The 72,089-nt window shown below is 43.4% G+C and overlaps 4 protein-coding genes across 9 annotated transcripts in view; all 4 read left to right on the forward strand.

The window, feature by feature from the left end:
• LOC109909298 (transmembrane protease serine 13) overlaps nucleotides 1-5,242 on the forward strand; it is a 15,717-nt gene extending 10,475 nt beyond the window's left edge. For 2 of the 3 annotated variants that reach the window (XM_031796084.1, XM_020508378.2), the window contains exons 6-13: nucleotides 192-287; nucleotides 549-592; nucleotides 723-885; nucleotides 1,250-1,428; nucleotides 2,245-2,343; nucleotides 2,820-2,962; nucleotides 4,594-4,749; nucleotides 4,877-5,242. In XM_031796084.1, the coding sequence (XP_031651944.1) occupies nucleotides 192-287; nucleotides 549-592; nucleotides 723-885; nucleotides 1,250-1,428; nucleotides 2,245-2,343; nucleotides 2,820-2,962; nucleotides 4,594-4,749; nucleotides 4,877-4,891 (895 nt within the window). In that variant the 3' untranslated portion in view covers nucleotides 4,892-5,242. The remainder of the gene's footprint in view (nucleotides 1-191; nucleotides 288-548; nucleotides 593-722; nucleotides 886-1,249; nucleotides 1,429-2,244; nucleotides 2,344-2,819; nucleotides 2,963-4,593; nucleotides 4,750-4,876) is intronic. The other variant, XM_031796085.1, reaches the window with a different exon arrangement.
• A 6,391-nt stretch (nucleotides 5,243-11,633) lies between these two features.
• Nucleotides 11,634-25,686, forward strand: LOC109909742 (FXYD domain-containing ion transport regulator 6-like). 4 transcript variants are annotated; one of them, XM_020508760.2, is made up of 7 exons: nucleotides 11,634-12,154; nucleotides 21,122-21,175; nucleotides 23,675-23,731; nucleotides 23,846-23,920; nucleotides 24,023-24,065; nucleotides 24,170-24,219; nucleotides 24,439-25,686. In XM_020508760.2, exons 2-7 carry the CDS (start codon nucleotides 21,127-21,129, stop codon nucleotides 24,480-24,482), a joined length of 318 nt encoding a protein of 105 aa, XP_020364349.1. In that variant the 5' UTR covers nucleotides 11,634-12,154; nucleotides 21,122-21,126; the 3' UTR covers nucleotides 24,483-25,686. The 4 variants fall into 4 exon arrangements, with proteins under 4 accessions (XP_020364349.1, XP_020364347.1, XP_031652201.1 ...); XM_020508758.2 differs by having other exon boundaries at nucleotides 11,643-12,154; nucleotides 23,690-23,731; nucleotides 23,846-23,938; nucleotides 24,439-25,680; XM_031796341.1 differs by having other exon boundaries at nucleotides 11,647-12,154; nucleotides 23,690-23,731; nucleotides 24,439-25,680.
• Nucleotides 25,687-28,271: 2,585 nt separating this feature from the next.
• On the forward strand, nucleotides 28,272-32,340 carry LOC109909562 (sodium/potassium-transporting ATPase subunit gamma-like; the record flags this gene model as incomplete). Its single annotated transcript, XM_020508580.1, has 6 exons — nucleotides 28,272-28,354; nucleotides 29,797-29,834; nucleotides 30,734-30,769; nucleotides 31,116-31,190; nucleotides 31,509-31,540; nucleotides 32,229-32,340. Coding segments are annotated over 6 exons (297 nt in total), but the record flags the coding sequence as incomplete, so codon positions are not given.
• Nucleotides 32,341-57,187: 24,847 nt separating this feature from the next.
• The window catches only part of LOC116354707 (Down syndrome cell adhesion molecule-like protein 1 homolog), a 178,526-nt gene continuing 163,624 nt past the window's right edge, over nucleotides 57,188-72,089 (forward strand). The window contains exons 1-2 of the mRNA XM_031795285.1: nucleotides 57,188-57,473; nucleotides 68,500-68,820. Coding sequence (XP_031651145.1) covers nucleotides 57,224-57,473; nucleotides 68,500-68,820 — 571 coding nt within the window. The 5' untranslated portion in view covers nucleotides 57,188-57,223. The remainder of the gene's footprint in view (nucleotides 57,474-68,499; nucleotides 68,821-72,089) is intronic.

Genomic DNA, 72,089 nt, shown 5'->3' on the forward strand with positions numbered 1-72,089 from the left:
GCGTCTCATTTCGCTGCTGCCATTTTCAGTATTTACTCTCAGATTGAATCTCTGCGCTCCTCTCTCTCTCCGGGGTTGGTGTGCCTGTGGCAAATTGGGTTTCTGGGAATGCTTCATGGGAGGGGAATTGATTCTAGTATCGCTTTGGCAGACAGATTCTAAATGTGTTTGTGTGTGTGTCGACCATGCAGGTCCTTTGCAACCAAGGCCATGAAATCCCAGCAGTCCATTGGTCTAACCCTGAACAACAGATCGTCTTTACCCATCCAGGGCCAGGTCAGCGTCGGGTAAGAGAGCTCAACTCCTCTACAAATCTTAGCACTTTTGTATTTACTCATTTGAGTCCCAGTAATGTTGAGGGAATGGTGGTGTTAAGTCATTCCCTGTCATGACTGGTTGGGACGTAATGCTATGTCATTATCATACACCGCATTATAAGCCTCGTGAAGGAGGTTTCACATCAACTGTAACCATGCTGCCTGTTTTCCAACGTGGTTTAATGTTAGATCCTGAGTTGCTGACATGATTCATCTTGTGTTGCTGTGTAGCTCTTCCTGCCCTGACCAGAATACGGTCTCTCTGAAGTGTATTGGTAAGGAGCGCTCATCGGTTCATATTTCACATATTGCACTCAGGCAGGCCTATATCAACCTTCTGTTTGAAATATGACTTCTAGTTCAATTAGATACAAACTGTTTGACCACTTCTCCCCCTTTTCCCAGATTGTGGACGTCAGCAGTTGACCTCCCGGATCATAGGGGGCACTGTTGCCAAACTGGGCCAATGGCCCTGGCAACTGTCTCTACACTTTGGTAGATCACATATCTGTGGAGGGGTCCTGGTGTCCCCTGACTTTGTGGTGACAGCTGCCCACTGCTTCCCCAGGTCAGTGACTAGAGGACAACAATGCTCAGTTCCAAATGGATCCCTTGGCTCTAATTCTAGACACGCTATGTAGTTCCTTGGTAATTGCTCCACCTTACCCTCTCTGCTGCGTTCATGACAAGTTAGAGTGAAATCCGACTCGTTTTGAACTCATTGAGAATGCCAATTGACTAACGACTAGTAGTGCAGCAACTTGCTCAGTGTGACTCATCACCTCAACAACCCTCACCTTGACAACCAATCTCCATAACTCAATTAAACACCATATTACCATAATAATGATACCATATATGTCACACGCTACAGCCTTGGTTTGAGACGTGAATGAACATCTATTTTATTTTTTTCCCCTCACCAATTGAAGGTTGTTCCCCCAGTTTCTTGACGCCAGTAAGTGGCTTGTGTACGGAGGAGTGGTGTCTCAAGACCAGCTTCCTTCTCCCTACCTCGTAGAGAAGATCATTGTGAATGAGAACTACAACAACGTAACCAACGACCAGGACATCACCATTCTGAAGCTGGCCTCCCCAGTGGTCTTCACTGGTGAGTCCAGGTCTATTCCTTGTTTATCAGAAACGCTAGGGAAACACTAGCATCAATGTTGGGACAGCACTGTAAAAACATTTGCCCTTTGCCTCTAAATGTCTGTGATGAATCCACTGTCAGAATGGTAAAAACCTTTTGCAGGGGTGTAAAGTACTTAAGTACAAATACTTTAAAGTACTACTTAAGTCGTTTTTTGAGGTATCTGTACTTTAATATTTATATTTTGGCCAACTTTTACTACATTCCTAAAGAAAATAATGTACTTTTTACTCTATACATTTTCCCTGACACCCAAAAGTACTCCTACATTTTGACAGGAAAATGGTCCAATTCACACACTTATCAAGAGAACATCCCTGGTCATCCCTACTGCCTCTGGTCTTGATGGACTCACTAAACACAATTACTTTGTTTGTAAATTATGTCTGAGTGTTGGAGTGTGCCCCTGACTAACCATAAAAATATATTTAAATGGTGCCATCTGGTTTGCTTAATACAAGGAATTTGAAATGGTTTATACTTTTACTTTTGACAATTAAGTACATTTTAGCAATTCCATTTACTTTTGATACTTAAGTATATTTAAAAACCAAATACTTTTAGACTTTTACTCAAGTAGTATTTTACTGGGTGACTTTCAGTTTTACTTGAGTCATTTTCTATTAAGGTATCTTTACTTTTACTCAAGTATGACAATTGAGTACTTTTCCCCACCACCGCTCATTTGTGTGTATGTGTGTGTACACGTGTGTCATTTTTGTCACTGTGTGTTCTCGTGTCTGAAGCCTGTATGTCTCTATGTTTGTTATTCAGATGCAGTTCAGCCTGCCTGTTTGCCAGCCTTTGACCAGACATTCCCCCGTGGAACCAAATGCTGGATCTCGGGCTTCGGAACAATAGATGAGGGATCAGGTAGGAAGAGAGAGACAAGGGAGTGGAGAGAGGTAGAGATGGACTACACTAAAGGAAAGTGCATACAGAATGCTTATCTAGAGTGAGACAACAGGGACGGACTGGGAACAGAATTCGACCCCGGCCATTTCTAACACACTTCTATCCTCGAGGCCCCCACACCAGCCCTTTAAAAAGTATTATCAGCCAAATAATGATAATTTTGCACAAGAAACAACAAGAATTTAGACAGGCCCACTAGGCTAAAAATGAACCAGCCCGTCTGGTATTTTCCAGAATTGCTCTATGGACTGTCCGACGTGGAGAAAGGAGGCTACACATGCATCATTCATCCTATCTCAATGTCTTCTCATTGCAGGAATCTATGCTATATCCAGTAGAGCAACGGTTTGCCTAGAGCAACTAGCTATTGTGTCCCTAGCTGAAGTGTGTGTGTGTTTGGAGAATGACTGTGTACTGTATGTGTCCCTTCACAGCGAAACTCTCCAAAGCCCTGATGCAGGTGACCGTTGACATCATCGAAGTGCGTGTGTGTAACAGCTCCAAGGTATACTCTGGCAGTGTGTCCAACAACATGCTGTGTGCCGGTGATCTCAATGGGGTCAGGGACTCCTGTCAGGTACATGTCCACCTGCTGTAGTTCAGTTCACCCTCTATTTACAGGCCTGGGGACTCATTTATTAACCTCGGGTACGTACAAAATATACCCCAAAACATGAGTGTGGGCAGTTTTGCCGCAAAAGTTGGCATTTATAAAAAGAAGAACATGAGAACATGTAAACTTCAGACCATGCTTACACACATTTTATAGTGGCTGAAGTGTTGTTTTGCAAGCATGTACAGTATTTTGTACAAACGTGGGATACAATGACACGCAAAAACAAAAAAAACATCATTATAAGATGCAGTTAGTGAGAAGAGCGAAAGTCTACCGAATGTGTTTCGTTTTTGGAATCTAAAATAATTAGACACATAAATCTATTTCCTATTTATTTTATTTTCAATAACCATTGCAGAAAAAAATCCTCACCTTCTCTGGCTGTGGTGCATTCCCGAAGTAATTAAAAAAATACCACGCGCCTCTTATTTAATTGGGCCTAGTAAATAGACAGGCTATGTACTTCAAGTTTTGATGTAGTCTATACGATCGCATAGGTGGCGCGGTTTATAACATAACAGTTGAATTTAACAGGCGAACAGACAGTTGATATTTTACATTGAATTATGAATGGAACTACTGTAAGTAACCTACTTTAATTTCTATTTATTTATGTTTTGAGTAGCCTAGACAATGTTTTAGAATTTGGAAGCAGTCCAGCATATTTAGGTTGGTGGGAAATGTCAAAGCAAAACTGTTGACTTTAAAACCTTCTGCTGACAGGTCCTCAACAATTAGCCATTGTTTTTTTCTTCTTCAGAAACTGTCACAGTCCTTTGGCAAATACAGCATAGGTTATTGCAAGATATTTTCATATTCTGTCAACACCTCCAAAAACATTTGATCAAATTTGCAATTGCTCTTTTTTTCCAGGTTATGCAGCAAATGAAGGCGTTATTGTCACCATAAAAGGATGAATGGAGGGTTTTTGTTCACACGCAGTTTTAAGACAGGTCGGATTTATAACGGAAAACAAGTGTATGTACGTACGGCGCGCACCATGTTTATAAATCTCAATTCACGTAACGGTTATTTACGCAACGGTTTAGGAAGATGTGGCACCCATGGTGGTACAATGTGCCACTGGCAGCATGGGTTCAATTTTGGCCCACTACTCATTCAACGCTCTTTCTTCTACCTTTCAGCGCTATTAAATTTGAAAAATATATATGTCTCTCTATACCATTAACATACAAAATACTTTGGAAATATATATACCGTAATAGTTTTTTTTTTACAGTCATAGATGCAGAGCTTGGCAAACTGTCCTCCCTATGGACACCAGATGTTCTACGACAGCAACATTCTGTATTCTTCCCAGAGTCTAACTAACTCACTGTCTTAGAACATTTAGTGCCAACATTATTCATGATATTTCTGAACTTCGATAGTCCAGCGCTGTCCTCTCCTGCACAAACGCTTGTCGTCATCTTGCCTGCTTCGGGGCTGATGAAAATTGCCTCTCCCACGACTCACATTCCCTTCTACCTCATCTGCTATCCACCACTTTAAAACATACAGTGATATTGTATCAGGTGCTTTCCACACCTCGGCCCCTGTTCACTCATCCCTCCTCTCCATTCCTCTCAAAGGGAGACAGTGGTGGTCCTCTGGTGTGCCAGACCAGTGACAACCTTTGGCAGCTGGTGGGCGTGACCAGCTGGGGCAGTGGCTGTGGGCAGAGTAACAGGCCGGGAGTCTACACCAAGGTGTCCAGCCTACTGCCATGGATCTACAGCAAGATGCAGGTGAGATGAAGAGAAACTACCTGGATTGCCTGTGTTCTATCAAACCACACCATGCAATACACACCTAATACCCAGCTCACCCTCCCTTCACTTACATGTATGTGAATTCTCATTGTTCCCTCTGCAGCTGGAGAATCCGTGATGTCACTTCATTTCCATTGACCTCACCACATGCTCTCTAAAGACCGCTCGCAGCCTGCTTTCTCGTTCCTCTCGGAACATCACACCATGAAGTCCTATACCAGGAAGACAGACAGACGGGCAGACGGACGGACAGAAGGACAGACGGACAGACAGATGAAAAGAGGAAAGGGTGGCCAATAGCTAGGGGTGTGCCAGGAAAGGCCTATTGCAACACCATTCGTTCTTGTGTTCTTCTTGTTCCTTTACCATACCTTAAAATCACAAAATGCATTACTGTATTTATGCCCGACGCTGCTACACTGTGTATAATATGTGAATCTACACCAATACATTCTGTTCCCTGATTCCAGTTTTGTGTTTGAATGATTTTAATTCCCACCGCATATTTTTTTACTACCTTACAGTAAGTATGTTTATGATATTTACCTGAGAAAGGCGGTTCTACGATGGCTGTCTTCTCTTTTCTAAGTCTATGCAACCCTCATATCCACTCACGCCTCCCATATCTCCAATGTTTAAAAAAAAAATACGAATATTTTTGAGGGGAGACTGCATGCTTATTTCTGTTGCATCTATACTGAATTTAGCGGTGCAATGTGATTTGTGATTCATCTCCAGAAATAGTTTCGTGTGAATTACGCGAAACTCAGTGGAAAGAAAGAAGTAGAACTAATGTAATAATCTGTCCCCACTCACAACTGCGCAGGAGTCCTTTCAAGTCGCTTTCTTATTGTTAACTAATGTGGATATCACCTCTTAGTGCCATAGTCAAATATAATTTTACCCTACCGTCCCTGAACGCATGAAAAAAAAGAAAACAAGTGACCCTCCCCTATACCCAAAATACTAATGAAAGCGTAAAGTGGATAGCAGAGAACATGCCTACCACATATCCTCACTAATAGGACAGCGCAGAGCCTTAGATATGCGGTTTTATCAATTGTTCTTCGTGGATTCGCAGACCACCCCGGATAAGGGTATCCATTATAATAAACGCATTACGTGCAATTCATTTTACATGACTGGAGACAAGCAGATACCTTTTTAAATACCACAGCAGAGCATGACAACGAATGAGTACATGCTGCAGCACAGGAGACGTTTTGATTTCTATACAGGATATTGTTTAAAAAAAGAAGATAGTCTAAGTTTAGAACAGTGCTGAAGTTGTCAATCAATTGTAAAAAATAAAATAAAATATGTAGCGCAACAGAACCAGTTACAACTGATGTATCTGATCATCAATGAATTCAAGGAAAAAAACACTTGTTGTTTAACACAGCAGCCGCATATCATCAGGTATGGCCTACAAGCACTTCGAACTGTTTTTCATGTGGGAAACTATCATTTTCAAACGTATTCTATTTTATTCCATGATATTGTTGTCACAAAATAGATTCGTGTTGACTGTGGCATGGGAATATATGAGCATCTGCGAGGCTAAATGAATGAACTAGACACGCATAGCTCACGGCATGATCCTCAAACCAAAGACGAGCTAAACTTGTGTTTCTAAAAGTGAATTCAAAGGTACTTTAGAATGAGTGTAAAGCCTAATAAGGCATTTTTCGTTTCATTATTATTATTTAATTCTAAGTATGTTTTATTTACTTTTTTGATTTTAAGCTAACAAGGGGTAAGCCTATGTTTTTAGCCATATTCTTTAACAAAAACCATATTACCCTCACATACCCCCTCCATTCGAGCCCAGGTTATAACTCCACACACCAAGCTCTTCACTGACACTGAGATATTTAAGGAGTGCGTGGTGACTGAAGGAGTTGGCCGACAAAAACCTACATCTTTGGATAGTAGACTATAATTTTGTCTGTCTTGAATAGGAAGAAATAGGCTCCAACACAAAGCCCTCTTGTTATTAGCCTAAAGTCAAAATTAAAATGAAGACTTTTTTAATGAATTAGGCCTTCTCGAATTAGTCTACTTTCAGCACCCATGCGCTGTCGATTTCCGTTGCTGCCGCTTCGTAGTAATGTAAGTTATGTAAATTGCTCAAATATGGCTTATTGTGAGGTCAATAACTCTGATAAATGGCTTCATTATTGGTCACGGAACATATTGTTTTTACTATAATCAATTATAGCAGGAAACTTACCGCCGGTCCTCCTTCTCTTTTTTACGCTCTCCCTCTCAAACAGAACAGGACATCAGTAGGCCTAGTCTGCGTGGCCAGATATTGCTTTTTATTTTTTACAAATCAAAACATTTCTCTGGAAAGAAGCCTTTGACTCACCTTCTGAAGTGCCAACATACATAGCACAGTCATTGGTTAGGCAACACAAAAGGGTTTACATTCAGCCAAGTCACCCGTGATTACAAGTCAGTATCGACATCCATCCATGTCTGAGGATGTCGGGAGATGACATGGAAACCGGACACTAGAGGCAACAGTGAGTGCTGTTACCTTCAAGTATGTGAGCATCTGGCTCTGGTGCCAACTGTTGCATGTTCAAATCCAGCGATAGAAAGTTGTTTTTGAGACCGTAACCATTCCTAGTTAATGCCTAACCGTAAGATTCGGGAGTTGATGCCGAAGCTTAACCCTAACATTAAAATAGTGAATTATTGCCTAACCGTAAGATTCGGGAGTTGATGCCGAAGCTTAACCCTAACATTAAAATAGGGAGTTAATGCCTAACCGTCAGATTCGGGAGTTGATGCCGAAGCTTAACCCTAACATTAAAATAGTGAGTTAATGCCTAACATTAAAATAGTGAGTTAATGCCTAAATGTAACCTCAATCACTTTCAAATTTCACATTTTAAACAACTTCAAAATTTGAAGTTTGAGAAACATGGATGAACATTAATTCTGACGTGAAACTGTGAGAGCTAGTTGTTACATCAGCAAAATCAGGGCAGCCTGGTGCCTCACATCGCGTTCCTAGGAAACTATGCAGTATTTAGTTTTTTTATGTGTTATTTCTTACATTGTTACCCCAGGAAATCTTACGTTTTTTTACATACAGCCGGGAGGAACTATTGGATTTAAGAGCAACATCAACTCAACAACATTACGACCAGGAATACGACATTCCGGAAGCGGATCCTCTGTTTGGTCCACCACCCAGGACAATGGATCAGATCCAAGCCAGCGACCCAAAACAATGGCGCCGCAGAAGGGGCAGACGGAGCGGTCTTCTGGTCAGGCTCCGTAGATGGGCACATCGGGCATCGCTCCCGAGCATACTACTCGCCAATGTCCAGTCTCTTGACAACAAGGGAGACGAAATCCGAGCAAGGGTTGCCTTCCAGAGAGACATCAGAGATTGTAATGTTATTTGTTTCACGGAAACATGGCTCACTTAGGATACGTCATCAGAGTCGGTACAGCCACCTGGTTTCTTCACGCATCGCGCCAACAGAAACAAACATCTCTCTGGTAAGAAGAAGGGCAGGGGTGTATGTCTTATTTTTAACGAGACGTGGTGTGATCATAACAACAAACAGGAACTCAAGTCCTCTTGTTCACCTGACCATGAATTCCCTACAATCAAATGCCAACCGCATTATCTACCAAGAGAATTCTCTTCGATCATAATCACAGTCGTGTATATCCCCCCCAAGCAGACACATCGACGGCCATGAAAGACCTTCATTTGACTCTATGTAAACTGGAAACCACATCTGCTGAGGCTGTATTTATTGTAGCTGGGGATTTTAACAAGGCTAATCTGAAAACAAGGCTCCCTAAATTTTATCAGCATATCGAATGTGCGACCCGGGCTGGCAAAACCCTGGACCATTGTTATTCTAACAAAGCCCTTCCCGGCCCTCCTTTCGGAAAATCTGACCACGACTCCATTTTCTTGCTCCCAGTTTATAGACAGAAACTAAAACAGGAAGTGCCCGTGCTCACATCTGTTCAACGCTGGTCCGATCAATCAGATTCCACGCTTCAAGATTGCTTCGATCACGTGGACTGGGATGTGTTCCGCATAGCGTCGGACAATAACATTGATGAATAACGCTGATTCGGTGAGCGAGTTTATTAGCAAGTGCATCGTGATGTTGTACCCACAGCGTCTATTAAAACCTTCCCCAACCAGAAACCGTGGATTGACGGCAGCATTCGTGCAAAATTGAAAGCGCAAACCACTGCTTTTAATCAGGGCAAGGTGACCGGAAACATGACCGAATACAAACAGTGTAGCTATTCCCTACGCAAGGAAATCAAATGAGCTAAGCATCAGTATAGAGACAAAGTAGAGTCGCAATTCAACGGCTCAGACACAAGAGGTATGTGGCAGGGTCTACAGTCAATCACAGACTACAAAAGGAAAACCAGCCACGTCGCGGACCGCGATGTCTTGCTCCCAGACAAACTAAACAACTTCTTTGCTCGCTTTGAGGACAATACAGTGCCACTGACATGGCCCGCTACCAAAACCTGCGGGCTCTCCTTCACTGCAGCTAATGTGAGTAAAACATTTAAAAGTGTTAACCCTCGCAAGGCTGCCGGCCCAGACGGCATCCCCAGCCGCGTCCTCAGAGCATGCGCAGACCAGCTGGCTGGTGTGTTTACGGACATATTCAATCAATCCTTATCTCAGTCTGCTGTTCCCACATGCTTCAAGAGGGCCATCATTGTTCCTGTTCCCAAGAAAGCTAAGGTAACTTAGCTAAATGACTATCGCCCTTCAGCACTCACTTCCGTCATCATGAAATGCTTTAAGAGACTAGTCAAGGACCATATCACCTCCACCCTACCTGACACCCTAGACCCACTCCAATTTGCTTACCGTTCCAATAGGTCCACAGACGACGCAATCGCAATCACACTGCACACTGCACACTGCCCTAACCAATCTGGACAAGAGGAATACCTATGTAAGAATGCTGTTCATCGACTACAGCTCAGCATTTAACACCATAGTACCCTCCAAACTCGTCATTAAGTTTGAGACCCTGGGTCTCGACCCCGCCCTGTGCAACTGGGTCCTGACGGGCCACCCCCAGGTGGTGAGGGTAGGAAACAACATCTGCACCCCGCTGATCCTCAACACTGGGGCCACACAAGGGTGCATTCTCAGCCCTCTCCTGTACTCCCTGTTCACCCATGACTGCGTGGCCATGCACACCTCCAACTCAATCATCAAGTTTGCAGACAACACTACAGTGGTAGGTTTGATTACCAACAACGACGAGACGTGGTGAGGGCCCTCGGAGTGTGGTGTCAGGAAAATAACCTCACACTCAATGTCAACAAAACAAAGGAGATGATCGTGGACTTCAGGAAACAGCAGAGGGCGCAGCCCCCTATCCACATCGACGGGACAGTAGTGGAGAAGGTGGACAGTTTTAAGTTCCTTGGCGTACACATCACGGACAAACTGAAATGGTCCACCCACACAGACTGCGTGGTGAAGAAGGCACAGCAGTGCCTCTTCAACCTCAGGAGGCTGAAGAAATTCGGCTTGTCACTAAAAACACTCACAGACTTTTACAGATGCACAATCGAGAGCATCCTGTCGGGCTGTATCACCGCCTGGTACGGCAACTGCCCCGCCCACAACCGTAAGGCTCTCCAGAGGGTAGTGAGGTCTGCACAACGCATCACCGGGGGCAAACTACCTGCCCTCCAGGACACCTACACCACCCAATGTCACAGGAAGGCCAAAAAGATCATCAAGGACAACAACCACCCGAGCCACTGCCTGTTCACCCCGCTATCATCCAGAAGGCGAGGTCAGTACAGGTGCATCAAAGCGGGGACCAAGAGACTGAAAAACAGCTCCTATCTCAAGGCCATCAGACTGTTAAACAGCCACCACTAACATTGAGTGGCTGCTGCCAACATACTGACTCATCTCTAGCCACTTTAATAATGAACAAGTGATGTAATAAATGTATCACTAGTCACTTTAAACAATGCCACTAATGTTTACATACTCTACATTACTCATCTCATATGTATATACTGTACCATGTACCATCTACTGCATCTTGCCTATGCCGTTCGGCCATCGCTCATTCATTAATCTTTATGTGCATATTCTGATTAATTCCTTTACACTTGTGTGTATAAGGTAGTTGTTGTGAAATTTATAGATTACTTGTTAGATATTACTGCACGGTCAGAACTAGAAGCACAAGTATTTTGCTACACTCGCATTAACATCGGCTAACCATGTGTATGTGACAAATCAAATTTGATTTGGGAAGGCCTATCCAATACAGTGTGTAATGCAGTGTAGCCTAGTGTTTATATACACTATTCCAAGAGCGCAAAAACTCAGGAAGTACATTTTCTTAGAAATATAACTTGGCCCTGTGCTTCTCCGAGCATGCTCTTCGTATTGCCCATAGTATAGGCTATGGATCATTTCATTGAGACCACACTAGGCGCACTTGATATTCCACGCCCAGCAGAGAAACAGGGATGAGGGTCATCATCAGGCACTCATGGAGATACTATAATAAGCAACTAATTCTCAAATCCTGAGCAATACAACATTTGATCAATTTGATCAATTACAAATTACATGACCCTCCCCTGGACAATTTTCTTTTAAAGACTAAACCCTACCCCAGACATTGTGACTGCTCCCTAATGTAAATCTTTCTTTCTTTCTCTCTTTCTTTCTGTCTTTCTTCTCAAACATGAGCAATATGACATTTCATTGATTTCAAATCACATAACCCTCCCCTGGACTAAATTAAAAAAAAGACTAAACCCTCCCCCTGACTGAAATTGAAAAATCATGCCCCTCCCCCATTTTTCCTCCAGGTAACAATTGTGTACATTTCTACTGCTCCCTAATGTCAATCTCTCTCTCTCTCTCCAGTCTCCCAATACTGATGGTTTCAACCCAGACTACACTGTAGTTTACATCAAAAACACAATCAGTGTATATTTGTAACCGGTTGGCGCGCCGAAAGCTACGGGTAGATGGCTAGATGCTCACGAACATCAACAGTGGGTGGTGTGTGTGAGGTAGAGAGAGTGGGAGACAGACAGACAGAAAGAACGTGATAGACATCAAGAGACCTTTTGTAATCAATACAAACAGAAGAAACATTGAGATTCTCCAACAAAGATATTGGCAAACTATTTTTACGTTTTGCATTCTAAGTGCGAGAGAGGATCAAGAACCCTTCGTGGGACTGCAATTGATCAGTGAGAAGGCACAGATTATAAAAATTGAAACAATAATTACGCTTTGCGAGAAGAAGCTGATCATTGTCGTGGATTGGATTGGAGTCAATCAATTTGTAGCTCAACGTCAAGATAATAGAAAGAGGTAAGAAGATTAATTGGGCATGTTTGTTTTTCGACATAATTCAAAAGGGGCGCGTGCGTTCTCATGTCTACAGTGTGTTATTGTCTGCCTAGTTGGAGCTAAATATTTGGAATCTGGTATCTGGTCAAATGAGTGGGATGTAATATAGGCAACATTTCATTTCCTGAAATATTGATGTGAATAATGTATTGAGAACTTGTCTCAATGTGTATAGGCCTATGCATGCATAATATAAGTTGCATGATGGATATAAAATATATATATATATATTCACTCTTTGCATTTTATTTAGCAAAAATAACGTCTGTAAGAGCATTATTATTTTTTTCAAATAGGCCTAAACTATAAAGGTCTCGACTTGTTTTTGTATGCAATAGATTCTAGTGCCGTGAGGGTGTGTCCTTTTCACAGTATGATGTTAGTTCAGCCAAGTCGTCTCGTGCAGGGCAGACACACAATATTCAACCGTTTGTATAATTAGTCCTAGGCCAAATAGGTCTAAATGGTATGTAGAACGAATTATTTGAAGCGCCTGAATACTCCCCTGTCCACAATACTGGCAAGTCTAGTGGTAAAGCCACAGGTTAGGATCGGTGAAAGTGGCAGACTCGCGGAGCTCGCGCCAGGCACGGTGTCCATGATCAGCTAGCTAGACTATCTCGCCTTTGCAAATTCTAAAACACACTCGTGCACAGTTACGCAAACTACGGCTATGTCGTAATGTAGGTAACACCAGAGACACACTATAAGCAATGCTATAATATACCAACTGATACAATTATTCGCGAGTTAGTGTCCCTCCCAGTCTCCATTTTGGGCAGTGGTCGGGTGCGCGAAAAAAGCTTATCTGTGGATGATGGATATGTGGTAGCCTACAGTAGCCTACAATAATTAAACTGAGACACTTGTGTTCGTTCATCTGGTTGTCATGAGCGGTAGGGGAGTTCCACCAAATGATTACCTTTTGGGTAGTGTAATTAAGTCCCAAAATGTTTTTATTTCACCTTATTTTAACATTATTTCAGAAACAACACATGTTCGACTTAATGTAAACGTAATGTAAAATACGTTTTAGCATTTCAAGAAGTTAAATTGAGAAATTACTATTAAGCGCTTATTAAGTGCCAAATAAAGTAACAGGTTTGATGATGTAATCTTAAATAAGTCATATATTCCCCTGTGACAGGGGGAATTAAAGCTTGTTGTGTGCAACAGGGAGCGGCAGTTGTATGCAAGCTTCACAAAAATATGTTCATTTGTAGCCGCTCTTTGTGGGTAACAGGGTTAATGTATTATGGTCGACCCGCTCAGTTTTCCACCACAAAATACCCGAAAATGGCCAAAAGGAGTAGAACCCGCTCACCTGCCTTAACACTATGATTTGATTGTTAGATGTGCAATGTTTCTTTTGAAAAAAATATTTAAAAAATAAATGGTTTCACCATATTAAAACGAGAGTTCAGTTCACGGAGCAGGGTTGATCTCAAAGCAACAAAATAACTAGGGCTTTACAATGATGGGGGAAAACCTGGAGAAATGTACGTGGGTTACGTGGATTAAAATCTTCCTAGAAGTCAGAGGGTGCACTGAGGGGCATGTCAAAAGGCAGAATTTGGTCACTTTAGCAAATCTTTTTTTTCATGATAAAAATCTGATTTATGGAATTTGACAGAAGGGAGCTTTCTATAATATTGGGGCACAATTTCTACTTCAAATATGAACGACCCCATTGTATAAAGGCTTATGTTGAGCGTGAACAAGGATTAATTAACGCTTGAATCTCATCACTGTGTCCCACCCCTTTCTTCTCTTCTCACGTACTAAAGTTTTTCATGACAATACCATCTCGAGCCCACCTCCCTCCACTCAGCACACATCCCTCACCGACAGTATTTAGTACTTCGAATAGTAGTCAGCTGATGGAAACAGTTGCCATAGCAATACCATGGCAGTAGGCACGTCCAATGTCTTGTTGTCATGGAGATTTACAATCACGGCGATGGCAAAGATGCTAAGCCATAAGGCATGGGTCTTGCTCCAGAAAGGATCTTGATGCCCTGTATTTTGTGCTAATTCATCATTTGCTTGTTCAATTTGGGTTGTATTATAATACGTCTGGAACACATAATGAGAATGAGAAAGTTGTAGTAAAGAGACAGATGTGGCACGCACACACACGCCTGAGAGCTAATCAGTGGCAGCGGCATTGTGGCGAGCTATAGGTAACTGACAAAATAAAGGAAACACTTGAGTAAATGAGAGTTCTGGACGCTCTGGTGTGGGTTGCTTTTTCCTGGTATGGTAAGCGGCAATAAAATCATAGCCACTCTGGTGAACCATTTCATTTCATCCTATGGAGGCATAGCCATAATCATCCTGGAAGAGATGGATACATCTCTTCCAGGATGATTATGGCTATGCCTCCATAGGATGACAATGCCCCCCCCCCCCCCCCCCCCCCCCATCCACAGGGCACGAGTGGTCACTGAATGGCTTGATGAGCATGAAAACTATGTAAACCATATGCCATGGCCGTCTCAGTCACCAGATCTCAACCCAATTGAACACTTATTGGAGATTCTGGAGCGGCGCCTGAGACAAAACACCAAAAGATAGAATTTCTCGAGGAAGAATGGTGTCGCAGCCCTCCAATAGAGTTCCAGACACTTGTAGAATCTATACCAAGGTGCATTGTTCCAGAGATGCATTGTATTCCAAGGTGCATTGTTCCAGAGATGCATTGTATACCAAGGTGCATTGTTCCAGAGATTTCCGTCAGTCTTTAGCTGACACTAGGCTTCTTCTTAACCTCATTCAGCATTCTGCGCTGTGCTCTTGCAGTCATCTTGGCAGGACGGCTACTCCTAGGGAGAGTAGCAACAGTGATGAACTTTCTCAATTTATAGACAATTTGTCTTACTGTGGACTGATGAACATCAAGGCTTTTAGAGATACTTTTGTAACCCTTTCCAGCTTAATGCAAGTCAACAATTCTTAATCTGAGGTCTTCTGCGATCTCTTTTGTTCAAGGCATGGTTCAAATTAGGCAATACTTCTTGTGAATAGCAAACTCAAATTTTGTGAGTGTTTTTTATAGGGCAAGGCAGCTCTAACCCACATCTCCAATCTCGTCTCATTGATTGGGACTCCAGGTTAGCTGACTCCTGGCTCCAATTAGCTTTTGGAGAAGTCATTAGCCTAGGGCTTCACATACTTTTCCCCAATCTACACTGTGAGTGTTTAACTGATGTATTCAATATAGACAAGAAAGATTCAATCATTTGTGTGTTATTAGTTTAAGCGCACTGTGTTTTGTCGACTGTTGTGACTGAGATGAAGATCAGATGAAATTTGATGATCAATTTATGCAGAAATCCAGGTAATTCCAAATGGTTCACATTTTGCCACTGTATATATGGGAGCTTTTACATGAGTCTGGGTGTCCCAGATAAATAGCGATCAGTGCCAAATTGACGTAGAAATAAGAATAATGGGTATGATCCATAGAGGAATCATGCTCCAGTAGTTAGATCACAATGCTCCCAATTATCATTTCACACAACCATGCACTCTAAACTCTTCGAAAAAAAGTGCCATCTAGGATTTAAACGGGTTCTTTAGCTGTCCTCATAGGAGTACCCTTTGAAGAAACCTTTTTGGTAACAAGTAGAACCCTTTCGAGTCCCATGTACAACCCTTAACAGTTTGAGCTCCATGTAGAACCATGGAACCAAAAAGTGATCTACATGGAACCTTTTTGGAACCATTTTGGCCTTTTGACCACCAAGATCATGGCCTAGACACTCGCAAACAAAGGCGTGAGCTTTGAGGTGTGAAAAGATTCACACTCACCACAGAGAAGGAAGATAAACAACGGGTCACAACACACGATAGCATTTCCACTATGACGTTCATTCCGATGTCTTCTTCCACATGCATAATTCATAATTCATGGTCTTGGGCTCCAGTCATAGCTCCCTCCCTGGGGATTGTTGCTTCTGTAGATGTCCACATCGACGTCACCCCAGGATGCCGCTGCTTCTGACTCCGTTTCTGCCTGCCCTTCCCCCTCTCTGCTCTACCCTTCCCCCTTCTAGCTCAGACAAAGCGAGGTGCTGGCAGCACCATGGGACTGAAACGTGACACATACAAACAATGGCGTGACAAAAGTGGGTTAAGGAGAGGCATAGAGGCCAGTGAATCGGGTGGCACTTCTCATTTCTAGCGAGGGAGGTGAACTCGAGTGTCTGTGTCACTAGCGCTGGCCTGGCTGGCGGTGCCACACCCCGACAGCAGCTTTCCCACGGGATTCTGAGAGATATGGCCAAATTGTCAACCTCTGATCTGAGAGGTAGAACTGGTTGAATTGCACTTTCCCACTGGGTGGAATTTCAGACTATTGACATTATATTTTTCTTGCCTTCTGGTCCTGATCGTTAGACAGTGGACAGCAGGTCATTCCTCACTGTCAGTTAGGGCTAGGCGACGTATAGAATTAACTCAATTATTTAGAATGCATGTTTTAGTGCGATTCCAAATGCCTGTATGGCAAGATTCACATTTTTACATTTGTTCTGTTTTCATGAGCGTTTATGTCCGCTTGTTCTTACGTTGTCTTTTTGGTCTCGTCTCTTTCGCTCCTTCTGTGCTGTGTGCACGTTCCTATGTCCAAACCCACACACCAAGTCCCTCCCCTTGCCACTCACAAAAAAACAAAGATGAGAGATCACTTCTTCCTCTCTGACAAGCGGTTTCAACTCGCTATTTGCATTTGAGGTTTGTTCCAACAGAATCGGTCCTACGGACACCGCAACACATGGAGACATTATTTTACTGTAATAGAGGAGACGTTAACCTTTCTAACCATAACTTTGTTATGTCTCACCTCTTCAAATTGCGCGCAGAGCAGACACTACTAAAATAGGAGTATCAATGAAGGTTGATTCTGGAAAATGTTGCCTAAGTATAATTTCAAAAGCCCTTAATTCATTAGATTATTGCTGACTGTTTGAAATGCAGTGCATTTGACCTTGAATTGTGCAACAACGTTTATTTAGAGGTACAGTATAGATTGTGAATCGGCCATTAAAGAATTATGATAATTAAGGAATTATGATTTTTAGGCATATTGCAGAGCCCTAATATTCAACTCTGAGGTAAACACTACTGAATGGACCTCAGTGGCTTGTATTTGCTATCATGCCCCAGCCTCCTCCCTCGCCCCATTCGCTGTCATCCTTTTCCTATCTGTCCTTAACAGCTTGTTGAAAAGGTTAAAAGGGTTTTGAATATAAATACTTAGTTCTGGTTGGACTAATAGCTTGTACTGTGCTGCTCAGTCCTGTGTTTTGATTGTGTCTAACATAGTGTAGACTAGTAGTAGGTGCCTAATCCCCCTAAATGTCATCCAAGGTGTCACTTCGCCTTTACCTTCGCTATGTTAACGCGCTATCAGTACCATTAGCAAGGTAGCTTATGTGTAAGAGTTCTAAGTGGGGTCCTCTATGCCTCCCTCTCTCTACATGCATACATGCATGCATACATATATACACACACACATACATACATACATACATACATACATACATACATACATGCATACATACATACATACATACATACATACATACATACATACATACATACATACATACATACATACATACATACATACATACATACAGTTGAAGTCGGAAGTTTACATACACTTAGGTTGGAGTCATTAAAACTCATTTTCAACCACTCCACACATTTCTTGTTAACAAACTATAGTTTTGGTAAGTCGGTTAGGAAATCTACTTTGTACATGATACAAGTCATTTTTCCAACAATTGTTTACAGACAGATCATTTCACTTGTAATTCACTGTATCACACTAAGTTGACTGCCTTTAAACAGCTTGGAAAATTCAAGAAAATTATGTCATGGCTTTAGAAGCTTCTGATGGGCTAATTGACATAATTTAAGTCAATTTGAGGTGTACCTGTGGATGTATTTCAAGGCCTACCTTCGAACTCAATGCCTCTTTGCTTGACATCATGGGAAAATCAAAAGAAATCAGCCAAGACCTCAGAAACAAAATTGTAGACCTCCACAAGTTTGGTTCATCCTTGGGAGCAATTTCCAAATGCCTGAAGGTACAACATTCATATGTGCAAACAATAGTACGCAAGTATAAACACCATGGGACCACACAGCCGTCATACCGCTCAGGATGGAGACGCGTTCTATCTCCTAGAGATGAACGTACTTTGGTGCGAAAAGTCCAAATCAATCCCAGAACAACAGCAAAGGACCTTGTGAAGATGCTGGAAGAAACGGGTACAAAAGTATCTATATCCACAGTAAAACGAGTCCGATATCGACAAAACCTGAAAGGGCACTCAGCAAGGAAGAAGCCACTGCTCCAAAACCACCATAAAAAAAACTGACTACGGTTTGCAACTGCACATGGGGACAAAGATCATACTTTTTTGAGAAATGTCCTTTGGTCTGATGAAACAACAATAAAACTGTTTGACCATAATGACCATTGTTATGTTTGGAGGAAAAAGCCGAAGAACACCATCCCAACCATGAAGCAAGGGGGTGGCAGCATCATGTTGCTTTGCTGCAGGAGGGACCGGTGCACATCACAAAATAGATGGCATCACGAGGAAGGAACATTATGTGGTATTTTGAAGCAACATCTCAAGACATCAGTCAGGAAGTTAAAGCTTGGTCGCATATGGGTCTTCCAAATGGACAATGACGCCAAGCATACTTTCAAAGTTGTGGCAAAATGTCTTAAGGACAACAATGTCAAGGTATTCGACTGGCCATCACAAAGCCCTGACCTCAATCCTATAGAAAATTTGTGGGCAGAACTGAAAAAGAGTGTGCGAGCAAGGATGCCTACAAACCTGACTCAGTTACACCAGCTCTGTCAGGAGGAATGGGCCAACATTCACCCAACTTATTGTGGGAAGTTTGTGGAAGGCTACCCGGAACGTTTGACCCAAGTTAAACTATTTAAAGGCAATGCTACCAAATACTAATTGAGTGTATGTAAACTTCTGACCCACTGGGAATGTGATGAAAGAAATGAAAGCTGAAATAAATCATTCTCTCTCTATTATTCTGACATTTCACATTTTTTTTAAGAAAGTGGTGATCCTAACCTTCAGACAGGGAATTTTTACTCGAATTAAATGTCAGGAATTGTGAAAAACTGAGTTTAAATGCATTTGGCTAAGGTGTATGTAAACTTCTGACTTCAAATTAACATACTGTATATTTATATATATATATATTTTATCTATATCTATATATCTATCAGATGGGTAAAAAGGACAGGATGTGATGATTGAATAAGGAAGAGGATAGGAATGCTGTGTTGAACAACGAGAGGGTGTAAAGTCAAAAGTCACAACGGCGCTTGACGGTGTTGAGGTTGTAGCAGCTAAGTTAAGCCTCAATCACCACTCAGATGAACCCGCCCCCCTCTCGGAGAAGACCTCGGCCACATCTGTTGATGTCTATTACCCTTCACAACACATCCTCATCCACTCTGTAGACTTCCTCCCTGCCTGTGTATCCCCTGTTTATGAGTAGCCCAGGGTTATAGGGCCTGGGATGGGTGGTGACTGACTGAATGAGAGGATCATGAATGCAACATTGTCCTATTTAGTGCAGCTAGGGAGGGTGGTGGGAGTAGACGCAACATCACAGAGCCAGACATAACAACCCACTAATGTTTGCTCTGTGGTGACTGGTGGTTGAGTGCTATGGTCCCAGTCATAACCCAGAACCTGTCTGGATATAGAAAAAGGCAAGCATATTAAGCAAACATACTGTTACCGGGTAGAATTGTGATAACATGCAACCAGGTAAAACATGCAGCCAGTTTACGGACTAAAATGAATCCACGTAACTGTGTGTAGAGACTTACTGTACTCGACTGAGAAGTCAGTTTGGCTTTTGCATGCGTTGCTCTTAATGCCATGAATGACAAATATGCAAAACGTGTAGATCAGTGAATAATTGCCTGCATTCAACATGACCAACATAATGTGTGCTCTGAAGCCACTCTCCACCAGTTCATTAAGCCATTTGTTACCCAATTACTAAGTGCCCTATCATTAAGGAAATGACCTGCGTCCAGAACATGACTCCTCACAGAAAAAACGTCAACCCTGTGACCATTGGGCTGGGCTCGCCACTTAAAGCTGTTTCAAGGGCAAGGTCTTTAAGGGAGTTTGGAGGTGAACAGTGGACAAGCAGCATCTGGACTGTGATGCTATGCTAATGGCTTGGGTCCTGTTTAGCCGAATGTGTTCTCTCCCCCGCATGGTGGTATCAATAAAGAAAACGCTCCATGGGAAGTGGGGCACAGAACATGGAGAACATAGATGGAAAGAGAGATGGGAAAAGAGAGGAGAGGAGAGGAAAAACAATGGAGGGATTGGTGTCATCTCTTTGCCTGGAGGGCAAGTTTCTTTCCATAAAAAGCCTGAATCTACTGTGGTATTGTAACCATCTTGTCTTTTGTCTGTAGCGGGCCCATCTTCAACCCTTTACTCTCATAACTCCAGCAGCTTGGCAACTTTTACATCTAGTTTCTATTCCCACCAAGATGTCTGTGCAGTACTGGTTTGAGAATGTATCTGAAAAATAGACACTTGATTGGTAAAAAAATGAATGGACCAATACCAATCTGTCTGCAGGCATTGGGGCTCACAGCTGCCTGATTTAGTATCATTATCTATCTACCAGTGTATGTTTCATTTAATGTTATGTCATAAGAATAAAGTTTAGTGGGTTACACAACAGGTTGGTTCAATACACACACGGGTGATGTGGGGGCCGTTTTCCAACCTTGCATATGTGTCTGTGTGAGCATGTGTGTCTTGGTGTGTATGTGCGTGGCATGCAACCAACTAACACAGTTCTCTCTCGCTCTATTTCTTTCTCTCTCTCTTTCTGCAGTTACCATGGAAACTGTTCTGTTCTTCCTCTTTTCACTCCTGGTGTATGTGGCTGGTAAGTGCCCCCTCCACCACCACCAACACCAACACCACTACCACCAACACCACTACTGCTCTATCCACAGGGAGGCAGGAGACACAGGGGGAGGGCCGGGGCATGACATGGCAGGCATGGGGTTTTGACTGAACATTAATGGACTGACTTGTTCTAGAGCCTGAGGCTTCCTTCCTTTGCATGCGTAGTACACTGTGTCTGTGTGTTGATATGTATATCCCAAGTATAATGTAATATACTGTATATCCCAAGTTTAGGTACTATACTGTATATCCCAAGTATAATGTACTATACTCTATATCCCAAGTATAATGTACTATACTCTATATCCCAAGTATAATGTACTATACTGTATTTTCCAAGTATAATGTACTATACTGTAAATTCCAAGTACTATGTAATATACTCCATATCACAAGTATATTTAGGCCATGACACACACACACACACACGCATTAACTGTAACTCTGCCACACACACACACATTATTATGCCATTAAGATTCTAAGTGTGAAGTCATGGGTTCAGTACATCACTGGAGAGAGCAACTGAGCCATCCATGTCATCTGGTGTTATCCAGACTCTTGCTTGTCCGCCAATCGGACGAACCTTCCACATTCTATTGCTTTGGCGTTTTCCCACCTGTCTTCAGTTCACATTCTTTTCCACCTCCCTCTTTTCCTGCCCTCCTTTCTTCTCCCTGTATCCCCTCCATCCTTTCATCTGTGTTTTGTTCACACCGTCTGTTCTGGTTTCTCTTCCTTTCCTCCTTTCTTCTTTTGTCTCTCGTCTCCGTCTCCAGACTATACATCTCTCCTTTTCCCTCTTCCCTTTCTCCATCTCCAGATGTACATTTTCCTCCATTAATCTCCCTCCCACTATAATTCCTTGTTTTTCGTGCACTCACTCCCCATTCAGTGTGACTCTCTGTCTGTTGATATGAGTATACATGCTGAGTAGAGTGCGCACACACACACACACACACACAAACACACACACACACACACAAAATGGGGTTGTGGAGCAGATATAAAGTCTGGGGTTTGTGCACTGGGCCAGACAGTGTTTGTCCACTGGGGAATTTAGGAAATGAATTGACACAGGGAGCGAGGGTTGGAAGAATAGAGTAGGGGAGGAGGAGGAGGACGGGGAGGTAACTGAGGTAGTCCATTCAACAAATCATCCACAAGGCCAGTGCCATTGCACAACCAGATGTGAATATCGTAACCTGTCAAGATCCCTATCCAAGCTCTGGATGTGAATACCGTAACCTGTCAAGATCCCTATCCAAGCTCTGGATGTGAATACCGTAACCTGTCAAGATCCCTATCCAATCTCTGGATGTGAATACCATAACATGTCAAGATCCTTATCCAATCTCTAGATGTGAATACCGTAACCTGTCAGGATCCCTATCCAAGCTCTGGATGTGAATACCGTAACCTGTCAAGATCCCTATCCAAGCTCTGGATGTGAATACCATAACATGTCAAGATCCTTATCCAATCTCTAGATGTGAATACCGTAACCTGTCAAGATCCCTATCCAAGCTCTGGATGTGAATATCGTAACCTGTCAAGATCCCTATCCAAGCTCTGGATGTGAATACCGTAACATGTCAAGATCCTTATCCAATCTCCAGATGTGAATACCGTAACCTGTCAAGATCCCTATCCAAGCTCTGGATGTGAATACCGTAACCTGTCAAGATCCCTATCCAATCTCTGGATGTGAATACCGTAACATGTCAAGATCCTTATCCAATCTCCAGATGTGAATACCGTAACCTGTCAAGATCCCTATCCAAGCTCTGGATGTGAATACCGTAACCTGTCAAAATCCCTATCCAATCTCTGGATGTGAATACCGTAACCTGTCAAGATCCCTATCCAAGCTCTGGATGTGAATACTGTAACCTGTCAAGATCCCTATCCAAGCTCTGGATGTGAATACTGTAACCTGTCAAGATCCCTATCCAAGCTCGCTCTGGATGTGAATACCGTAACCTGTCAAGATCCCTATCCAAGTTCTGGATGTAAATACCGGAACCTGTCAAGATCCCTTTCCAAGCTCTGGATGTGAATACCGTAACCTGTCAAGATCCCTATCCAAGCTCGCTCTGGATGTGAATACCGTAACCTGTCAAGATCCCTATCCAAGTTCTGGATGTGAATACCGGAACCTGTCAAGATCCCTTTCCAAGCTCTGGATGTGAAAACCGTAACCTGTCAAGACGCCTATCCAAGCTCTGGATGTGAATACCGTAACCTGTCAAGATCCCTATCCAAGCTCTCTCTCTTGCTCTCTTTCTCTCGCTCTCTCGCTCTCTCTCAGCAGTCGCAGACCCATGTGCCGAGGGTGAGTAGCCCGTCTGTAATCAATGTGTTTAACCATGTTAACCCCAGCCCCATTATACTTCTAGGTATGTACAGCATTGAAAACTGCTACGATCGTTAGATGTTCTATATGGCTAGTATCTCATTTCCTTGCCTTTCTCAGTGCCTGTATTTTCAGATGGTGAAAAGGAGAAGAAAGAGGTGGACCCATTTGTCTATGGTAAGTAGACCCCTGTTAGTGGGTCTTGAATCTCTTCCCCATCAACTGACAATGTTGCAATAGCCATGAAAGAAGACTTTCATACGTAGCCGTCCCTCCTCTCTGTCTGTGTAGACTATCATAGCCTGCGGATCTGTGGACTGGTCTTTGGTGTGGTACTCTTCGCGCTGGGCATCCTCCTCATCCTCAGTAAGTCTTCATACTTCAGTAAGTCTAACTACGCCACACATACTTATTGTCTCTTTGATTGTTGATTTTAAGATCATGATCACGACTTGTTGTCCGTTCTAGGCCGAAAATGTCGCTGCTGTCCCAATCAGGAGAAGAAGCTCAAGTAAGTCAGCAATTGTGCCTGATTGGTCGATTACATTTCTGCTCTGTTGTTATGGGGCTGTGTTCTCCATCTCTGGTCACCATGACAACCAATGTCTATCGCAGGGCCCCTGGAGACGAAGAGGCTACGGTAGAGACCCTGATCGTGTCCAAAGGTGAGAGATTTGTCTCTACCCACTCACCCCTCACACACCCAATGGAACAACCTTGACACCAATCCATAGTTGTGTTCAACCATTGGGAATGATTCTTCGTAGTCGATGCCTAGGTTCCCCCTATGTTTCGGCCACTTTGAAATGACTACTCCAACCTCGGATTACTTTTCATGAGGTCATATGAGTTTCCTTGATTCCCCCTCTTCTGTCCGAACACAGCTAAGGAGCCAGAGCCCGAGCCTGAAGCTAAGGCTGAGAACTGAGTCAGCCCAACCAGACTGCCTCCCCACCTGACTGACGATCAACCATATCTGCCACTGAACAACCAGTGGTGGAAAAAGTACCCAATTGTCATATTTGAGTAAAAGTAAAGATTCCACAATAGAAAATGACTCAAATAATAGTGAAAGTCGCCCAATAAAATACTACTTGAGTAAAAGTCCAAAAGTATTTGATTTTAAATATACTTAAGTATCAAAAGTAAATGTAATCTCAAAAATATATCAGTATATATCAGTATAAGTATAAATCATTTCAAATTCCTTATATTAGGCAAACCAGGATGGTCATGGGCACACTTCAACACTCAGAGATCATTTACAAACAAAGCATTTGTGTTTAGTGAGACCGCCAGATCAGAGGCAGTAGGGATGACCAGGGATGTTCTCTTGATAAGTGTGTGAATTTGACAATTTTACTGTTCTGTTAAGCATTCAAAATGTAACGAGTACTTTTGGTTTTCAGGGAAAATGTATGGAGTAAAAAGTACATTATTTTCTTTAGCTGTAAATGTAAAAGTTGTCAAAAATAAATAGTAAAGTACTTAAGTGGTACTTTAAAGTATTTTTACTTAAGTACTTTACACCACTGTGAACCACTACCTAAGGACCAACACAATAATGATGATGACGATGGCAACAAAGATGATGACGCTGACAAAGATGATGCAGAAGAATTATGAAGAATGAAGACGATGCAACAGGAATACTGTGCGACCACAGGACAAGGGATAGGAGTGTGTAGAGGTGGGTGGGGGGGATAATGCAGATGTAAATAAACCTTGAACCTATTGTTCCGTGCTCTGTGCCCGTGTACGTGTCTCAGTGATCTCGTGTGTACCTGTGCCTTTCTGCAACAGTTTGTCGTCTTAGCCAGTGACACCTTTTTGCAGATCGCCTTTACCACAGTTCTTAATAATTAGAGATGTGTCAAGAAATGTTGTTCGTGTTTGTGTTTAGCTTATATTCTGTGTTTCTATCGTCTTTAGGTTCTAGACGTTACTGTTTGCTATATTTTTGTTATTGAGTTGTTATTATCACTTTCACTCTTGTAACAATTGTCCTTAATGACATTTATCACGTGGTAGATTATATACAATATATACACTACCGTTCAAAAGTTTGGGGTCACTTAGAAATGTCCTTGTTTTTTTTTAAGAAAAGAGCATTTTATGTCCATTAAAATAACATCAAATTGATCAGAAATACAGTGTAGACATTGTTAATGTTGTGAATGAATATTGTAGCTGGAAACTGCACATTTTTTTTATGAATATCTACATAGTGCAGAGGCCCATTATCATCAACCATCACTCCTGTGTTCCAATGGCACGTTGTGTTAGCTATTCCAAGTTAAGCATTTTCAAAGGCTAATTGATCGTTAGAAAACCCTTTTGCAATGATGTAGCACAGCTGAAAACTGTTGTTCTGATTAAAGAATCAATAAAACTGGCCTTCTTTAACCTAGTTGAGTATATGGAGCATCAGCATTTGTGGGTTCGATTACAGGCTCAAAATGTCCAGAAAAAATTACTTTCTTCTGAAACTCATCAGTCTATTCTTGTTCTGAGATATTAAGGCTATTCAATGTGAGAAATTGCCAAGAAACTGAAGATCTTATACAATGCTGTGTACTACTCCCGTTACAGAACAGCACAAACTAGTGTTAACCAGAATAGAAACAGGAGTGGGAGGCCCCGGTGCACAACTGAGCAAGAGGACAAGTACATTAGAGTGTCTAGTTTGAGAAATGGACCCCTCACACGTCCTCAACTGGCAGCTTCATTAAATAGTACCCGCAAAACACCAGTCTCAACGTCAACAGTGAAGAGGCAACTCCGGGATGCTGGCCTTCTAGGCACAGTTGCAAAGAAAAAGCCATATCTCAGACTGGTCAATAAAAATGAAATATTAAGATGGGCAAAAGAACACAGACACTGGACAGAAGAACTCTGCCTAGAAGGCCAGCATCCTGGAGTCGCCTCTTCACTATTGACGTTGAGACTGGTGTTTTGTGGGTACTATTTAATAAAGCTGCCAGTGAGGCATCTGTTTCTCAAACTAGACAAACTGTTTCTGGCCATTTTGAGCCTGTAATCGAACCCACAAATGCTGATTCTCCAGATACTCAACTAGTTTAAAGAAGACCAGTCTGAGCTTTTAGCAGTTTTCAGCTGTGCTCACATAATTGCAAAAGGGTTTTATAATGATCAATTAGCCTTTTAAAATGATAAACTTGGATTAGCTAACACTATGTGCTATTGGAACACAGGAGTGATGGTTGCTGATAATGGGCCTCTGCACTCCTATGTAGATATTTCATAAAAAATCACCCGTTTCCAGCTACAATAGTCATTTACAACATTAACGTCTACACTGTATTTCTGATCTTTGAGGTTATTTTAATGGACAAAAAAATGTGTTTTATGTTTTTTTTAAACATGGACATTTCTAAGTGACCCAAAACTTTTTAACTGTAGTGTACATGTAATATATACTAGTATAAATACCCTATACACAGTATACAGTTCTAGCTATATATATTTCAATATATGTGTGCATGTGTGGGTACATGAGTTTGGGTGGTTTGTATGTGTGTCTGAGAGGTTGTGTGTATTTGGCTGTGTTGCGCCTCACACACACGAGAATGCAACTGCCACAGTTTGCTGACCAAGCACAAGAATGCATCAGAGTTAACTAGGAGCTCACCAACAGTAGTCACTGTAGTGAAGTGAGCTCCTACATCAGCTGTATCACTGCCTTGTCCTAGACAACCGTCCAATCTAGTCTCCTGCTCTGTCATTGGCCGTGCCGGGGCGATACCGCCCTCAGAGGCAGGCTATGATTGGACGGTTCCCACACCCACACCAGTGCGGCGAATCTGTGTCCTCTTATTGTTTAGTTGAGAGGTTACGGTAGCCGGTTGCAAAAATCTGTCTCAACCCATGGTGTCTCTCTGTTTAGCGTTGTGTGATCGACCATGCGTTTAGTTAGTGAGAGAGCGGGTCTTACGTGTGACTGAGAGAGTGTGTGTAGATACTAAGTGTGCCAGAGTCATAGTTTTAGCCGCCAGAATTAGGTGAAGGAAATCAAAGGAAAAGATCATTTGCTCTGTGTCAGAAGTCAGGTAAAGCTTACGGTCACGCGGTCAGATGCATGGAGTCTTATGCAGAGTGTCATTGTTACAACCAACAACAACACACACTGTCACGACAATAAGTAACTAACTCTGCTCACTCTGTGCATGAGGTTGTACTGTATAGCTGTATTTTGTGCTTTTGACATCGAAATAAAAGAGTCTTATCGCCAATAACCTTCCCCTATTTGTTTACTTATACAGTTTTAGTTGTAATGTTATGGTTTACATGTATAGTTGACTTATTTGGAGAAAAATAGCCACCAACCACTGCTCTCACCAGTGATTCTGCTCATAATTGTGGTAAGCTACAAAGTCACACTACCAAGAACTACAACACAATGACAGTGCAATAAACCTGCCCATTTCTAACTCAAAGTCAATCAAGGTTGCGGGAGTGCTACTTCAAAAGTAGGGTACAAAGTGGCGTGCATTTCCTCCTAGGTTAGTCACAGTAATGTGAACACTGCGCCTCAAATGATTCCAAAGGTTACCATCTCACACTATATATCGGCTCTGAAGGCCACGCTTTATAGGCCTATAAACATGTAAATGGATGGCTGGTGGGGTAGGGAAGGCCAGGCAGGCTGAATTATGAGAGAGGGGGGGGGGGGGGGGGTAGATGAGGAAGGAGGTGACTGGACTGCAGCTGGCTACAGAGGCAGAAGGAGGCACAACTGAGAGGATCTCACATAGCCAGAGGAGCCTTCCAACACCACAGGTGAGTCCAACCTGGATCTCCCGTAATGCTATGGCTAGAGATTGATAGACCGTTGGTGCTTCAAATACATAATACTCGGTGATACCGAGGAGTACTTGTTGGATAAGTGTATACCTACTCGTTGAATTATTGTTTATTTAACTCATAAGCAATCACTGCTCGCTAGTTTGGAAACACTGTGGAGTTGGGGAAAGGGCCAGCTTTTCATGCATCATCTGCTTTTGATTCCAAACTTTATCATATCAATAACATGGTGTATTACTCTTCTATACATGTATATTGATCAGTGGAAAGGGAAAACTACTGGTCTAAAATGACACTGTATAATATTATCGGACAAGCGACAAGCTTTTATTGATGTTGACTTTTGTCAGGGTGCTCTACAAATCACACCAAATGTTATTTGTCACATGCGCCGAACGCAACGGTTGTAAACTTTAGCGCAAAATGCTTGCTTTATGAGCCCTTCCCAAAGACGCAGAGTTAAAAAATAATAACAATCCCATATTGAGGACATGTGAAGCAGAAGTATTCTTGTCACACATGAATGAATGCCTTTCAGAGGGTGATTGTAGGGGGTGTCAAGGTTAATGAGTTGAGTTGACGTTTAGGCAGTTGCTAAAGTATGTCACTCATGCATAGAAAAACCACACACACAGAATACTTGAACACATACGTTTACACACAGGCACATACACTCTCACATATTTCACAACTAGTACTTACACACGCGTGAGACTGTCCGAAGAAAATGGACTCACGGATATTTGGATCTTACAATCCATGTAAGTTAATGATTAAAGGCACAGAGATTTAGATCAAAAGAACAGAACAGTGTACTGTGTACTGTGTGCGTGTGTGTGTGTGTATGTGTGTGTGTGTGTGTGTGTGTGTGTGTGTGTGTGTGTGTGTGTGTGTGTGTGTGTGTGTGTGTGTGTGTGTGTGTGTGTGTGTGTGTGTGTGTGTGTGTGTGTGTGTAAATCAATATCTTTACTACCCTCTCTAGCAATTAGTCAGATATCAAGGCTAAATATGAAGAACCAGCGAAACCAATTTGTTTGGACTTCTAGAGTTCCTTAACCTGTCAACAGACTTTCATATAAGCTGGATAAAACCCTTAAAAAACATTCCCCAGATTTATTAAAAACAGATTATTGAATTGTAATCTGTCTGAATCCATAACCACGAGACAGTGGGTTTCAGAACTAACAGAATTCCTGTTTTCATTGGTAATGCTACTGACATAAATTATTTGCTAACTAGACAAACAAAAATATGTTACATATTGACTAATTTTACCCCGTCAGCGATGCCGGTGTCAAACCAAAACAGATTTTCTAAGCATACCATACTACAATGAATGACTAGGGACCAAGCAAATGTGATTGTAGACATGGATATAGCTTTTGTATATCTCATACTCATTTCCTTCATCCTAACAGCCACTCACACAGACCAGCCATCATGTCCGCCGCCGGAGGTACGTTTTACATCACTGAATTTCAATTACCGGTACTAGACACAAATAGCCCGTTTTGTCCCCCGAGAAGTTTAACGTTTTGACTCTCCTTGTTATATTGTAGTTCATGATGATTTTCCATTATACATTTCATTTGTCCTATATACACACAAAAAAGATTTACAACCTGGAGATCATGCCCATAGGTGTCCCCTCTAGTCTCAGTTCTCTGTTATACCATGGGTTTATCAGGCAATAGTCACAACCTGTGGCCTGATCATGTTTCATGTACATTATTAGCCAGTCAGGTAACGGGCAGAACGCCACAGGGAATCATGTTCTAGCTCATTGTTCTAGCCACATAGTAAACATTCATTTACGATGCTGTGGCTACAGAGACCGACACAAGCTGTCTAGCTCCGCAGTGCACTGCAGTACATATCCCAAAGCACCTTCACAAACTCAAACAAACCACTCTGTCACTACTGCCTCCCGTTGACCGAGTGAGAAACAACATATTGGTGTGATCTGCTCTGGGAGATTTACCTTGACTTTCTGTGGGCCAGGTTTACTTTTGAGTCGGTCTTATAATGTTAGAAACCGGGTCTTGCGAACCCTGGATGCTGATTGGCTGATAACCATGGTACTGAAAATGAGACAATATACCACGGGTATGACGCAAAACTACTTGTTTACTGTTCGTATTACGTTGGTAACCTGTTTATAATAGCAATAAGGTACCTCAGGGGTTTGTGGTAGCCCCCAAACCTAGGCCCCCCAGATGGCAATAACAGCCACAGGGCTGGGACAACAGTACGTTTCTCTGTCTATTCTATTTCTGTCACTCCTCTGTGTGTACCGGCCTGTAGAGTGTGGATATCCTCTTGGATCTTATCTTGTGTTCTCTGCTCTCTCCTCAGCTCCCGAGTACGACCCTGATGCAGAATTTGTGTATGGTAAGAGACAACAAAATTATACTGCACAAAAAATGGTTTTCTGATAAAGATAGTCATTTGGTAATTTCATAATGCCTAATGGCACGGAGAGAATGAGTGACAGACAGACAGACAGACAGACAGACAGACAGACAGACAGACAGACAGACAGACAGACAGACAGACAGACAGACAGACAGACAGACAGACAGACAGACAGACAGACAGACAGACAGACAGACAGACAGACAGACAGACAGACAGACAGACAGACAGACAGACAGACAGACAGACAGACAGACAGACAGACAGACAGAGACATGTTACCATAGGTGAGCTTATGATGAGTGTGTCCTCTGTGTTGTAGACTACCAGACTCTTCGTATTGGAGGTCTGACCTTCGTTGCAGTCATCATGATCCTGTCGGTTCTCCTGCTGGCCAGTGAGTCTCCAGGCCAGACTGTGTGTGTGTGTGTGTGTGTGTGTGTGTGTGTGTGTGTGTGTGTGTGTGTGTGTGTGTGTGTGTGTGTGTGTGTGTGTGTGTGTGTGTGTGTGTGTGTGTGTGTGTGTGTGTGTGTGTGTGTGTGTGTGTGTGTGTGCACTCTCTCCAACCTGACTGACTTAAAGCGATTAAACAACCCCACCTTAAACCAAGTTATTGATAGTGTTCTCTATTACCTTGCTGTCTGGGGGCATGGGGAGTGCTGTAATAGGCTGTATCATCATTACTCACTGATTGGTTTTCTCTCTCATCCCCTAGGCAACAAAATCCGCAGGTGTGGAAAGCCCAGGGTGAGTGTCCTCATATCAGACAATGGAATACAAATAAGATGAGATATACATCTTGAGTATGAGAGGGAGTCCACATTCCTCCTCCACCGGTCAATCAATGAATATGTGGTGTTTGAGCAATATGTGAATCCATTGAGCAAGTTGCTCTCAGAGAAAGCAGTTGTGACGCAGTATTTAAGTGACATCTGCTGGTCATTTTGAGACATAGAGTAAAGGGTCTGGAAGACAAACTTGGCTGAAGCGCTTGGCTCCTATAAGGAGCATAGGCCGTTGATGAATGCCCTCCATCTCACTCGGTTTGGGACACATTCTTCCAGGTCACACCAGTTGTGGCAGCTCTCAGTCATTTCTGCCTTGACTTCTCTCCTCCAAGTGTTTCTTGGGTACTGGAAGAATACGAGATTATTCATGAATGAGGAATCATGGTCCACAATGTACTGTACAATACCGTACTCCTAACGAATCAGTTATACATATTACTATATGTAATAGTACCAGTAATTCAGGCATTCATTTACAGTCGTACCAAAATCCACTAGTGAAATACTTGTCTATGTTAGATCTACTACACCTGAGGGGAGGAATATAAATGACATCGTAACAGTCACTATTTCCACAAGAGAATATCCAGTGAAGATCCAGTGAGTTCTGTTGTTAACGTCTTGTCCCTCTGCTATGTGTGTTCCAGGAAAGAAAGGTCGAAGAGAAACCCCTAGCGTAGGACGGCTGGGCGCTTGTATGTTGTTGACTGTAATGTGTGAGACTGCATTCCTTTTTGTATTGATAAACTGTGGACCCACTGTCGCTGTCCTGTGTTTTACTACAAAGTACGTTTGAAAATCAACCCGTGTACATGTGTTAGGGTGTTCTACCGGGACGGCCAGGTAGCCTATCCGTGAAGAGCGCTTGAAAAATCTGTCCACGCGCCATTGAGCAAGGCACTTAACCCGAATGGCTCCTGTAAGTCGCTCTGGATAAGAGCATCTGATAAAATGCAAAGTAGTCACTGGGATTGTAACTCTATGGTGTTAGGCATATACTGACTGGCCAACTAGTTCTATAGCCTCCGTGTTAGCAGAAGCCTACAATGAACCACTGCCAAGTGGTCTCGATATTAAATGGCTCAGAAAGTTAAGTGCCCAGTAACCATAAAATGTGATGTTTCAAACCCTGCTAGCGCCTCTCAATTGTTTCGGTAATGAATGAAGTTGGAGACGGTCCCATCCCTACATGTAACATATGTGGCCACGAGATGGCAGCAAAACATTATTTGGCCATGGCCATAGACTTGTCTTGCGCTATTTATCACACCTGAAAAACTACCGGGGGGGGTTTCATTAGCCGGATTCCGTTGCAAAACGTTTCATCTGTTTAATCCGAAAGCTGTTGAGTTCCGAAATTGTAGTTCAGTCGTGTCCTTCATTTTTTTTTTTTACACAAAAAAAAGCGGGTGGAAGAAGTTGGATGGAACTTACTTCCGCTTTGGAGCGTGGAAGAATTGTTCATTTACAGATGTGTGGAGCTTGTGCCAAACACTTCGTACACTATTCGGATTGGAAAGGCAATGAGCGGAAACCATAAAATTAAAATGAACTACAACTTCCGTTTTTTTTAAGAACCCAACAGCTTTTACGAAACGTTGTGCGAGTGTTTGGAGTAAACGGTTTCTGTTGCGCATTTTAATAGACCAGTAGGCTTAGCAGTGTCCTGTAAACACCATCCTCCACCCCCACAACAGTCACACTGTGTTAGGGCGTACAAACACACACATACATACACATACCCACTAATTTAGCTGTCATCATTATATTGTGAACATAATCTTTCGCTCTCTTTCAACTCCCTCTCTCTCTCACACACACACACACACACACACACGCTCATGCATGCACGCAGGCAGGAACACACACACCTACCCTGTAGGCTAAATGGGTGAATATCTTATGGACATTTAACAAAACAGCCAAAATTGTGGCTTAGAGTCTCAGCTATTACAAATCATCCCATCTTTTATGTGCTATCCTTTCCATGAATTCCCATGATCTTGCAATCTGTCATAGGCAGGCCTAAAATAGCTTAGATACTAACTACCTCTACCAATTTTTTTATTTGACCTATTTTATAGTCACATCATTATTAGCCTATGTAGTCTAAGATAGAGCAATGGATGTTATTGTACAGTTTCCAATGTAACTGACCGTACACCATGCCTAGTGTAACGATTTTCGTCGTCGGATGAGGAAGAGTAGTCGGACCAAAGCGCAGCGTGGTAAGTGTTCATGATTGTTTATTGAACTGAACACTAATACAAAATAACAAGAGAATAAATTAAACCAAAACAGTCCTGTAAGGTGCAAACACTAAACAGAAAATAACTACCTACAAAACCCATGTGGGAAAAAGCTACCTAAGTATGGTTCCCAATCAGAGACAACGATAGACAGCTGTCCCTGATTGAGAACCATACCCGGCCAAAACAAAGAAATACAAAACATAGAAAAAGGACATAGAATGCCCACCCAAATCACACCCTGACCAAACCAAAATAGAGACATAAAAAGCTCTCTACGGTCAGGGCGTGACACCTAGGCTAAAGACGAGGCCTAGACGACGTGAAATGTGTTGCACCCAATGACTTCGGAAGGCATTCAGACCCCTTGACTTTTTCCACATTTTGTTAGGTTACAGCCTTATTCCAAAATTGATGAAATAGTTTTTTTCCCTTCATCAATCTACACACAATATCCCATAAAAAAAATGAAATATGACATCTACATAACTATTTACTCAGTACTTTGTTGAAGCACCATTGGCAGCGATTACAGCCTCGAGTCTTCTTGGGTATGATGCTACAAGCTTGGAACACCTGTATTTGGGATTCTCTCCCATTTTTCTCTGCAGATGCTCTCACGCTCTGTCAGGTTCGATGGGGAGAGTTGCTGCACAGCAAGTTTCAGGTCTCTCCAGGGATGTTCGATCGGGTTCAAGTCCAAGCTCTGGCTGAGCCTCTCAAGTACATTCAAAGACTTGTCCCGAAGCCACTCCTGCGTTGTCTCTGGAGCTCTGTCAGAGTGACCATCGGGTTCTTGTTCACCTCCCTGACAAAGGCCTTTCTCCCCCAATTGCTCAGTTTGGCCAGGCGGCCAGCTCTAGGAAGAGTCTTGGTGGTTCCAAACTTCTTCCATTTCAAACTTATTCAGGATTGGGGGATCCCCTGCGGGACGGTCGAGCAGATGTAGGCTAATGTGATAAGCATGAGGTTGTAAGTAACAAGAACATTTCCCAGGACATAGACATATCTGATATTGGCAGAAAGCTTAAATTCTTGTGCATCTAACTGCACTGTCCGATTTACAGTAGCTATTACAGTAAAATAATACCATGCTATTGTTTGAGGAGAGTGCAAAGTTCTGATCATAAAAACGTATTAATAAACAAATTAGGCACATTTGGGCAGCCACTGTGTTCTTGGGGACCTTCAATGCGAGTATCATAGGGAAGGGTCTTAATTCTTATGTAAATAAGGTATCTGTTTTTTATTTTTTACAAATTTGAAAAAAAAAATCTAAAAACCTGTTTTTGCTTTGTCATTAAGGGGTATTGTGTGTAGATTGATGAGGGAAAAAAGATTTGATCAACTTTAGAATAAGGCTGTAATGTAACAACATTTTGAAAAACTGAAGGGGTCTGAATACTTTCCAAATGCACTGTATAGGCCACTGCACATATACAGCTGAAGTCAGACGTTTACATACATTTAGGTTGGAGTCATTAAAACTCGTTTTTCAACCACTCCACAAATGTATTGTTAACAAGCTATGGTTTTGGCAAATCGGTTAGGACATCTACTTTGTGCATGGCGCAAGTAATTTTCCCAACAATTGTTTACAGACAGATTATTTCACTTATAATTCACTGTATCACAATTCCAGTGGGTCAGAAGTTTACACACACTAAGTTGACTGTGCCTTTAAACAGCTTGGAAAATTCCAGAAAATGATGTCATGGCTTTAGAAGCTTCTGATAGGCTAATTTACATAATTTGAGTCAATTTGAGGCCTACCTTCAAACTCAGTGCCTCTTTGCTTGACATCATGGGGAAATCAACAGAAATCAGCCAAGACCTCAGAAAAAAAGGAAGGAGACGTGTTCTGTCTCCTAGAGATGAACGTTGTTTGGTGCGAAAAGTGCAAATCAATCCCAGAACAACAGCAAAGGACCTTGTGAAGATGATGGAGGAAACAGATACAAAATGATCTATATTCACAGTAAAATGAGTCCTATATTGACATAACCTGAATTTTGTGGTCAGATCTGAAAAAGTGTGTGCCAGCAAACCTGACTCAGTTGCACCAGCTCTGTCAGGAGGAATGGGCCAAAATTCACATAACCTATTGTGGGAAGCTTGTGGTAGGCTACCCGAAATGTTTGACCCAAGTTAAACTATTTAAAAGCAATGCTACCAAATACTAATTGAGAATATGTAAACTTCTGACCCACTGGGAATGTGATGAAAGAAATAAAAGCTGAAATAAATCATTTTCTCTAATATTATTCTGACATTTCACATTTTTTAAATAAAGTGGTGATCCCAACTGACCTAAGACAGGGAATTTATACTTGGATTATATGTCAGGAATTGTGAAAACTGAGTTTAAATGTATTTATCTAAGGTGTATGTAAACTTCAGACTTCAACTTTGTATATGACAAAACACATAACAACAAGAGAGACAACACCACATAAAGAGAGACCTAAGACAACAACACAGTAAGTCATCAACACATGACAACACAGCATGGTAGCAACACAACATGACAACATGGTAGCAACAACACAAGACAACATGGCAGCAGCACAAAACATGGTACAAACATTTTTGGGCACAGACAACCGCGCAAAGGGCAAGAAGGTAGAGACAACAATACATCACGCATAGAAGCCACAACTGCCAGTAAGAGTGTCCGTGATTGAGTCTTTGAATGAAGAGATAAACTGTCCAGTTTGAGTGTTTGTTGCAGCTCGTTCCAGTCTCTAGCTGCAGCGAACTTCGACTGCAAGATCACAGTCGAACCAGGGGCTGAACCTGTTTTTATTTCTCATTTTCTTTATGGGGGCGTGTTTGTTAACAATACCACTGAAAATATTAAAAAAGAAGGTCCAAGCGTCTTCAACAGAGGGGCTCAAGCTGATTCTATACCATTTCACAGAGGCCAGTTCATGAAGGAAGGCTTGCTCATTAAAGTTTTTTAGCAAGCATCTATGACAGATCAGGACAGGGAGTTTCACTGAGCAGCCATTACGAACATAGGCTGTATAACTGTGATCACTAAGGACATTACAGAAAACACCAGACTGATACCTAATCAGGATTCATTTGTGAGGATAACATCAAGGAGAGTAGCATTTTCTGGGTGTTTGGAGTCATATTTTATGGGATTAGTAGTAATCTGAGTCCCGTTGCTTTAGCACTTGGTCAGGTGGTTTACGCATGTCCTAGTTTAGGTCACCGAGCAGGACAAACTCAGACTTAGTGTAAGGGGCCAGGAGAGAGCTTATGGCAGGTAGGATACAGGCCGGTGCTGATGGAGGACGATAGCACCCAGCAACAGTCAATGAAGAGCTTTTTGAAAGTTGAATGCTTAGAACCAGCCATTCAAATTGTTTGGGGACAGACTTGATGGAGACAACCGAGCACTGAAGGTGATCCTTGGTAAAGATTGCCACTCCCCCACCTTTGGAAGATCTGTCTTGCCGAAAAAGATTATAACCAGAAAGGTTAACATCAGTATTAAAAACACTCTTCCTTAACCACGTCTCAGTAATGACCAACACATCTGGATTGGAGCTGTGAACCCACACTTTCAATTTATCCATTTTAGGTAATAAGCGTCTAGTGATAACGTGCAGAAAACCCAGGCTTTTACGAGAGCAGCGTGTACATGCACATTTCCAGATATCATCAACAGTAATACAATCAAGGCACGGCAGAGGACAGGGAGAGCTCTGCAGTGCTGGTTTATGACATTTGAATGTGCATTAGATGGCAACAAGATCATGTTGTACAGCAATTTCATCAGGTGACATGAATACAAAGCCGGCGAGAGGTGGTTAGAGTAGGATGGGAGGCCTAAAGACTATATAGCCAATAGAGAGTCAGAGTCGAGTGTGGGAACAATCATAGTCTGTCCCACTGTTGGGTAAACAAGAAAGTTCATAGTCAACAAAGCATGCAGGAGTCATGAGGCAAATAGCAAAACAGCTGAACTGCCATTGTAAATCACTCACCCCAACAGTGAGTGTGTGCTACAGACGAGCAAGAGCTCGGGAGAGAGGTGGTGGGCGGGGGGAGGGGACAGGAGGGGACAGGAGGAGACAGGCCATGGCAGACGGTGAACAGAACGCCAGGTGGAATCCAAGCAGCAGCGCAGCAGGCAACGGGAGTAGGTGTCACACCCACTTGGGAGAAGCTATTATTTCTGGAGGCAGATTTCTTGTAGAAAATGCCAGTGAATGGTCTCTGAACAGCGGGGAGGAGGCCTCAAAGGCCTCTGGATATTGGTGGGGTTGGCTGTGAGAGACTCCTGCCATTTGTTGGGCTCAAAGGCTTTGACACCTCTCAGTTCACACCTCAGTTCTAGTTGTAGTTGTATCTGGTCTGTCACCAGTTTGAATGGTGTCCTCAGGTCTCTGTGGTTTGTTTTACAGAGCACTCTCTGTATAGCTTGGAAAAAGGAATCCTTGGTAACTGTAATCCATCCAGGTAATTTTGTCCAAAGTTAGGTTGTAGGTTTGGATTTTTGATCTGGAGTGAAGGTTATGCTGTGGAGGGTAGAATCCTGTATATATCCCTGCCGAAAAATTGAAGTTTATCTAACTCCAAATCTATAATTTTGTTTAAAAGAACTTGTTGAAAAATGCACATGCATCTATCGCTCTCTCTTATTATGCATAACCCACCATTCATTAGCTAAATATAAGGCTAATACTGCTATGATGTCTATATGTGGACCTATATATCAATCTTGAACAAATCAAAGTGTATTTGGGGCGGCAGGGTAGCCTAGTGGTTAGAGCGGTGGACTTGTAACCGGAAGGTTACAAGTTCAAACCCCCGAGCTGACAAGGTACAAATCTGTCATTCTGCCCCTGAACAGGCAGTTAACCCGCTGTTCCTAGGCCATCATTGAAAATAAGTATTTGTTCTTAACTGACTTGCCTAGTTAAATAAAGGTAAAATAAAATTGTGCACTGAATACAACAGGTGTAGTAGACCTTACAGTGAAATGCTTACTTACAGACTCTAACCAATAGTGCAAAAAAAGGTATTACCTGAACAATTGTTAGATAAAGAAAATAAAAAATAACTGTAAAAATACAGGCTATATACAGTAGCGAGGCTACGTACAGACACCAGTTAGTCAGGCTGATTGAGGTAGCATGTACATGTAGATATGGTTAAAGTGACTATGCATATATGATGAACAGAGAGTAGCAGAAGCATAAAAGAGGGGTTGGTGGGTGGTGGGTGGGAGTACAGGAGGGGACTGAGCACGCACCCATGGGGAGTTCCAGTGTTGAGGATCAGCGTAACAGATGTGTTGCTACCTACCCTCACCACCTGGGGCGGCCTGTTAGGAAGTCCAGGATCCAGTTGCAGAGGGAGGTGTTTAGATCCTTAGCTTAGTGATGAACTTTGAGGGTACTATGGTGTTGAACGCTGAGCTGTAGTCAATGAATAGCATTCTCACGTAAGTGTTCCTTTTGTTCAGGTGGAAAATGGCAGTGTGGAGTGCAATAGAGATTGTATTATCTGTGGATCCTTTTGGGATGTATGCAAATTGGAGTGGGTCTAGGGTTTCTGGGATAATGGTGTTGATGTGAGCCATTACCAACCTTTCAAAGCACTACATACGTGAGTGCTACGGGTCTGTAGTCATTTAGGCAGGTTGCCTTTGTGTTCTTGGGTACAGGGACTATGGTTGTCTTCTTGAAACATGTTGGTATTACAGACTTAATCAGGGATATGTTGAAAATGTCAGTGAAGACACCTGCCAGTTGGTCAGCACATGCACACGTCCTGGTAATCCGTCTGGTCCCGCAGCCTTGTGTATGTTGACCTGTTTAAAGGTCTTACTCACATCGGCTACGGAGAGCGTGATCACACAGTCATCCGGAACAGCTGATGCTCTCATGCATGCCTCAATGTTGCTTGCCTCGATGCGAGCATAGAAGTGATTTAGCTCGTCTGGTAAGCTCGTGTCACTGGGCAGCTCGCGGCTGTGCTTCCCTTTGTAGTCTGTAATAGTTTGCAAGCCCTGCCACATAAGACGAACGTCGGAGCCAGTGTAGTATGATTAAATCTTAGCCCTGTATTGATGCTTTGCTTGTTTGATGGTTCGTCGCAGGGCATAGCAGGATTTCTTGTAAGCTTCCGGTTTAGAGTCCCGCACCTTGAAAGTGGCAGCTCTATCCTTTAGCTCAGTGTGAATGTTGCCTGTAATCCATGGCTTCTGGTTGGGGTATGTAAGTACAGTCAATGTAAGGACGATGTCCTCGATGCACGTATTGATAAAGCCAGTGAGTGATGTGGTGTACTCCTCAGTGCCATAGGAAGAATCTCGAAACATGTTCCAGTCTGTGATACCAAAACAGTCCTGTAGTTTAGCATCTGCTTTATCTCACTTCATTTGTAGTGTGTGAAACCTGCACAATGTGGGAACCTGCACAATGTTATTACAATACATTATTTCAATACATTATTTTGATAAATCGTACAAAATTCTTTTTTTTCCCGCACTCTACCCCAGCCAGGTGCAAATTGGGAGAGGGACACAACAAACAAATAGCTTTGCATGTGTGGCTCCTTACCACAGACAATCAGTATGGCAAAAATAATCTCTGCTCAGAGGGCCTTAGAAATATTTTTTGCAGAGAGAGAAGCTAGTATTGAAGAAGTGTCTTCCACTTTGGAAGATACGGAATTTCCCGAATATGAGGATCATGTCTCTGTCAATTCGTAGTCTGACAGTGACTTGGAAATAGAGTATGAAATAAACCTCAGCCAGCCCCAGGATCAGCCCATCAGCAGCCAATCCCAGGACCAGCCCGTCACCAACCAGCTAGCAGCTTGAAGGAGGAGAAATAGTGTTTCAAAAAATTGTGAAATTGAATCAAATCAAATCAAATTGATTTATATAGCCCTTCATATATCAGCTGATATCTCAAAGTGCTGTACAGAAACCCAGCCTAAAACTCCAAACAGCAAGCAATGCAGGTCTAGAAGCACGTTGCCTAGGAAAAACTCCCTAGAAAGGCCAAAACCTAGGAAGAAACCTAGAGAGGAACCAGGCTATGTGGGGTGGCCAGTCCTCTTCTGGCTGTGCCGGGTGGAGATTATAACAGAACATGGCCCAGATGTTCAAGTGTTCATAAATGACCAGCATGGTCAAATAATAATAATCACAGGCAGAACAGTTGAAACTGGAGCAGCACAGCCAGGTGGACTGGGGACAGCAAGGAGTCATCATGCCAGGTAGTCCTGAGGCATGGTCCTAGGGCTCAGGTCCTCTGAGAGAGAGAAAGAAAGAGAGAAAGAGAGAATTAGAGAGAGCACACTTAAATTCACACAGGACACCGGATAGGACAGGAGAAGTACTCCAGATATAACAAACTGACCCTAGTCCCCCGACACATAAACTACTGCAGCATAAATACTGGAGGCTGAGACAGGAGGGGTGTATCCCCATCAGATGATACTGTGGCCCCATCCGATGATACTCCGGACAGGGCCAAACAGGAAGGATATAACCCCACCCACTTTGCCAAAGCACAGCCCTCACACCACTAGAGGGATATCTTCAACCACCAACTTACCATCCTGAGACAAGGCCGAGTATAGCCCACAAAGATCTCCGTCAATGGTCTTCTTGCCCAAGGAATGAGCCACGCCTCATGGCTGCCAATGTGATAAGGATGCAACCAGGGCCGACGTGGATGGCGGTGACTCATGTGCAGGACATAAAGTCGTCTTTTGAACTGTTCTTCCCAGACACCTTCCAGAAAATCATTCTGGACTGCAGTAATTTGGAGGGAAGGTGTGTTTTTGGAGAGAGATGGAAGGAGATGGACCATATCATTTACATGCATATTTTGGGGTTCTTATTCTTGCTGATGTTTTTAGATCCAATGGGGAATTCACATAATCCCTCTGGGATGCAGGAAAAACTGTCAGGAAACTTTTCCGTGCAACAATGTCGTTGGACAATGATCACATTATTTCCAGGATTATCCGCTTCGATAACCGAGACACCAGACCAGCTCGGCGTCAGAGAGACAAGCTAGCTGCAATGAGGTCAGTGTAGGACAAGTGTGTGACCCGCCTTCCCCTGTTTTACAACCCTGGGCCCAATGTTACTGTTGATGAGCAGCTTATGCCATTTATGCTGCCCCTTCAGGAAGTACATACCGTCTAAACCTGCAAAATATGGAATCAAAATCAAATCAAACTGTATTTGTCACATGCGCCGAGAATACAACAGGTGTAGACCTTACATTGAAATGCTTAGTTGCAAGCCCTTAACCAACAATGCAGTTTTAAGAACGAAAAAAGTGTTAAGAAAGTATCTAAAATAAAATGAAGCAAAAAAATATATTAAAAAATACAATAAAAAAATAATTAAGGAGTAACCACAAAATAACAGTAGCAAGGCTGTATACAGAGTCAATGTGCAGGGGCACTGGTCAGTCGAGGTAATTGAGGTTTTTATTTTATTTTTATTTTATTTCACCTTTATTTAACCAGGTAGGCTAGTTGAGAACAAGTTCTCATTTGCAACTGCGACCTGGCCAAGATAAAGCATAGCAGTGTGAGCATACAACAAAGAGTTACACATGGAGTAAACAATTAACAAGTCAATAACACAGTAGAAAACAAAGGGGGGGTCTATATACAATGTGTGCAAAAGGCATGAGGAGGTAGGCAAATAATTACAATTTTGCAGATTAACACTGGAGTGATAAAAGATCAGATGGTCATGTACAGGTAGAGATATTGGTGTGCAGAAGAGCAGAAAAGTAAATAAATAAAAACAGTATGGGGATGAGGTAGGTGAAAAGGGTGGGCTATTTACCAATAGACTATGTACAGCTGCAGCGATCGGTTAGCTGCTCAGATAGCTGATGTTTGAAGTTGGTGAGGGAGATAAAAGTCTCCAACTTCAGCGATTTTTGCAATTCGTTCCAGTCAGAGGCAGCAGAGTACTGGACCGAAAGGCGGCCAAATGAGGTGTTGGCTTTAGGGATGATCAGTGAGATACACCTGCTGGAGCGCGAGGTAATATGTACATGTAGGTAGAGGTAAAGTGTCTATGCATAGATAATAAACAGAGAGTAGCAGCAGCTTAAAAATGGGGTGGGGGGGTTGGGGCAATGCAAATAGTCCGGGTAGCCATTTGATTAGATGTTCTTATGGCTTGGTGGTAAAAGCTGTTAAGAAGCCTTTTGGACCTAGACTTGATCTGGGCTGCCTGTGCTTCATCATACAGTGGGGCAAAAAAGTATTTAGTCAGCCACCAATTGTGCAAGTTCTCCCACTTAAAAAGATGAGAGAGGCCTGTAATTTTCATCATAGGTACACTTCAACTATGACAGACAAAATGAGAAAAAAAAATCCAGAAAATCACATGTAGGATTTTTTATGAATTTTTTTGCAAATGATGGTGGAAAATAAGTATTTGGTCAATAACAAAAGTTGATTTCAATACTTTGTTATATACCCTTTGTTGGCAATGACAGAGGTCAAACGTTTTCTGTAAGTCTTTCACACACTGTTGCTGGTATTTTGGCCCATTCCTCCATGCAGATCTCCTCTAGAGCCGTGATGTTTTGGGGCTGTTGCTGGGCAACACGGACTTTCAACTCCCTCCAAAGATTTTCTATGGGGTTGAGATCTGGAGACTGGCTAGGCCACTCCAGGACATTGAAATGCTTCTTACGAAGCCACTCCTTTGTTGCCCGGGCTGTGTGTTTGGGATCATTGTCATGCTGAAAGACCCAGCCACATTTCATCTTCAATGCCCTTGCTGATGGAAGGAGGTTTTCACTCAAAATCTCATGCTACATGGCCGCATTCATTCTTTCCTTTACACGGATCAGTCGTCCTGGTCCCTTTGCAGAAAAACAGCCCCAAAGCATGATGTTTCCACCCCCATGCTTCACAGTAGGTATGGTGTTCTTTGGATGCAACTCAGCATTCTTTGTCATCCAAACACGATGAGTTGAGTTTTTACCAAAAAGTTATATTTTGGTTTCATCTGACCATATGATATTCTCCCAATCTTCTTCTGGATCATCCAAATGCTCTCTAGCAAACTTCAGACGGGCCTGGCCATGTACTGGCTTAAGCAGGGGGACACGTCTGACACTGCAGGATTTGAGTCCCTGGTGGCGTAGTGTGTTACTGATGGTAGGCTTTGTTACTTTGGTCCCAGCTCTCTGCAGGTCATTCACTAGGTCCCCCCGTGTGGTTCTGGGATTTTTGCTCACCGTTCTTGTGATCATTTTGACCCCACGGGTTGAGATCTTGCGTGGAGCCCCAGATCGATGGAGATTATCAGTGGTCTTGTATGTCTTCCATTTCCTAAGCTTCCACAGTTGATTTCTTCAAACCAAGCTGCTTACCTATTGCAGATTCAGTGTTCCCAGCCTGGTGCAGGTCTACAAGTTTGTTTCTGGTGTCCTTTGACAGCTCTTTGGTCTTGGCCATAGTGGAGTTTGGAGTGTGACTGTTTGAGGTTGTGGACAGGTGTCTTTTATACTGATAACAAGTTCAAATATGTGCCTCTTAAAGAAGAAGTTACAGGTCTGTGAGAGCCAGAAATCTTGCTTGTTTGTAGGTGACCAAATACTTATTTTCCACCATAATTTGCAAATACATTCATTAAAAATCCTACAATGTGATATTCTGGATTTTTCTTCTCTCATTTTGCCGGTCATAGTTGAAGTGTACCTATGATGAAAATTACAGGCCTCTCTCATCTTTTTAAGTGGGAGAACTTGCACAATTGGTGGCTGACTAAATACTTTTTTGCCCCACTGTATATGGGGAAAGCCAGATGGAGGAGCCTGTGAGAAGAGCCAAGGAATGCGGGTTGTCCTGGACGTGACACAAGGACTCCGTGACCACAACATCACATGCAATAACTTTTTTACTTCGCACAAGCTGGGACAGGAGCTCCTTAAGAGGAAGCTGACGATGGTAGGAACAATACGAAAAAACAAGCCAGAGCTCCCACCTCAGCTGTTGAATACACGGAAAAGGCCTATCAATTACTCTACGATTGTGTTCACGGCCAACACGTCCCTAGTGTCCTAAGTGCCAAAGAAAGGCAAAAATATGGTTCTCATGAATACGCTGCATAGGGATGGGAGAATCTGTGGCCAGGATTATCAAAAAACATTAATCATAGTGTATTACAATGCCACAAAAGGAGGGTTGGACAATTTAGACAAGCTGGTGACTGGCTACAGCTGCAAAAGAAGAACCCTACGCTGGCCACTGATATTCTTCAACATCTTGGACATCTCGGCGTACAAGGCGTTTGTCATCTGGATGGCATTGAACCCAGATTGGAAAAGAGGGAAGCTCCAGAGAAGACTGCTCTTTCTCGAGGAGCTGGGCAAGGCATTGGTAAGACCTCAAATCCAGAGGAGGCCCAAGGATCCCAGCTTCTGCAGCCATCGTGAGGAGGATTCAGGAGGAGGATGCTGGTGTCCCATCTGCCCGAACCACAGAACCAACAACTCCAATACCGGAAGTAAGTGTGAGTGATGTGTGTGTCTGACTCTCTTACCTTGGCCTGCTGTCACTATATATGTGAGTGAGTGTGTGAGTGAGATGTTAGTAAAATTCCTGAACAAAGTGTTTTCATCATTATATACTGCAGCTTTTAGCAAGAACCACTGCAATGTATGTGGACCCAAGAAGGACACAAAGACACAATGCACATGCATCAAGTGCATGAAAAACATTTGTAACACAAAAATATCGTAAAACTCTGTCCCTCATGTGGTGTGTAGACTGGCCTTAATTTGTGTTCAATGGGGCTCATTTACAATTTCCGTAAATTACTCTATGTAAAATTGTCCTTCCAATTTGTTCAGTTCAAAACAAAAAACATCAATAGTGATGAAGACCTTATTTAATGTATATTTGTTCAAGATAAACATGATTTATTCCACTCATGTCTTGATTATAAATGATTTTTGTTTGCAAAATCACATTTGATTTAAAAAACGAATAGTGCTTTTATTGATAAATGTGATCCAATAGAGGTAAATGTGAAATATTAACCATGTATGCTGTCTCAATTGCTTGTAATTTATATGTCAACATCTAAGTATTAAGCATTTATACGTAAATATTTATGGCTGTATTGTTTTAAATACCCAATAATGTTGTGGGTCCATCAGATCCGCGACCATTGGGTGAATAACAAAAACATGAACACCACACAAGTGTTTAAGAGTAGAATAACCTAGCCTCTAATTGTATTTAGTAGCACCAACCTCAGTGGTAAAACACAATAGGGGAAGGGAAAGTGGCAAGAGAAAGTTAGGTAATGCTAGCTAGGGAAACAGACACCGCATGCAGATAGCTAGAAAAACAGACTCATTAACAGAATACAAAAATAACTTGGCTGACTAGCAAGCCTAGATTGAACAGAAGACAGCTGTCTACATTTTTCATCAATGTTAAAATGTCTCACCTCCAAACGAGTTGGGAAGGACTGTTTTCTCCTGCCAAGCCAATGCTACGGAGTGAAAAGGAATCAGGTGCCCACTTTAGCCCCCTTAAAACACATAGGAAAACAAATACAGGTGAACATATTGATAAAAGTCACCTTGTCCTAGAGAGATTTACACGGTCATCAAAACGTCACGACAGGGTAAACCTACACGAAACACAGCTCCCCTTATTTGAAGTGTTTCTAAAATCCCCTATGGGAAAAATGAATGGTGGAAAAACACCATTAGATCCATTTCCCTGTTTGACCACTAGGTTTTATGGGTAATAGTCGTTCAATATATGTTTTGCCTCTGGTTGGTATTTTAAACTCAACGACTTGTGACTTTTTTGACAGACTAAGGGCAATTTATTATGCAAAAATTCTGCATAATATAAATGAATTATTTCCTCATTTACCACAGAAAATCTGTTGCAATTTACCCAAAACTTTGTATGAATGGAAACTAATGTTAGTGTAACCTACTGACTTATTATTTTTATTAATTTCCTATTTATGTTATTAAGAACTGTCTGGTATGGTCATTTCTTATCAAGATTGGGGGTAAAACTCCAGAATGTCCATATTTGAAATTTGTAAGTACATTAAAGCAATGAGGGGATTTTGTTATTTGTGCCAGAAGGGAATGGGCCTGAATCAATCCCACGCCTATGTGTGCACGCTGAAGGAAGCAGCCCTAACCGCCAGACCACCCCAGGCCAAGAGTTAATTTAATTTACATGTTGTAGCCTAATGAGACCCATATCTATCTTGTGTTATTAAGCTATGTAAAACAACGGTTGTTGATGTGTATGCCTGCATTTTAGACACATTTTTGTACTTTTGAATGTTGCAGTAATAGAACCTAGGCTTATAGCAGCTTACGTTTTCACACCAGGCTGTTTACATATTAGATATCAGCAGGCCATTGGCTGCCTTCATAGCAAGGGATATGTATGGGAGTTCTGATTGGTTACAAGTTAAGCATTTCAGCAAATTTGCCTGAGCAGACAGTGTTGAAATCAGTGGAGGCTCCTCAGAGGAGGAAGGAGAGGACAATCATCCTCAATGATAAAAATAAAAAAATGTAAATTGTGAAACATTTAAAAAGTTATCCCTTTTAGATAAAACTATACTAAATATAATCACGTAACCAAATAATTGATTGAAACATACTATTTTGCAATGAAGATCTACAACAGCCTCAACAGCACTCTGTAGGGTAGCACAATGGTGTAGCCAGAGGACAGCTAGCTTCCGTCCTCCTCTGGGTACATTGATTTCAATACAAAACCTAGGAGGCTCAAGGCTCTCACCCTTTCCTTAGACTTCCGGAAGACATCCGGAAGACATCCTCCAACCTATCAGAGCTCTTACAGCTTGAACTGACATGTTGTCCACCCAATCAAAGGATCAGAGACTGAAAGCGTAAGATACAGCTAGCTAGCACTGCAGTGCATAAATACTATGTTAGCTAGCTGGCTATGACTATACAAAACTGGATCTCTTTCAAGTCAAGGTAAGCTTTTGGTTTAACTAATTTATTGCCATCGGGTCCGCCGGTGTAAGTGCTAATCTGCTTACTGACTGTACACTTTAAGGTTACTGCTAGATTGCAGTAGGTTTACTAACACGTTAGTTTTATTAGCTATGTTGACTATGACGTTACATATGGTGACAATGATGTAGGTTGTGTGTAGCAGTTATGATATGATTTGACTTGGAATGTTTTTTTTTGCCTGGTAACATACAGCCGATGTGTTGTGGATTGTCCACAATCTACAAAGGGAAAAGGTGAGAGGAGGATAGCGAATAGATGCGAGAAGGAATACAACGTGGCTGTTATGAAAGTGAACTATGTTTATGCGTGATCAGCGGTGTATTCATTCTGACAAATCTGTTGAAAAACATTTCTTAAAAGGAACAAAACGGGGATAAACATACCTGTATTTGTCCAATTGAAACTCTCGTTTTCAACTGTTGGACTAATGATTACAACCTGTATCAGTTAGATGCAGGCAAGAGTGTGCAAGGCGGAATTGAATGTGTCACTGTCTGTCCATGTGTCACTGTCACCTCTAATTTTTGTCTTGCCCTGTGTGAACCTACGTTGTAAACTTTCATTCATAGGCTAGGTTGTAGCAACCTCATGATGGGTATAGGGAAATTCAAGTATCATGTAGTAGCCTAAACCTATCGCTGTTACATTGAACTGTGTGAATGAAACACAAATGACAGTCATCCAATATGCTGTAATAGAAATACGGCCAAGCTCATTAAGAAAAAAAAAATGTCCTCCCTCGTCTTAAACGGCACTGACCCCCACTGGTTGAAATATACTTTTTATGAGAAAATGTGCAAGAATTGAAGGTGCCAACAAATGGTCATGGTCATCTTAAGAATGTTTTATTGTCAAATACAAGCAAAAAATCAGCTGCTCCCTCGACAGGGATGGATCAACTTAAAAATGTCCAGCTTCGGACCACCTGCTAAATGAGAATGTTAGGCCTACATAACTGTGATGTGAAGAGGAGACTCAGCAACTCTTGGAGGACAGTGGAAATTGACAAAAGTGCTTCAGTAAAACAAATGTTTGTCGGAGATATAGGTGTAAAAATGTATTTTTGTTTTTTATATATTTTGAAATGGCCTCCTTTGGTCCAGGGACCAATCACGATCAGAATAAAACATGAAGCATTATGATTGGTAAGTTAAAAAAAAAATCTTCTTAATAACCAGTCCAATCACATTTTTTGGTTTTAAATTCCCATTGTGAACTGTAGGAGGCCTTTCGAAATATATAAATGTGTCCTTCATTGTTCCACCACTGGAGGTTGGTGGCACTTTAATTGGGGAAAACGGGCTTGTGGTAATGAGTGGAGCAGAATTTGTGGGATGGTATGAAATAAATCAATCACATGGTTTCCAGGTGTTTGATGCCATTCCATTTGCTTCGTTCCGTACATTATTATGAGCCGTCCTCCCCTCAGCAGCCTCCTGAGTTTTCCACCTATTACTCCGACTAAGGGATAAACACAATCGTTTTACAGAAGCACTTTAAGCGATTTTTACTGTCCTCTAAGAATTGCTGAATTTCCTGTTCATTGGCTTATTATACACAAACACCAAAATGTTTCAGTGTGTGAAAACCGTATCAATCTCCCACCAAGACAACTTCCTGGATCCGCGTGGTGAATCCTGTGCATGGGCTTTGACAGGTTTGCTCTCCCTGCCTTGCTTTGTACAAGGACTTCAGTTAAGGTACGCATGAGAGGCCATCTATCAGAATGTTCCCTGTCCTGCTAACATTTATACTACTGTGTGTGTGCTCACAGACCTGAAAACACTGCGGACAGGTGCTGGGTTGTGTGAGAGGGCAGGTCAGTTATTGTTCCCACAGGTAAGATAGGTGGCCTAACTGCCAGCCTCTGTGTGTACAGTACATGTCAGATTATGACCATGTCAACAGGTTTGCAGTTGAATAGGTTATAGCGCAACACACGGCAGTGGAGTGAAACTGAGGTAGAGCAAAAATACTGATGACTTCAAAACCTGCCACTAGGGGCAACAGTGAGCGCTATTACCTTCAAGTAGAATTGGGTTTTACGAGGTCGTTGTGGATGTTGACGAGGATGGACGGAATCCCATTGCACTAGTATTCCCAAGACTCATTCCCAAGACTCAAAATGTTGTGTGTTTGATCCAAGTAGTGGACACTTGTAATCCCATGACTCTGGATCAGAGGGTTGCGTGTTTGATCCCAGTCGTGGATACTGGTGTTCATTGTTTTGTTATATCCCTATCCCAAATTTGAACCCTTCCTTAACCATTCGGAATGAGTGCCTAAACCTAATGTTTAAACCCAATCCCAAATCTTAACCTTTACCTTAACCATTCGGAATGAGTGCCTAAACCTAATGTTTAAGCCCAATCCCAAATCTTAACCCTTACCTTAACCATTCGGAATGAGTGCCTAAACCTAATGTTTAAGCCCAATCCCAAATCTTAACCCTTACCTTAACCATTCGGAATGAGTGCCTAAACCTAATGTTTAAGCCCAATCCCAAATCTTAACCCTTACCTTAACCATTCGGAATGAGTGCCTAAACCTAATGTTTAAGCCCAATCCCAAATCTTAACCTTTACCTTAACCATTCGGAATGAGTGCCTAAACCTAATGTTTAAGCCCAATCCCAAATCTTAACCCTTACCTTAACCATTCGGAATGAGTGCCTAAACCTAATGTTTAAACCCAATCCCAAATCTTAACCCTTACTTTAACCATTCGGAATGAGTGCCTAAACCTAATGTTTAAGCCCAATCCCAAATCTTAACCCTTACTTTAACCATTCGGAATGAGTGCCTAAACCTAATGTTTAAGCCCAATCCCAAATCTTAACCCTTACTTTAACCATTCGGAATGAGTGCCTAAACCTAATGTTTAAGCCCAATCCCAAATCTTAACCCTTACCTTAACCATTCGGAATGACCTTAACCATTCGGAATGAGTGCCTAAACTTTAAAAAAGAAAAAGCCAAAAAGACGTACTATTTAATGGAGCTGCCAGTAGAGGACGTGGGAGACACTCTAATGCCGCCCACTCCTCTTTCTATTCTGGTTAGAGCCAGTTTGCACTGTTCTGTGAAGGGAGTAGTACACAGCGTTGTACGAAATCTTCAGTTTCTTGGCATTTCTCTCACGGAACAGCCTTCATTTCTCAGAACAAAAATAGACTGACGAGTTTTAGAAGAAAGTTATTTGTTTCTGGCCATTTTGATTAGCAACCACAAGTGCCATTGGAACACAGGAGTGGAGTGAAGGCTGCTGATAATGGGCCTCTGTACGCCTGTGTAGATATTCCATAAATAATCTGCCGTTTCCAGCAACAATAGTCATTTACAACATTAACAGTGTCTACATTGTATTTCTGATCAATTTTATGTTATTTTAATGGACATAAAAGTTGCATTTCAAAAACAAGGACATTTCTAAGTCACCCCAAACTTTTGAACGGTAGTCTATATATGCTTATTCCATTCCTTTACTTAGATTTGTGTTTATTAGGTAGGCGTTGTCGAATTGTTAGATTACATGTTAAATATTGCTGTGCTGTCGGAACTAGAATCACAAACATTTCACTACACTCGCAATAACATCTGCTAACCATGTGTATGTGACCAATAAAATTTGATTTGATTTGACATGCCGAGATAAGAAGTGTGTTGATTTCCACCATTTAAAGCCAGTTAAACACTCGGTGCAATGCTTGTTTAACCTGTCAAGGTGATAAAGCTCCTCATTTACTGTGTGGGTGTCGGTGTGTGGGTGTGGGGAGTGTGAAGCGTGGGAAAGTGATAAGATCTGAGCATGGGGGTCAAAATGGAAAGTCTGCTCTCAGCAATGCTCTATATGCCCTCTCACGCTCACACACACACACACACACACACACACACACACACACACACACACACACGCGCACACACACACACACACATGCACACACACACACACACGCACACACACACACACACACACAAAGAGAGATAGAGAGATTTTTCTTCTGGGGTAGGGAAAAGACAAAGTAGCCAAAAATTATACCACACGGGTTCCATTCAGGGCCTTTAGCCCCAAGCCCCTTTCCCTCTGTCATTCTGTCCTGATATTAGCAGATCTGAAAGGATCGAATAGCTATAGGTGTACGCAACATGGCAGGACGCAAATACCCTTGTAAACGGCTAGTTAGTTAGGGTCATCACATAGTGCATCCCGATCCAGTCCCTTCAGATATGATGACATAGCACGATAGTTACTGGGTATGTACTGTAACTCCAGTTCTATGAATCGAGCGGAGCCCCATACGGGGTTGTCACTCCTTTTGTCAGGCCAATTGCCAGACAAACTAATTCTGCACGAGTTCCAGCCAATGGATACACATCTGGCCCTATATAAATCAAATCAAATCAAAGTTTATTTGTCACATGCGCCGAATACAACAGGTGTAGACCTTACAGTGAAATGCTTACTTACAGGCTCTAACCAATGGTGTGAAAAAGAAAAAAAAAGGTGTGTGTGTGTTTTGTGTGTAGGTAAGTAAAGAAATAAAACAACAGTAAAAAGACATTTGAAAAAAGAGTAGCAAGGCTCTATACAGACACCTGTTAGTCAGGCTTATTGAGGTAGTATGTACATGTAGGTGTCGTTAAAGTGACTATGCATATATGATGAACAGAGAGTAGCAGAAGCGTAAAGAGAGGGGTTGGCGGGTGGTGGGACACAATGCCGATAGCCCGATTAGCCAATGTGCGGGAGCACTGGTTGGTCGGGCCAATTTAGGTAGTATGTACATGAATGTATAGTTAGTGACTAAGCATATAAGATAAACAGAGAGTAGCAGCAGTGGAAAAGAGGGGTTGGGGGGTGGCACATAATGCAAATAGTCCGGGTAACCATTTGGTTACCTGTTCAGGAGTCTTATGGCTGCTCTTGCTAGAGGAATGTGCTTAGATAGCTCTCTTCCCTCTTTCTTATTATTAAAGCACTCTGTGGCCTCCGCGACGGCGACTCCAGAGAGGTCATGATATAGAATGGGTAGTAGCTCTGGGATGAGATTATGGGCTGGTATTGGACCTGGTCATTGTGTTTTGTGAACCTGGCAGGAAGAAGAGGCTGTGTCCATGTACAGATGTGATGGACACAGCCTCTTCACCACTAGGTGTCACCGGATATCTCTGATCCATATCTCAAACTCGACCGTTATAGAGATACATATCTTCAGTGCCCATCTTCCTGTCAATATTTTCTCTATCTTTATTAGAGACTATATAGTAGAATTCCCATATCTAAGACATATTTGAGAATTCTAATAGATATTTGGTGAGGTGTGTTTCTAGGATGTCATTCACTGCACTGGACTGGATCCATATTGGAGCCACAGAGATTGGCTTAAACGGCTGCCATATTGAATGTGGTTTGGACAGTACTTGAACATTGTGTTTGTGTCTGTGTGCTGTGGTTAGCCTCAGGGACTTTCCAGTGCGCTACTAATCATTTGCATCAGTCGCCATCTCTTTTTCCTGTTTCCTTTTTCAATCTCATCATCTCTACCCCCCCCCCCCCCCACACACACACACACCCCATCTCCCTTTCATCATTCCCTCTGTCTCATGCAGAGATTCTCTAATGTATAAACACAGAAAAACAAGGGAGGGAGAAGGGAGAGTGAGAGAGAAACGAAGAGAGAGACGAGCATCCGAAAGGACGAGGTAGACCCCCCTTCCTCAATCTCCCTCCTCTTGTTATCCTCTCTGGCTCATTTGAATAAATTAACACCCCTGATGTCTCACGTCAGCAACCCCCCCCCCCCCCCCCCCCCCCCCCCCCCCCCCACACACACACACCAACACACCCCACACAGTTGGCTGTTCAGGAGACACACACACGCACACAGTGCTATGCGAACATACAACACTTTCATATCTAAAAACACTTAGTTAAATGCATACACGCTGGTGCCTTCCTGGAATGTGCTGCGGCAGCCAGGCACAGTTCTGAGATTCATATTAGTCTAATGCAGATGAATCTAATCCAGCCCAGAACACACACGGCAGGGCGTTCTACTCACTGGAGCATGGAGAGATCTGTGGCAGGCAGACACACTGACTGGGGGAGCTGGAGCTGGGAGGTGGTAGAGATGTGGAAGTGCACACTACCTGTCCACCATAGTCACCATTTTGTCACTGTGGATTCCAAATGGACAGTCATGTTAATGAAAGTTGTCCCCACTCAACGTTTGATTATCTCCCCCCCCACCCCCCCCACCCCCACCCCGCGGTGACCTTGCTGACTCCATGGGGGCTGGGACTGTGCATTAACACCAGATACATTAGCACTAATATGATCCTAGCATGTAACCATGGCCTGAGGGACCCTCTGGTTGGCTGAGGGTTAGCATTAACATTAATCCACCTGCCTCTTCACTTCCTTTCTCTCTCTCTCTCTCCCTCTTTCTTTCTTTTCTTCCCCTCTTTCTCCCCAACTCTGTCTCAGCTGCTCTCCCTGTCCTCGTTGTCCTTTTACTCGTTCCACCTCTCCCTCCCTCCCTCCCCCTCTCTTTTCCTCACTCAGCCTGTGTATCTCCAGGCAACAAACGAAGAGGGAGAAAGAGGTGATGCAGATGAACCATGAGGTGCGCCGTGGACGGCTTGACTCTTGTCCAAAGCGATATCCGTTGCTGTGGCTGGGAGCTCGCCATTTTACTGGACTGTCACGTCCCGTGACGATCACTGCTTGAAGTACAGTATAACCTGCTTGTCAGAAAAGGTCAGATCAGAGTCAGACCTAAGGAGAGAGGATTGCAGCCTTTCGGTATGGTAACATATGTCACTCATTGCCCACAGCAGGTTGGCTCTTTCTGTGAATGGAGCTGGATTCTGTTATTGTGAAGTCTACGGCTACTGTGGGTAGATGCGACTGTTTCGAGAAGTGAGTCAGTGACGTTTTAATAGGCCGGTTGAGAGGTGAGGGAAGGTTGAAGGAGACAGACAACACTCCGCTCTGCTAGTCAGATGATTTGAAGCCCAAACTGTATTTCTCTGGGCTACATTTCTCTAAGCCACTCATGTATTTTATTTTGTATTATTTACTTGGCCATGGACACTTAGGGTGTGTGTGTGTGTGTGTGTGTGTGTGTGTGTGTGTGTGTGTGTGCGTGTGTGTGTGTGTGTGTGTGTGTGTGTGTGTGTGTGTGTGTGTGTGTGTGTGTGTGTGTGTGTGTGTGTGTGTGTGTGTGTGTGTGTGTGTGTGTGTGTGTGTGTGTGTGTGTGTGTGTGTGCTCTCACTTCTCTGTATGTGGGAGTAGTTAGGTGGTGAACAGGGTCTCTCTCTCTCTCTCTCTTTTTCCACTTACATAATGGAGAGAGGATGCACAGTAGCTAGCTCGCTACCCTACCGGAGATGTTCTGTGAAAAGGAGAGAGCTGCTGCACTCTCACATTAAACTCATTCTACAACCGCACCTTTCCTTATTTCTCCCACTTAGTCAGCCCTACGTTCAGCTTGACTAAGAGTCCAGTTACTCGTCTGCGGCTGTTGTGGCGATGGCCACTGGAAAAGCTTTTCCCTCCATGACTGCAAATCCTTGTCTAAAATAGTGACGTTACTGATGTCTCTGGGTCTGATCCGCGCTGACCCGAAGCCAGAGAACATTTTCAAGATGACACTTAGGTGACAATTGTAGTCTGAAGATTTCTAGCCAGTCCTTTCAAATACAGCCACGAGGCGTGGTCCTGTTGTTTTGGAGCTTGTTTTTTTTTGTTGGTTTGTTCTGTACGCAGGACTCAGTATGTAGGGGAGGAGAGTGAGGGTCGACGGATGTCAGGATTCATTTGTTTTTTTTCGGTGACTGTGTCTCCTATACCCTATAATCAATAACATTACAGTTTGTGTGGCTATTCAATGATTACAGGTAAGATGTGTGGGAGGGGCCGTGGATAGTGCCCGCTGAGGAGGAGCTGACGGGACCAAGGCAGAAGGTCACAGTGGGAGCACTGAGGTATAGCCGGGTTTCTCTTTGGATGTGCCTCCAAATTGGCAGTCTATTTCATTTATAGCGCACGTCTTTGACCAGCGTCCATAATAGTGGCTCTGGTCAAAAGTAGTGGATTATATAGGGAATAGGGTGCCATTTTGGACAAATCCTATGTAATGTTGTTACTGGCTCTTGGGCCGTTGTCTTTAGGGGTAGTGGGGTTCAACGAAAAGCTGTGAAAACAAGTGGTTTTATGAACCATGTCAGAATATCGTCTAACTCACCATGGTCCACTTCCCATGACCTTTGCCCAGGGTGGGTTGAACTTAACGCTCTACTGACAACATGTTTGGTACCATGTATTTTTGTGACAATGTCAAAAACGATTGAGTCTGACATTTTATTAGCGTTTGTAGTTTATAGTTTGTAGTAGTATATGAAGCTTCTACAGACTGTAGATTTTTTTTTTAATCGGCCCACCAACAAAATGTAACTAATATAGCAAAAAAGCATCACGGGTTATGTAGTGCTCAAAGACTGATATTCCATGACTGCAACAATACTTCTATATAAAACTATACATCATCACCGTATAAATTAACAAATTCAAATAATGCAATTTCACGTTTTATTTTGACAAAAACGGAGAGATAATTTCACTCATTTCAATATACCCTCATTTATTATACCTTACTTAACTTAAATTAAATGTTATTTTTACTATGGTAATAAAACATTAACTGAATGTATATTGCGTGCGTGTGTTTGTTTGGAGTGCGGGCGGGCGGGCTGCAGAAAAATGTTGCGCACAGTCTCCAAGGACGCGCTGAGCCGTGTGTGGCAACCGCATCTGTGCCAGAGGGATTGAGATAGAAATAGCGAGATCTTTGATCGTCATATTTATCTGACTAAACAAAATTGCCTCTCAATCGTGCATGTACTAGGCTATCCAAGCCACAATAACAAAAGAACACCTATAAAGTAGACCGAACGTAAATGTATCTATACCATTGTGCCAAGCTAATACAGTCACTGAATAAGGGAGCTCCTTTGTGCGCGAGGTGAAGATGGTAGCGCGGCAAAAGTCCACAGGTGCGCGCGTCCATGGACCTTAACAAAGAAAGAGCTTAACGGACCGAAGCTGATTCTCTCCAGTCACCTGTTATATCACACCTCAAGACACCATACACCTGACCCCCCATAAACAAACCTAGCCCCACCGCTCCAGACACGTACACAAACCACCCCTCCCATCCGCGCAAAGAGAACAGCTCCATGTTCCGTGCGTGTGGTCCTCGTACAATAGACGCACTGCCTCACTTCTCCATCACGGCGCATCATTACAATAGCCGGGGAGGGCCCCTCTCCTCGGATGACGGTCCCGGTTATGGGAGGGTACGGGAGGCGGGACCAGATCAGTGTCCGTTCCTCGGAGCTTGCGAGTCTGGGACTAGGGCTGGAGAGATCGCCGGTGAGCATCGTCACCACTCCAGCACGGAGCCTCGCTTGGCCGAACGCTGCGCCGCGCACTCGTCGGGATTGCACAACATTCCTGAGAAATATACCTGCTATTTATGGCATGTGGCTGGTAACTTTATTCCTGCTGTACTCTTTACAAGAAGGTACGTGAAAGACATTCACACTATTGCTATCCAGCGTTGAAGTTGGGGCGCATACAGGCTATTTGTGTTTATTTGGGCTACAATAAATGAGGTGGGGTTGAAATGCGCTTATTTACAAAAGTCGTCACTTTAAATTCCTTCTTGTCAGTTAAGGTCAATGGCCTATCTTTACTTGAATAAAAAAATCTTGAGTTGGATGGGAATAATCGGTTTACCCACACTTAGAATGGAGGATGACAATAAGAATGACTTTTCAGCCACCATCCCTTCTGTCAGGTGTCTTGATCAATCCAAGGACGCATTATGCAGCTGCATAATTACACGTGTTTACACTATTTGAGAAGGAACATACATATTGGCAGTGTGGTCCATATTCCCCTAACCGCTGTCCGTGGCAGTTAAAGATGGGAGAGATAACATTTGCATTCGTGAACATGTCGAGTTGTGATGAATATGGAGACACGACAATAAGAGAGGAAGAGATGCGGACGCAAAGACTGCGAGCTACAAGCTGCTACGAACTCCAACTGGGTCTCTGAGCTATAGGAGGTTTATCAGAAAAGTAGCGGGGCATTCAAGTGTACATTTGTTTGCTCTCTTTCCTCTGTCCCATAACAGATAACAGAAAGTGTCGGGCGTATGTGTCATTTGCTAATATGGATTCTTTGGCGCACCAAATTAGTGCATGTCTGTTGAAGAGCGTGCCTTTTTAGTGTGCGCGTGTGTGTGTGTGCGTGCGTGAGTGTTCAAAGACAATGAGGGCCACAAAACATTTTATAAGAGATGTGTAAACCGAGGCTGAGGATATTGAACGCTGGGATTTTACGCAGTTGGCAATTTGCTTCACTTTCTACAATGACACGGGTCAGCGCAAGCAGACACACTCAATTGTTATTATCGGTAGTCTAATTATGCCTCCTCCATTTTCTATGGCCCCAGATTCTACATACTGATTGGGTTTGCATGGAAAAATACCGCAGATCGAGGGGAAGCTTGAATATGGTTTTTGATTGAACAATCGCTTCAGATTGAACGCTTGTCAACCATTTCACCAATTTGAACATAATCCAGTCGATCAAATTCAGTCATAACCCCAATATCAAATAAATACATATACAGAAATAATACATTAGTAAATGCGTAAATAATTGTCTAAAACGTAATCAGTCTTAGGATCACATGCATCCCTAACTCTATTCTGTTCATTCCGTGTTTTCATGAGTGGATGCCCTTTCAGACATTTGAAATACATGGCCTATCCTTGCAGGACAACAGTCCGGGATGGTGTGGTGCGTGTGCGTGGTGCTGCTGCTCTTGTGACGAGGGCTTTTTGTGGTGTTTTTGTTGTATTTAATTGGATTACAGGGTCTTTTTAGATTATGTACTGCACATCGCCTCATCTCGTGGCTGAATAAGACGTGTGTGTGTGTGTGTGTGTGTGTGTGGTGTGTGTGTGTGTGTGTGTGTGTGTGTGTGTGTGTGTGTGTGTGTGTGTGTGTGTGTGTGTGTGTGTGTGTGTGTGTGTGTGTGTGTGTGTGTGTGTGTGTGTGTGTGTGTGTGTGTGTGTGTATGGTGAAAGGAGGGAGGGAGGGAGGGGTGGGGGTTGCAGCTAGGCAGTGTAGCGGAAAGAGTGGAGAGGGAAGAGATGGAGATAACGCAGTCGAAAACGAACTTCCATTCAGCATAGTTTTTTCCCTTATTCGATCATTTTTGGCAACAATCAATTTTATATTTACATACAATCTGATTTAATGTGTGTTTTAATTTAAAACAAAATATTTGATCAGAGAAAAATGTTAGCCAATTATCTCACATGCATATGCATTAGGACTGCGTATTTTCCTGAGTCGGGCCGCGCCTCCATAAAGGTTGTCACTTTTGTGGAACGGCACACAACATCCTGTGCTTAATTTGATGAATATCTCTTCCATACATCCTTGTATAATTTGATATTCTCAGAATTATACATTTTCCTTGTCGTTGGTTTTCAGTAGGCTAATTAGTCATTTGAGTGCAATATGAATAACCAGATGTCCCATAATTGATGCATCTCGTCCATACCAGTACTCACCAACCCCTGGTTTGAAACGGGGTGCGCGTGTGTGTGTGTGTGTGTGTGTGTGGGGGGGGGGGGGGGGGGGGGGGGGGGGGGGTCATTCTTCTTTGTCATGATCTGGTCCCGCTTGTCATTTTATGTAAATGTGATGAGACACAAAACAAATCAGCGGGGAAAGATGCTATCCGTGCCATCTATTCACCGGAAACAGTCAGGCCTATTGGTGATGGCAATGATTGTACATATTTGTTGCAATGCATCAATTTAATCATGTTCATATCAATTTGCGATATTTAAAGCCTAATGTTTTCTCATTATTATGGCTAACACAAATTCAAATCACCCAAATATTCTGATCAAGACTACGGTGTGTAAAATAATGAGGGAGAGATACTATAGTTATTTGATCAATTCACTGCTGATTCCGGTTTTATCCAGTTCAGCCTGACAGGCCTCCAATCTATAAAACGAATACTGAATGACTGTACATTTTTAATTGATAGTTACGATAGAATTAATGTAGGATATAAATAGATTAGTTGACACATCTAAGCAGTTGGTTTTTATGCATGTATATTTCGTTTCCCTCACCTGATGGGAACATAACTACGACTCAATGACTGGTGGGGGGGTGAGCATTCGTCAAAATATGCAATGTGGTGTACGTGGTGGCAGCGATATTATCTTGACGGAACCAGATTTTCTGAACATTTGCCTAAATTAAAATGTGAAACCAATACACCTATATTATTATGAATATTATTATTGTAAAAATAATAATAATAATTATTATAATTCGGCCTATCACTGTTTATTCATTTGTGATGTGTAAGCATTTTGTTATGCAAAATATATAATTGCATTCTTTAGGCTGCATTTTGAGGCAATTTATCATCTCTGTAATGTCCCCCTTACACACGTCTTTCTCTCTACTTAGTCCCTTTACCGGATGAAATGTGCAAAATTGGTTTCTCTTCCTGTTTACCCAAATCAGCATCCCTTCCCAGCTGTGTAATTAGTAGGCGTCAGTTTGAACTGAAACTAAAGCCTGATTTGCAACTTATTTACAAAAGTAAATCCGTTCATTGACTAGAGGACTGCACTTCTCCCTCCTCTTTTGTGATATGTTTGATGGGATAGCCCTTTGTTTCCATAATCTGGGCCAGATAGTTCTGACAACGGCGTGCTGCTCTCTGCTCTCCTCATAACGTATTTTGTCAACCGTTATGGCACTCGCCTGACTTACAACCAAGGCCTGGTCGGGCGGGCACGGCAGTGTAATTTTGGAATCAAATGAAAGGCACACAAACTGAGAGGTGAGAGGGCAGCATGGGCTTGTGGTAATTGTTTTATGAGTCAGATTCAGAAATAGACTGCCTCGAATTCATGTACACCACTGCACTGCGTCTAGATGCGTTGCGTCTGCGTCCTGGTGAAAGGCCACTACCTCGCCACGTGTGCCAGTACGGTATTTTTGCTTTCATTTTGTCTTGACGCCATATTCAATTGATCCTAAACTTTAAAATGAAGTCTCTCACGTTGATTCCAATGATATCGACTCGACCTGTCCTCTCCTTGGACAAGAGTTATCCCGCAACAAGTTGCCTGTAACCCCCCACCCCCCTCCCTCTCTCTCTCTCTCTCTCTCTCTCTCTCTCTCTCTCGCTGAATGTAATTGCGCGAGCGACAGCCATACTATTCGATCTCTAAGTGTATACATACGGTCTCTTCTCCTAAATAGCACCTTACCTATGAACTTGTCATGTGTCTCTGAGAGGCACGGGCACAATAATACCACACTCTCGTGTTAACTCGCATCCCCTCGTCTCGCTCTGGCAAGCAACGACTGTTTCATTATTATTTATTTTTTACCGTGTAGTGTTTGTGCTGGTGACTTGGCCTGGTGAACAGAAAAGCCACGGAGGCTGTTCCTCACCTGCATGCATCATTTAGGCCTAAGGTAACTTGCCAATATGGGGGAAAACTGAGAAATGTCGCTTCACTCCTCTACCCTTCCAATGGGTATCTTACCAATGCCTTTAAAAAACAATACAAACATATGAACACAAATGAACACCCAGTTTATTAAGTAAAAAATGATTTGACCTAATTCACACAGATTGTCCAATTGAGTTTGATAATATTTGATAATTTGATAATATTTTCTCACCTGTTGTTGAGTGGGGCATCTTTTCTGTGGCTTCTGACTTGACGGCCATCTCCACTTTCACAAGATCTGTTGTACCAGGAGAGATGAGAGGAGATGAGAGGAGAGGGTGGGGGGGGGGGGTGGGGGGTCACGTGTAGGACTAATCTGCTTTAACGTGACATGGCCAGCTCTTCTTTTCCCTCCTTTGCTTCCCTCTTCTCTCTAGCTATCTGCCTTACTGCTGCTCCCTTTATCTCAGACTCAGTGAGAAGGAAGGTTAGAGGATTAAATCACACCCCAAACATCTGACACTCACTTCACGACTGTGAAAATCTTTCCTTTAAAGAGGGAGAGTGTGGCTCCTCAAATGCTGAAATGGATCCTAATATTCCACTGACACGGCATAATATGGAGAAGGGGGTTGTTTGTGGTGTGTGTGTGCGTGTGCGTGCGTGCGTACGGCGAGGTCATTTCAGCGTTATGCCAATGGGTATCAAATAGCATTCATAATAATATAACTATAATTACTTCTTGCTTTCCCGTAATGGGCTGTAAGACCTCACTACTACGTTGTCGCAGTGTTGTAACTGAAAGCAATGACATTAGTGTTTATGTTGCCTGAACATGTTATGTATTGTATTCTGTATGATTCATCAGACCCATAACAGGAACGCATTTCTGGCCTCTGAGAATGTGTACGTGTATACTTGAGCGCATGTTATTGTGTGTGTGTGTGTGTGTGTGTGTGTGTGAGAGATTTATTGACCTGTGTGCATGGGATGGTATGAATCTCAGAGACGATTTTGTGTGTGTGTGTGTGTGTGTGGATGAGACAGAAAGAGCTGCATTATGCATAGCCGTTCACCATAGGCAATATCCCTGTCTCAGTGGCATACATATTCATACGCCATTTTCATACTGCCTGCAAAAGGGGGGGGGAAAGGAAATATGCAGATGTGTGTTTGGAGGGAGGAGAGGCTTGAGTCAAATGATTCACAGCAACAGAACAAGAGCAGGAGACAGAGTGAAGAGGCTTCACCCAAAAGGAGCGGTGTTTTAGGTAACTCACCCAAATCACAATGACCTTCTCCCGTTGTAATCAACGCATTCAGGCTTGAAGAAGGAAAGGGAAAATATGCTTCCAAAATGGATGAGTGCGCCTAGCTCCCTCCCTCGCTCCTCTCCTCCTCTGCTCCCTTCCTGCCCATGCCAGGGAAAAGGGCGGGCAGCCTGAGGGCATGGAAGAACTGAGACTTACACGTTGGGGTAGACGTCTAAGAACAAAGAAAGGGAGAATTTGGGTTATTTCAGTCCTCTCTCCTCTCCTTATTTCCACCATTACTCCCTGTTGAATTGGGTAAAGACTGGCCCCTTGCTCAAATCCTCAGACCCCAAAGCCCCCGTGGGATCCTTATGTCCCCTTTTAATCCAAATCCCAAATCTAGCCCTCTAATCTAATCAAATTTATTTATATAGCCCTTCTTACATCAGCTGATATATCAAAGTGCTGTACAGAAACCCAGCCTAAAACCCCAAACAGCAAGCAATGCAGGTGTAGAAGCACGGTGGCTAGGAAAAACTCCCTAGAAAGGCCAGAACCTAGGAAGAAACCTAGAGAGGAACCAGGCTATGAAGGGTGGCCAGTCCTCTTCTGGCTGTGCCGGGTGGAGATTGTAACAAAACATGGCCAAGATGTTGAAATTTGAACATAGTGAACGGGTCAGGGTTCCATAGCCGCAGGCAGAACAGTTGAAACTGGAGCAGCAGCACGGCCAGGTGGACTGGGGACAACAAGGTGTCATCATGCCAGGTAGTCCTGAGGCATGGTCCTAGGGCTCAGGTCCTCCGAGAGAGAGAAAGAAAGAAAGAGAGAAAGAAAGAGAGAATTAGAGAGAGCATACTTAAATTCACACAGGACACCGGATAAGACAGGATAAATACTCCAGATATAACAAACTGACCCTAGCTCCCCGACACATAAACTACTACAGCATAAATACTGGAGGCTGAGACAGGAGGGGTCAGGAAACACTGTGGTCACATCCGATGATACCCCCAGACAGGGCCAAACAGGCAGGATATAACCCCACCCACTTTGCCAAAGCACAGCCTTCACACCACTAAAGGGATATCTTCAATCACCAACTTACCATCTTGAGACAAGGCCGAGTATAGCCCACAAAGATCTCCGCTATGGCACAACCCAAGGGGGGGGGGGGGCGCCATCCCAGACAGGAAGACCACGTCAGTGACTCAACCCTCTCAAGTGACGCACCCATCCTAGGGACAGCATGGAAGAGCACCAGTAAGCCAGTGACTCAGCCCCTGTAATAGGGTTAGAGGCAGAGAACCCCAGTGGAGAGAGGGGAACCGGCCAGGCAAAGACAGCAAGGGAGATCCGTCGCTCCAGTGCCTTTCCGTTCACCTTCACCCTCCTGGGCTCCTAGAATACACTCAATCATATGACCCACTGAAGAGATGAGTCTTCAGTAAAGACTTAAAGGTTGAGAACGAGTCTGCGTCTCTCACACGGGTCGGCAGACCATTCCATAAACATGGAGCTCTATAGGAGAAAGCCCTGCCTCTGGCTGGTTGTTTAGAGAGCTCTACCGCTGCCCCCAGGCATGTCTTGACTTCCTCCTGGTGAAGGCAACATTGTATCGTCTCATGTAGCCCTCTGGAAGGTTTTAGTGGATTTTCTGCCATCTTGTTTACATTCATCCATCTCTCAGGGGCTTGATTTGGGATTGGGCACTGGGCTTCTATATCCACTTTTGGGTTGTTTTTTTTCTTCTCTTTCTTTGGTCTCTCTCTTCTTTCTAATGGTTGTGTTGACAGCCCCTGTTAGTCTGTGGCGGGACGTTGTCCTGGCTCCCCCCCCAGACCCCGACTGGCGGATTATATACATGGCCATCTTTATTATGGGCCTTTCTGCTGCAGGCCACAATCTGTGCTGCATGATGGGAGTTCAGTCCACCACTGTACTGCCCTCTCTGTGTTGTACCGTGCTCAAGTGACTGACCTGGATTCACCAATAGGACAGCTGCACAAGAGCCGCCTCAGCCAATGTCGCCTGTTTGCTTTCTTTCCCCTTTAGTTCAATGTGGGCATGCCTCCGATTTTGTTTTGACTGAAAAGCCAGTGTGGCCCTGTCCATGGTGCTGAAATGATCTGTCTCTCAGAACATGAGCAGAGAGTTGTGTTTTTATATGGCACATGATACAGGATATATTGCACTCAACCTAAATTACACCTTTTAGACACAGAGGAACTGCTCCATTTTGGATAGGAGAGGGACCTCACATACACATTCACACACATATGCACTTATGTGCACACAGGCACGTGTACACTCTCACACGGTCACCTCTCCTCACTCCCCTCATCACTGACACCCCCCCCCCCCCCCAGCACGCACACAGTGACCCCCCCCCCCCCCCCCCCCTTAACCCTTCCCTGGCCCTGATCTAACCTAACCACACACATACACACGCCAGGGGAGTGGGAAAGAGGCCCTCCACGGTGGTGCGATTACCAGGGCGGAGAGACTGTGTGTGTGTTAAATGTGAAAGGAGATTATATGGATTTAACTCTCTGCGTCTGGAATACAAATTCAAATCACATAACATATCCTGCCATGTACTGGACGACTATAACAGGAGAGAGAGAGAGAGAGAGAGAGAGAGAGAGAGAGAATGGTGGGGAGAGAAAAAGAGGGAGAGATAAAATGTATGGAGAGTGAGGAAGAGAGAGAATACATATGTTGACGCAGAGGAGAGGAAGAAGAGAAGTGGGAGAGGGATGAATGAATGGAGAGAGAGAGAGGAGAGACAGAGCCACCCTTACCTAGTGAGGGCTTTAGACCTATCTCAACCATTCAATACTCTGCCATCACTTGTATCATGTTCTTCATTCTGTATTTGCTGTACCAGAGATTAATTGGCGTATGTCTGTTAATATTTACACTATATATTCAAAGGTATGTGGACACCTCTTCAAATTTGTGGATTCAGTTATTTTAGCCACACCCGTTGCTGACAGTTGTATAACAATCAAGCACACAGCCATGCAATCTCCATAGACAAACATTGGCAGTAGAATGGCCTTACTGAAGAGCTCAGTGACTTTTAACGTGCACCTCCGGATGCCTCCTTTCCAACAAGTCAGTTTGTAAAATGTCTGCCCTGCTAGAGCTGCCCCGGTCAACTGTAAGTGCTGTTATTGTGAAGTGGAAACATCTAGGAGCAACAATGGCTCAGCCGCAAAGTAGTAGGCCACCCAAGCTCACAGAACGGGAACGCCATGTGCAGAAGCGTGTAGCGCGTAAAAATTGTCTGTCCTCAGTTGCAATACTCACTACCGAGTTCCAAACTACCCCTGAAAGCAATGTCAGCACAAAAACTGTTCTTTGGGAGCGTCAGGAAATGGGTTTTCATGGCCAAGCAGCCGCACACCAGCCTAAGATCACCATGCGCAATGCCAAGCGTCGGCTGGAGTGGTGTAAAGCTCGCAGCCATTGGACTCTGGAGCAGTGGAAACGCGATCTCTGCAGTTATGAATCATGCTTCACCATCTGGCAGTCTGACGGACGAATCTGGGTTTGGTGGGTTTGGCAGGAGAACGCTACCTGCCCCAATGCATAGTGCCAACTGTAAAGCTTGGTGGAGCAGGAATAATGGTCTGGGGCTGTATTTCATGGTTCGGGCTAGGACCATTAGTTCATGTGAAGGGAAATCTTAACGCTACAGCATACAATTACATTCTAGACGATTCTGTGCTTCCAACTTTGTGGCAACAGTTTGGTCGAAGGCCCTTTCCTGTTTCAGCATGACAATGCCCCCGTGCACAAAGCGAGGTCCATACAGAAATGGTTTGTTGAGATCGGTGAGGAAGAACTTGACTGGCCTGAACAGAACCCTGACCTGATCCCCATCTTTGGGATGGATTGAAACGCCGACTGCGAGCCAGGCCTAATCGCCCAACATCAGTGCCCTTGACTTCACTAATGCTCTTGCAGCTGAATGGAAACAAGTCCTCGTAGCAATGTTCCAACATCTAGTGGAAAGCCTTCCCAGAAGAGACAATGCCATTACGGCGGCAAAGGTGGGGGGGACCAACTCCATATTAATGCCCATGATTTTGGAATGAGATGTTCAACGAGCAGGTGTCCACATACTTTTGATCATGTCGTGTATGATGTGATGCTGTACACTCCATTCTAAGAGAACCTCTCCACAAATAAAATAAAAACCCAACAGCGTCTATATTGGTCCGCTGACTAGCAATAAGACTCAGTGGGGTTGCGAGCGTCCCAAAGCCTTGACCCTACTCCTTTAAAAAGCCCCTGGCAGACACACACCGGCACAGACAGTTGGCAGACCCCTGTTTCCTGTGCCAAGGTCACCACTGGAGTGTGGGTCATGTAGTGTATATAGGAAGGCCAGTAAAGAGACTCGGCTTAACTGAAAATGAATGAAGCACTGAAATGAATCTGATCTGAAACATTTGAATTTTTTTCTCCCCTCATAGCTGTTTTAATGATTTTCCTCATGCTAATTTGGTTCGACATCAATGCACAGGGCTGGCTGTAGGTTATCTGCTGTGCTGTCGATCCCTCCTAAATCTACCTTGATGAGGCGTCAAGCCGCCACCTCCATTCACGGCCATTCGTCCCGCGTCATTCAGAGTGAAACAGACAGGGCTAATCCGGCCATTGTTGACACAAACCAGGGAAGAGGATTAATTATAGATCATTGATTCAGAAGAAATGATCTGGCTCTCATTCCTCCTGTCTCCTGTTGGCCCGGGGCCAAGCTGAGCTCAGCACATCCATCCCAACGCTAAAAAGACGTCTAGTTGCCTCCCAGGAGACATTGATTGGGGGGGCATCTCCCCTAAGACGACTTATGGGACAACGGCACATCATTGAAGCAGCGTGTGAAAGCCATAGTGGTTGCAAAGAAGCCCTCCCTCCAGGGTTGTGGTTGGAGATATACTGAAGGCTTCTTTCTCAGTGACGATATAGTCTTGAGTTGGGTTTAACTGGCAGACTAGGTTTGTTCTAACGACCTCATGGGGTCTTGGTTTTGTGGGCACGGTATACCGACATGGGGGGAGGTGGGGGGGTCAGATGCAAGTCCAATGAGGGTTCTTGTTAGGCATATCTTAGACTACAGACATGATGATAACGCATTATTGAGGATGGATCTCTGCTGTTTTTTTGGCTGCCAGGTCGCTAGTTTCGATTAAGGCGGATCAGAGAGGCGCACTTGAGACTCAAACACGTGCGTGCGACTAACATGTTACATGATCAAAGTCGATGCCCAGGTTGATTTAAGCTATTGTACAGACCAACTTACCAAACAAGTAGACCGTGTTCATCTGCTCATAGCAGAGCTTCCCACTGTGTCCTGGCTTATCTCTTATCATAACAGACTTACATGTAGCTGGAAATAAATAATGAATATATTACGTCAGGTCATTTGCCTAATGGGGGAATAGTAATTGATGCTATTTTTGGGATCTGCTGTGCTGACCTGATGGAAATCTCTAGAAGATAACCCAGTTTGCAGATTGGCAGGTAGCTGCCCACACATTGGCTGTGTGTATATGTGTGTGGGAGGATATGTGTGTGGGAGGATATGGGTGTGTGTGTCTGTGTGTGTGTGTGTCCCAACCCCACCCCATCTCTTCTCCCCATCAGAGTGAGGATGTGGTCTGGATGCGGCTTTTCTTTGTGTGTGTGTTTGTGTTTGTTTGTGTGTGTGTGTGTGTGTGTGTGTGCGTATTATCCTGACCATGTCTCTCTCCCCCCATCACAGTGAACAGTGAAGATGTGGTCTCGACGCGGCTGTACTTTGTAAACGCCTCCCTGCAGCGAGTGACCTTCTCCAGCTCGGTCGGGGTGTCCCTGCCCTGCCCCGCGGGCGGCGCACCCCATGCCGTCCTGCGCTGGTATCTGGCCACCGGCGACGACATCTACGACGTGCCCCACATCCGCCACGTGCACGCCAACGGCACCCTCCAGCTCTACCCTTTCTCGCCATCAGCCTTCAACAGCTACATCCATGACAACGAATACTTCTGCACCGCAGAGAACCAGGCCGGCAAGATCCGCAGCCCCAGCATCCACGTCAAAGCAGGTCAGACTCAGATTGAACACAGGCAGCCTTTTCTGGTGGAGCCTTAGTCAGACGTACAGACATACACTCTTCTGGGGCAGCCTTAGACAGACAGACGTACAGACATACACTCTTCTGGGGCAGCCTTAGACAGACAGACGTACAGACATACACTCTTCTGGGGCAGCCTTAGACAGACAGACGTACAGACATACACTCTTCTGGAGCAGCCTTAGACAGACAGACGTACAGACATACACTCTTCTGGGGCAGCCTTAGACAGGACATGCATAGGTTCTACAGGTGAAACGCATAGGTTCTACAGTTGAAGCTGTGTCTCTAACTAAACAGTGTTCCGGGGCCAAACGGAAACACAGTGTCTTCACAAAGAATGAGAGGAGGCTAAGCATGAAGACAGGCTGCAAGGAAGAGGTTTAGAAACACAAAGAAAATGTAGTGCCTCAAATACTTTCTCATGCGATTTGATGCTGTACACTCAGGTCCATTCTAAGATAACCCCCTCCCCCCCTCTCAAACACAGTGAAGACACCCAAACAACAAAAAACATCTGTAACAAACGGTAAACCACACGACATCCATATTGGTCCTCTCACTAACAATAAGACTCGGTGGGGGGGCGAGCGTCCCAAAGCCTTGACCCTGCGCCTTTAAAAATCCCCTGGCAGCCACACACACACTGGCACAGACAGTTGGCAGAGTGACCTCTGTGCCCTGTACCAAGGTCACTGCTGGAGTGTGGGGCTGGCCAAACTGCAATGGGGGAGTTCACACACGTACACACACAAGCAGGCTTTGGGATGCAGACTCACACACACACACACACACACACCAGCCTGTTCCCTGCTTATGCCAGCAGGCCTCCTGTCTCCCAGTCTCACCATCTGTCCATGGACTGGAAAGTCCCCCAACTACACACACACACACACAAACACACACACACACACAGCATTTTTGTAAAGCTGGCTGTTCTGGGTAGCTGTGCCAGGTCTTTGTCGGGGTGTTTACTGTAGCTGGAAAGGGAATGAGTTTAAACACGAGAGGGATTGAACAGAGTTGAACAGAGAGAAGAAATATTGTTGGTGTTTTAGGTCACGTTCAGCAACACGTTCAATGAAAATCTGCATCTTCATAATCGGAACGGCCCCCTTAAAAGATGTGGACGATAAAAAACTAATCCAGTAGCGATTCCCGTTGTTAACAGTCAGTTGGCCAATGGACGATGGCTACAGACGACACCTACTCCACCATACCCATTATAGCATTTCTGTCCAGAGGACCCTTGTCCCGTCAGCTGTACAGTGTCTATCCAACCAGCATCTGTGTGGGGAGACCTTCCCTAAAAAATAATTACCCCAATTAATCAATTAAATGCTGAGTCTGTAAAAAACCACCATCCCCCACACCCACACCCAACTCTGCAGCCCCTCAACTCCAGCTCTCAGGACTGGCCTGTGTATTGCCCCCCTGCGTATTGCCCCACACTTTCACAGAACGCACACACACACAAATTCACATACACATTCTGCGGTTACCATGGGCGACAGGCAGGGCGTGAGAGGCAGGGTGTGGCGCGTCCCGCCTCAGGTGTCCGTCGGAGACTGATGACAGCTGACATCTCGCGGTGTGACACCCTCCCTCCTTTCATCTCTTCAACCCCCCCCCCCCCCCCCCCTCTGATTCTCCCTCCCTCCCATGCATGCTGATTCCGTGCCAACAATAGCACTGGTACCTGGGTGGATCGCTGTACATTTACGAAAATCACTGCTTGTTTTCTTTCTCTCCCTCTGTTATCGTCAAAGTCCTGAGCCTCTATTCCTTGTTAAACCCATTCTCACACGTTTTCATCCTCGGCATTTGACGGACATTTTGTAAATCACCTGCCGGTGTTCTAATGACGTTGAAGATGTTTCCATTGGCTCTCATAGGAAGCCTTCCCATCCCACCCATCAACATTTGTCGCCCTTCTGCTTTCCATCCTACGCCCGTCCCCCGCCGTTGTCCTCTCCTCACCCCATGAACAGTGAATAGACTGAATAACATCGAAAAGCAGGTTTAGCCATCATATGTGCGTGACGGTTGACATTGATAAGCGTCATTAACCAGGGTTTTCCCGTCCAACCTTTTTACGCGAAATCAAGTCCACGTCGGGATAAAAATTATAAAAAAATGTCATGACAGGTCTGATGGAAACGGCGAATGTCGAAAGCCAGAAATCTTGCTTGTTTGTAGGTGACCAAATACTTATTTTCCACCATAATTTGCAAATAAATTCATAAAATATCCTACAATGTGATTTTCTGGATTTTTCCCCCTAATTTTATCTGTCATAGTTGAAGTGTACCTATGATGAAAATTACAGGCCTCTCTCATCTTTTTAAGTAGGAGAACCTGCACAATTGGTGGCTGACTAAATACTTTTTTCCCCCACTGTATTGAAATATTGAATTTGGCTTTTACTGCTATAGCCCATAGAAATGCATTGAATAACACACAAAGAATTGCACAAAAGACAGTAGAAAAAGAAATCTTAAGGAAAAAGTTTTCTATATCTAGGAGATAAGAAAGATCAGGAAATATTGTTGTTTTTTGGACACAATTGTATTGAACCCTTTTTTGTTGGCACAAAACTACCTCCATACTCCCATTCATTTGTATGGGTTACCTTCAGACGAGTCCCATGACACTTGTGGGGGTCATAGAGCAAAACGGAGCACACCTGTCCTGTCCTTGAGAGTCTCCCCTTTTCCCTAGTGGGGTCATATTAGTAGCCCAAATGGTTCGGACGGTACAGATGTTTTCTCCTGGTCTGACAAACAGCTCCGCCACTTCCCACCGCAGATGCAGATGCAAATGGCCGACATAGGTGGATGTGGTGGATTGAGACGCAGCCCAAGCGTAAACTGACGGAACTTGACGGAGATTGTAATATTGCGTTAATTAGATTGACTATTTCACTTTTCTTTTCTTTTTTCAGTACATGGGAATTTTTCCACCAAAAGTTATTTTTATGGGCAGTATGTCATCACGCAGACTTTTATCTGCAATTGGTCTAATGGACTGAAACACATCTCTGGTGGAAAAATTTGCATATTTCATGCATATTTTTAGAGTATTCGCATTCAAATCTGTCACCAGTTGGACGGGAATCTAGCTATTGGCTGTGATGCTACACTGAATAGATATTGGACCTAGACTGAGTTTCTGACCTGGTCTCAAAGCTCAGTCCGAATGAACTACAGCTGAGCGCTCCACTCTTGAGACCAAGCTTC

The sequence above is a fragment of the Oncorhynchus kisutch genome, linkage group LG18 (genome assembly GCF_002021735.2).
Source record: "Oncorhynchus kisutch isolate 150728-3 linkage group LG18, Okis_V2, whole genome shotgun sequence".
NCBI classification, from domain to species: domain Eukaryota; kingdom Metazoa; phylum Chordata; class Actinopteri; order Salmoniformes; family Salmonidae; genus Oncorhynchus; species Oncorhynchus kisutch.

Excerpts from the sequence above, each read along its gene's own strand:
- LOC109909742 (XM_020508757.2), top strand. The coding sequence starts at position 21,127 with ATGGAAACTGTTCTGTTCTTCCTCTTTTCACTCCTGGTGTATGTGGCT. Across the intron at positions 23,732-23,845 it reads GGTGGACCCATTTGTCTATG|ACTATCATAGCCTGCGGATC; the intron begins GTAAGTAGACCC and ends CTGTCTGTGTAG. Across the intron at positions 24,220-24,438 it reads GACCCTGATCGTGTCCAAAG|CTAAGGAGCCAGAGCCCGAG; the intron begins GTGAGAGATTTG and ends GTCCGAACACAG.